The following is a 58,550-nucleotide window of genomic DNA, read 5'->3' as shown; positions in this document are numbered from 1 at the left end:
GGGATCAAGTAGGGTCTTTCTCAATCTTGATTCTAACATACGACAATAAATAAAAGAGAAGTGAGAACCCTTCCATTAGGGGTGAAAATTTAGAACCGCTATAACTGCTAACCACTTTTGAAAGCGGTTATTAAAAACCGCTAACCGCTAGTTATTGAGTTTTTGAAAACCGCTAACCGCTAATCGCTTTTTTATTATATATATATATATATATATATATATATATATATATAGTTTTATTATATATATTTATTTGTATGTTGTGTACAAGACTACAAGTGAAGTGATGATTTACAAAAATTGTTGTAATTTTATTTGTATTATATGTTGTATAGATTCGTAGAAGGTGACCAACAAAGATTTTGGTATATAGCAATTTTTAATGCTAAAATGGCCATGAAATAGAAAAGAATTTTTGTTTAAAGTGAGCAAAAAACATTAAAGTGAGCCCCAAAACCGGCCAAAAAAAAAAGCCCAATAAAAGGCCCAATAAAAGCGGTTAGTAAAAAAACGATTATTCGAATGTAGTTAACCGCTTAGCAGTTAGCGGAGATGGTTAGTAAAATTTACTAACCGCCTAGGCGGTAGCGTTTAGCGGTTTTAGCCACTAACTGCTAACTACAACCACACTTTCACCCATACTATATATAACATCAATGAGAAGTGGTCCATTTGGCAACAAAATGCCTAAGCAAAAATGCAACCCAAGAGGATATATATGTTGAACAGATTCCGGGGTATCAAAATAGACTTGCGTCTATCTTCCTCACAATAATGCCGACATACTAGCATTCAATCAGTAATTTACTATAATATCAAATCCTGTAATATATTACAAATGGAAAAACCCTAAAAAATATCTAAATGCTCCCTTCTCTCTCCTGAAGCCTCCATTTTCGGCCAAGCTTGAGGAGGGAAAACCTCCTGGTTGCCCTCCCCCTCACTCCTTTTGCAACATCCAACATCTTTTCCTTTTGAGTTTCTCTCTTCTTGAGAGAACTCCTTTACTTCTAGAGTTTCCTCTAAATTTACCTATCGTCTTTGACAATTTATCCCCAACCCTCAAAAAACAGCAGCAGCAATGGATTGCCTCCCCCCCGCTTTCGCCATGCCATGGAACGTCTCCTCCATCGCTCCACCGGCCGGATCTATGTAGGCTTGAAGAGTGGCTTTTTCAAAGTCCGATCTACTTCTCTCCATCAACCCCAGCCAAACACACGCCTATCATCCACCTTCATCGGCGTTCCAGCTTTTCGGCGAACTCCTCTGCAGCCCCTTTCGACCACAACGCGACGGGGCGTGGTCCACACGCTCCTGCAAGTGGATCTAACGCGCTGGAGTGTGGGTCCCACGCGCCGTGCAATGGCCGCCAAAGCCTCCCTCCGTCGCAGCTGTTGTGTTTTGAGTTTTTTTTTTTTTTTTTTGTTACTTTGTGTAACTTTCTGTATTTTTCTTTGGCTTTGTTGTTTAGTTTTTATCCGATCCATTTGGTTTTCAGACTCTTTGTTTGTGGAGTGGATCTTTTTTTTCTTTTCTTTCTGGTTTCCTTTTGGAAACCTTTTTTCCACAGTTACTTTTCATCTAAACCTCTATGGCTTTTTAGGAAGCCTATTTAGACATTTGATAGGGGTAGTTGTATTCCCAATGGTAGTATCCATTACCATATGCGCCGCGGCAAGGGTTTTCTCGGACTGCATTCGCATCTTTTTTTTTTTCTTTTATGATCTCATTCTTGTTTTTTGAGATTTGTCTGGTCGGAATTTTAGTAAGCTTGTTTTTTTTCTTTTCTGTTCTCCCTGTAATCCCCTTTGTTTGAATGAATGTTGGTTTGTTACCCAAAAAAAAATCAGTAATTTACTAAGGTAGTAGACATCATTGCTTGGCTTGCTCGTTTGGCAAAAACATCAAAATTTGTAGGCTACTACTGCTCTTACTATCAACTCTTTTATAAATTTATTGGTAATATTTTAATAATTAATAAATTTTGACTTGTGAAAAATGCTTAGGGTATTACAGCTTTTATTATATTTTGGAGAAACTTCACTTTGGTCCCCTGAACTTTCAGCCGATTTTACAAACTTTCCTTGAACTTTCAAATCTCTCACTTTGGATTCCTGAACTTTCAATTTCTATCACTTTGGACCCCTTTGTTAGTTTTCAACGTTAAACTCAAACAGTTTGACTTTTTATGCCTATTATACCTTCACACGGAAACTACACTGTTTTGAGCCCCAAAACTACAACACATGCCCAACTCAAAACGATGGCGTTTTGGGCATTAAAAAGAAAATAAGAAGAAAATCGGGGTGGCAGGTTTGGGGGTGGTTCATGGCCAAGGGGGTGGTCTGGCCACCCCCAAAGGCCAAAAAAAAAAAAAAAAAAACCATTCACGGTTTTGAACTTTTGGGGGTGGCCCATGGGGGTGGTCCGGCCACCCCCAAAAGCCCAAAAAAAAGAAGAAAAAAAAAAAAAAAAAAAAAAAACTCATTCATAGCTTTGGGCTTTTGGGGGTGGCCGGACCACCCCAAAGGGCTTGAGGGTGGTTTCGGCCACCCCCATACCAGCCGTAAGGGGTGGTTTCCCCCAAGCCCTTGGGGCTGGTCCGGCTACCCCCAAAAGCCCAAAGCTGTGAATGAGTTTTTTTTTTTTTTTTTTTTTTTTGGCCTTTTGATCTTGGTGGTCCAACCACCCCATTTTGGCCAAGGGGTGGCTAGAGCCACCCCGATTTTGTTCTTTTTTTTTTTTTTTTTTTTTTAATATTTTACGTTTTTTTAAAAAATAAATAATAAATAATTTTAATGCCCAAAACGACGTCGTTTTGGGCTGGGGTGGGTGTTGCAGTTTTGGGGTATTTTCGAAATTTCAAGTGGACTAGGTGAGGGTATAATGTGCATAAAAAATTAAACCGTTTGAGTTTAACGTTGAAAACTAACAGAGGGGTCCAAAGCGATAGAAATCGAAAGTTCAGAGGTCCAAAGTGAGAAATTTGAAAGTTCAGGGCGGGTTTATAAAATCGGCTGAAAATTTAGGGGGCCAAAGTGAAGTTTCCCCTTATATTTTCTTTACAAACTAACGTCATAATCCGTAATTATTAATGAAATGATTAAGTGTATAGCTGACAAATCAACTGCTAAATTATTAAATTGACTAACTTAGATTTTTGAAGAAACTTCACTTTAAACTCATGAACTACCAAGGGATTTAACATACTCCCTCGAACTTTGAAACTTCTCAATTTGGACCCCTAAATTTTCAATTGCAATCAATTTGAACCCCTCCATCAAATTTTAAACATTAAAAGTGATACAATGACATTTATACACATGACTTTTTTATAAAATTTCAAATTAAAAATTTTATAAAAAAAAATATTATTAAAAAAAAAATCACAGGGTGACCCATGGTTGGGCCACCTTGTGAACCCTTTTTTTCATTTTTTTTTTTTTTTTGGTCAAGTCCCCTTAACCCCCTCAAACTACCACCTAATGACAATCTACCCTCCAAACTATCAATTACGATAATTTACCCCATAAACTACCAAAACAATGACAATGTACCCCCCCAATGCTAGCAAAATGACAAAATTACCCCTATAAACTTTTTAATAAGACAAAAATACCCTTAAAATTTTGAAAGAAAATTAATTTTTAGTATTTTATTTTTATTTTAGTAAAGGTAATTTTGTCATTTTAAAAAAAATTTGGGGTACATTGTCATTGTTTTAGTAGTTTGAGGGGTAGATTATCATTAGGATGGTAGTTTAAGGAAGTTAAGTGGACTTTACTTTTCTTTTCTTTTTTTCCTTCAATTTTTTCCATTTTTTTTTTAATAAAAAGAAAATTGAAGGGTAATTTTGTCTTTTTAGGAGTTTGAACGGCAAAAATTGATGGAGAGGTCAAATTGATTGCAATTGAAAGTTCAGGGGTCCAAATTGAGAGGTTTCAAAGTTTGGGGGGGTATATCAAATCGCGTGGTAGTTTATGAGTCTAAAGTGAAGTTTTCTCTAGATTTTATCCTTAATCATTTCACCAATTATAGGTTGTCACGTCAATTTTTACAGGCACTTATAATAAAGGCTATATACTCTTCCCCAAAATCCTAGCAGAGCTTAAGGAAGTGCCGCACAGCTGAGGGGGAGGGGTTTCTCCCCCTCCCCCCCTCCTCTCTTTCCCCCTCTCTTTCCTTTATCTGTTCCCCCCTCCCTTCCCTATTTTCCTTCCCCCCCTCTCTTCCCCGATCTGTGTTTCTTTTCTTTTTTGTGTTTGTTTTTGGATTTCGCTTTCTTTTCCCTGTTGTTGTACTTTGTTTGCTTGTTTATTTTTTCTTGCTAGGTGTTTGTTTGGGCACACTTTGTGGGTGCCGCTCATGGGAGATTCACTCAAACTTCCCCCCAATTTCTTTTAGTGCGCCGCCGATCTTCTCCGCGCTAGCTTTGCCGTTTATTGTCTTCTGATGGGTCTTTTCACGCGTCCCCACCGCGATGTACTTCCAACGCCATCTACGCATCGGTTTCCGGCAAGCACGCGATCGGCTTTTCTTCTGGCTGTTGTCATCCGCCTAGTGTGCTCCTATTTTTAAATTTTTAGTTGTATTGCTTTGATTTTTCTTGTTTTTCTTGCTGCTTGTAATAAGGCCATGTCCTCTTTCTTGATCTCCTCGCTTGTTATTTTGGTCCAGACCCCTAGGGTTGTAGATGTGAACGATATCCTGGCTCGGGTTCAGGAGGATGTGTGTCGGCATGGGGTCCTTTTGATCCCAGGGTCGAGGAATAAGAGCTACCTATGCATTAGTTTGTGTCTGCCTAGTGCAGATCTGTTATTCCAACTGAAGATTAGTTATAGGTTAGCGGATGTTTGACGTCTTTGATGTGTAATCTTTTAGTTACGACTTTGATCTTTTAGCTTCGGCTAGGATCTTTCAGAACGTTATGTTATGTGATTGTAAGAATTTTAATGCTCTTGATTCCTCTATTAATGAGATAAGAATGATTTTCCTAAAAAATAAAAAATAAAGGCTATATAGTACCTCTAATGACACTCAAATTTAATTGTGTAGGGACTATGTAGTAAGTGTCATATTGATTGCCACGTAAATTTATAAGGAGCTTGTAGTAAAAATAGAAATATTCCTAACCTTACTCGTAATTATCGACCAAAAAAAATTGAGCCTCTTCCAAATGCATAAAGTCAAATAATTAACAATTATTATTATTATTATTATTATTATTATTATTTCTGAAAGAAATCAGTTTAGTCTCATTCATTGATAAACGATCATAAAACTCAAATAACACATAGCAAAAGCTCTAAAACAACTATAGCCGAAGGTACGAGATTACAAATGCAAACATTACGTATTACATTACAAATTCAAACAAAATCCGCTAACCTGTGACTAATCACTACAAAAATCATGTTTTTTTTTTTTACCAACCATTTCTGACGTGTCAATGGTACTAACACGTCAGAAAACCCTTTCTGACGTGTCTCAACGGTTAAAAGAGCGGGTGTCGAAAAATCCAAATTTTTGACTTGTCAATGTTAACACGTCAGTAATTTCTGATGTGTCAGAAACTGGAACGTCAAAAAAAATTTGTTTGACGTTCCAGTTTTACCACGTCAAAATTTTTTGACGTGTCACACCATTTGACACGTCAAAAATCCTTTTTTTTTTTCATTTATATATTTTTTGAATTATTCGGGTTTATACCCAGATTTACGTATTAACCTGATATCCAATACATTTAATATATATCCAATATATCTAATATATATCCAATACATTCAATATATATTCAATATACATTCAATTTAATACATTCAATCCAATACATTCAATATTAAATATTCAATATCCAATACATCCAATCCAATACATTCAATTCAATCCAATATTTTCATTTACATTCAATATCCAATTAATCCAATACATCAAATACATCCAATACATCAAACATCTCCCTCCCCCCTCTTGTACGGACATGTCAAAAAAAAAAAAAAAAAAATCAAACATCTCCAATATATCAAACATATCCAATACATCCAATTAATCCAATACATCAAACATATCCAATACATCAAACATATCCAATACATCCAATTAATCCAATACATCTAATTAATCCAATACATCAAACATATCCAATACATACAATTAATCCAATACATCAAACACATCCAATACATCCAACTCAATACACATATGAAATTCCAATTCAATTTGCATATACATTCCATACATATGAAATTTCAACACAAATTAATTAAACAAAATTTCAACACATATACTACGTTCCAACACAACACAACACAAAACAAAATAAATATATACACTGAAAATACATTCCAACACTAGAAATAGGGAAAAATCCACTTCACCCCCATGAAGTTTCAGAAATTTTTCAATTTGAACCCCAAAGTTTAAAAATTGACAATCTACCCCCCAAATGTTTCAAAAATTTTCAATTTAAACATTCTTTTACTAATTTTCGTCATATTAGACGAAAATCTCTAAAATTACATAGTTACCCTCAGGCTTTTTTTTTAAAAAAAAATCGTCCAATTTAACGGAAATTATTAATGGAAGGTTTAAATTGAAATTTTTTGAAACATTAGGGGGGTACATTGCCAATTTTTTGGGGTTCAAATTGAAAGACTCCTGAAACTTCAGGAGGGTAAAGTGGATTTTCTCCCTACAAATATCTACATCAAAAGTACGTTCCAACACAACACAAAACAAATATACAATCAAAGACAAATATACAACACATATAAGTTCCAACTAGTCTCAACAAACATATAATTTGATCTAACTATATACATCAATAAATAGTAACAAAATATATATAAAACTTAACAAACAGCGATAAGAAACCACGTGCTTAGTCCAAGTCAATATAGTCATCCCCCAATGCCTTATCTGCATTACCTACAAATGAGTTGTAAACCAATGATAATCAATAAAAAAAATCCAAAACACAAATATACAGTGATGCAAATATACAAATGAACCATGGGAACAATGCGTTGCTAACTGAGACTTTTGTGGAGACACAATTCTAACCGTTAAAGTGATCGATGCGGGCTATAGTCATGTTAACCGAATAATAACAAAAACAACACAAATATAGCATTACCTCTGTCGGGCATGGATCCAGAGGTTGACGCGAGCATGGCCTCAAGCTGGTGGAAACAGGCCTCAAGATGGCATTTTTCTCTGCTATTTAAGCTTTTTGTTCTTCAATTTGTTTGGCCATCTCATCCATCGCACGTCTTTGTTGTGTCCGTTCCTGTTCAAGTTCTCTAATCCTATTCGTCATTTGTGAGAACGAGGAGTTCCCAGGGTTCTGCGACCGTGCCTGGGACAGTGTATAGTACGAATGTATGCTATCCCGCATCAGTAGAATATTCAGACCCACCTGTCGGACCCTGCCAGCGTATTCAGGCTTATTTTCGTGCGCCTGAGCATATGCGTCTTTTGGTGTCCATCGTACCGTCCCTTTAGTCACGCTCGACGTCAATGCCGGATCAGTGGGTATCAATTCCTTCATCCTCTCCTGTACGTTAAATAACAAGTTAGTAACTATCTCATATAAAGAAGGTTAATCATAAATAATTTATCAAAATATATATTAGTGAGTACTTACACATCTCTCATTGACCACATCATTTGGATAGTCACCATCCTTCTTTGTGTGTGTCGAGATGTAAGCTTGCGCTCGAGTAAGAGTAGTGCCCAAAGATAAGGTCTGCATAAATAAAAATAATAATAAAAAAAAAACAGATACATACAGTTATATAGATATATATATTCGATAAATAAGACAAATACTTCTTCATGTGTCACCCTAGCAAAGCTCATTGACCTGGTGCAGTACAGTGTGTTGTTTTTTGCTCGCAATGCCTTCATATAGGCGGCACACTCCTACACAAGTATCATTCTTAATATGTCAGCCCTAACACAATTACAATTAATGAAACTACACAATTACAATTAATGAAACTACACTCGTAACCTACCTGGTTCTTTGGGTTGCACCATTTATCCAACAACACATCCAAGTCGTAGGCGTCGTATTTCGAAATGGCATCTTGACTCATTCTCGCCTTCACAGTGTCAGGAGTGTCGCCTGGCTGAATTTTTATCGCGTGTTTCACTAAGTGTTTCCAACTCTTCAGCTTCATGCTCATATCTCGAAACACGTCCTTTTTTATCACATCTAAATTGTACTCAAGCTGGATGTAGAAGTCCGCATGCACAAGTTAAAAAAGTAAGGCGTATAATTCATGCATTAACAATGTTTGACATAATGAAATACACATGCTAAAATATAACAGATAGTTTACCATACCATCAAGGCATCCCATATATCCTCCTTTGCACGGGGCAGTACCTCCGTCCAGTCGTCCCGTAAACTAACATAATTCCCACTTCTTATGATGTTGCCGGTCGTCCTTTGAAATTTCAACCCGCTAAATCCTACAGGCTGCACGCTCTATTGTACTCGCATACGACCTCGAGCAGAACGCCACCAACTCAGTTGCTATGTAACCCTCCGCAATGCAGCTCTCAGGAGCTGCTTTATTGCGTACACTAGATTTGAACCCCCCAAGGCTCCTACATATGAACATAATTCATTCATTACAGTTAGTGACGGTTTTATAATGGAGGAAAAATAAATTGATGAATAATCGTAAAGTTATTTTACCTCTCTGCCGGATAAATCCACCTATACTGCACCGGTCTACCAAGTCGACATTCACGGACAAGATGCATGACCAAGTAAACCATTATGGTAAAAAAACTGGGGGAAAAGACCTGTTCCATCTGGCACAAAGTGATACAAACGTCACCCTCTAATCGGTCCATATCCTCTTGTGTCAATGACGATGAACATAGGCCCCTAAAGAATGCAGACATCCCAACAAGTGGTCTAACCACGTCACCGTGATAATACCAGTTTCTGTATGCAGTCATTATTCCTTTACCCCTGTCAAGTGGTCAAATACGAAACTCGGCGGGTGGCACTTTATTACGACATGTCTTACAGGGCTAGTGAATTTTTCCATCAGAGATTGTACAATTCATAACTGCGAAGTCCACGAATAATCTACACTCGTCTCTGTATTCCCTCGTATCTCTAGACTTTGTCATCCAACTCTTGTCCATAGCTTTAGTTACTAGAACCCTAATTGAATAAAATAAATCCAGGTTAGTTATTTAGTTGTTATTTTTTTAGTGTATTTATTTAGTTACATCGTTTCAATTTTTTGTTTATTTTTAACAAATAAACACATATATTTAATTTTAATTATAACATCTACATAATCTAAATTTGCAAAACCTAAACAAAATTAAGGTCCAAATTTAAATGCATTTGTTATACATGTGGACCCTAGATAAAATAGATCTAGCTAGTTAGCTAGATTATTTGTTGTTATTTTTTTTTTCTTTTTCGTTTTTTATGATATTTACATAATCTAAATTTGTAAGACCTAAATGAGTTTTTTATATGCGGGGACCCTAGATAAAATAGATCTACCTAGCTAGGTTAGTTGTTGTTGTTGTTGTTTTTTTTTTTTTTTTTTTTTTTTCATTTATTATAACATTTATGCATTTGTTACATATGGGGACTGCAGATAAAATAAATCCAGCTAGCTATGTTATTTGTTTTCTTTTATTTTTTCCTTTGTTCTAAATTTTCAAAATCTAAACAAAAATTAAAGTCCAAAATGGATATGCATTTGTTATTTGTTGTTGTTGTTGTTGTTTTTTTTTTTTTTTTGATAACGTGCATTTGCAAAACCTACATAAAATTTAGATCTAAGTCTAAATGCAAAAACTTGGACAAAAAAACCTAAACCTACACAAAATTTAGGTCTAAATCTAAATGCAAAAACCTGCACAAAAAAACCTAATTTCAAAAAATTTACATACGTAATTTTGCATGCATGCATATATGCAAATACATTAAACAATATTCCCACCATACAAAACATATATCTCAAACAAATAAATTAATTAGTTAACATGTAAAATTAATTTGCTAATATAACTACATCAATAATATATAATAATATACATTGTAAATTATATATTTATATAATTTATTTATTTATATAATATATAAATAAATAAATCAATTAATATATATATATACCTGTTAGCTCGTGATAGCCGGAGGGAGGAGCAGCGGTGACGGCCAGTGAGAGAGAGAACCACTAAGAGAGAGAGAGAGAGCGGGTGAGAGAGAGAACGGCCGGTAGCAAGCTAGCTAGTGAGAGAGAGAACGCGGGTGAGAGAATGGGTTTGACTAGTGTGTGACTGTGACGGAGACGGAGACGGAGAAACGGCCGATGGTGAAAAAAAATGTGTCGAAGGGGAGGGCTGTGGCGCGCACAGGGGAGAAAGAAAAAGAGGGAGGGAAAAGGAAAGAAGAAAATGAGAACCCAGCTAGCTGGATTCGCGCCTTCCCGAGGACCATTCTTGACATGTCAACATAGGACACGTCAAGAACTTCTTGACGTGCCACATATGGCACGTTTTTCTCTTATGTAACACATTATAAATACAATATACTTAAAATTAATTAGATAAGAAATAAATCAATATTCTAGATGTACAAATAATAAAATCCATTTTTTTCGTGAGGGCTCAATAATCCACTCACTGAGAATCAGATCGAGCTTCCAAGCATTTTCACCGTAGGATCAATGAACAATTGAGATAAGTGAAGGACGCGCCGAACACATATTTTGTGTTGGCCGAGTTCATGTGGGGTTTGCGGGTCTTATAAAATAAATGTATTATGTGTATTCTATTTTTTTTAAAATTAATATGGCTATCATATTAATATTACTAGAATGATTTATGCCATAATATTACTAAAATGATTTATGCATGATAATATCATATCATATTAATATGGCTATCATTTCATTTCATATTAATATTAATGAAATGTTTGATTTATATATGCATGCATGATAATATTAATTGGTATACAATACGTATATACCAATTAAAATTAATTTACTACCTAATTTTTTTTAATACATATTGTATAATTAATTATACAATATGCATGATAATAATTATAATTAATTATAATTATTGACGTGTGGAATAATGGCATGTCAAAAAATTTTGATGTGCCTTTTCTGGACGTCAATAAATTATTGATGTGGCTTTTACACACGTCAATAATTATTGACGTGGCATTTAGACACATCAATAATTTTTGACGTGCCACTATGACACGTCAAAAATTGAAATCCGTCACGTTAATAAACACTTTATTGACGTGTTTATTTAGCCACGTCAAAAATTATTGACGTGGCAAACATGAGTTACTGTTTGCCACGTCAATAAAGTCCTTGATTTTTGTAGTGAATTTTTTCAAATTATATAGCAGATCTGCACCAAACAGACTCAAACCCATGCATAGGTAGCTTTTATTCCTCGACACTGAGGGTAGAGAACCCCAAACCAAAGCTCATCCTCCTCAACCTGAAAGCTAAGATAACATTCACATCTACAACCCAAAGGTTTAGACTAAAGCAACAAACCGGAAGGGCATCAGGTGAGCAGATAGGGAGAGAGGACCGAGCACTAGTACAACCAAAAACAAAAACGATTACAGGGAAACAAAATAAGACAGAAAGAACAAAAAAAATGAAAGCCAGACAAAACTACAAGAAAATAAACAACATAAAAAGCACACCTAGAGGATGACAGCAGCTGGAAAGAAGAGCCGATCTCGCGCTTGCCGAAAACTGAAAACCGAAAACGGAAGGGGTGTTGGAAGCTCATCGCGGCGGAGGCGCGAGAAAAGGTCCAGCAGAGGACAGTGGGTGGCGAAGCACGCGGAGAAGATCGGCAGTGCACTCAAATGAAGGGAGAAGTTTGAGTGAAACCCCAAGAGCATCACCCACAAAGTGTACCTAAACAAGCAGAAAAAACAACAAAAGCAAATACAGAAAGAAACAAAAACAACTAGGGACCAAAAGAGGGGGAAGAGGTGAAAAGGAAGGGAAAGGAAAAAAAATCGCCCAAAGAGCTAGGGGCATCAGGTAAATAGGCTAGCTCACTAAGCTAAAGAGGGCGATGCGAGAGGAGGGGGGAGGCAGAAGAGGGAGAGGGGAGGAGGGCTGGAGGGGGAGAACAAAGGTTCTCCCCCTCCGACGGCTACTAGAGATGAAACCCTAGCAACAAATTAACAATTGTTGATTAATGGCCGATGGACACTACTAAATTAACTCCAATAAAATAAGAGTAGAGTATTTATGGTCCGTTTGGAATTGCAGTTTCAATAAGTACGATTTTAAAAATTGTGTTTTCGAAATCGCTACTTTTTAAAGTCGCAAAAGTGTTTAATAAAACATGTTAAAAAGTTTTTTTTTTTTTTTTTTTTTTTTTTTTTTTTTTTTTCAAAATAAGCACCCCATAGCCTGCGTATAAAAATCGCAGCTTCTTTCTTCTTCTTTTTCCCTATTTTAGAACAAATGTTTTTTAAATCGCAATGTCAAACGCCTTACGTTTTGCGATATATTTTGAAAACGCAGATTATTCTTGCAAAATCGCAATCCCAAACATGTCCATAGCATTACTCCTACTTTCCATACCATTTTATTTTTGCATAAGACAGGGTTAAGAAGTATCATAAGAAGAAAGGTCAAATAAACAAATAGGTTGTGAGAAAAGTGAAATATATATATATATATATATATATATATATATATATATATATATTCACCTTCCATTGTCACCAAACGTATGTCATAGAGTCTTCAAATTAATAACAATTAGAATCTAATTAAAACTGAAAAATAACCACAAGCCTCTTCTATTATATGCATGGCAAACAAACATTTCTTTTCCAATGATCTACATTTTCAATAATCACATAAAACTAATTAACATTATGCGTGCAACAAATAACATTGAAAATTACTTAAAATGTTATAAAATATGTGCAATAAATTAATAACATTGAAAGTCAAAAATCACTGTCATCCTCATGATAATTGCCACGTGCAGGATTCACAAAGGGTTGCTTATCAGCGTTACCCTTCAACGGTGGCTGCCATGTCATGTGCCCAAATTGCACCTTAAGATGACCTGCAGCGTGCTCATGTTCAGCATTCCCCGTTTCCTGACCTCCTCCTCCACCACTACCACTGCCACCGCCACGACTAGTACTCCCACCACCACCATGTTGCTGCACTATGAGGACCGATACATTTGATGAAAAGCTGGAAGACACCAATGAGTCCCCTAAAGCTCCAAGCTCTGGTAAGTCACTCCACTCCGTCAAACCTGATGTCAATGGTGACACCATTCCTTCCCTTCTTCCTATTATGTATAGATCGTATTCATTATTTAAATTATGTATCGTTTTCAGAGTTTCTTCCCCATTATTCGCCACCCTCTCCAAATATGTAATACAAGGGTTGCTACTCCAACTTTGCCTAAACTCCGCTATGTACTCATCGTCCCACTGCTTTTCTTTGTCACTCTTCTTTGGGCTTGCTAAAATCTCTTCCTTATCGTCGTCTTCTCCTTGGTCGTTTTGATTTGTTGGGTTCAATTGCTCATCACCCACAACAAACCGCACTACGTCTAACCTCACTGTTGGGTTCCCCGACAACCTCCACGCATAAGCTAATGCCTCGCGGTCATCCGGGCCGCCAATGAAGAGCATGGCAAAGCATTGTCCAATGTTACCTGTTAAAGTATTAATTAAATTATTAAATATTATTATTTCAATTTAAGTATTTTTATCAGCTCAAATTTTTGGGAGAAATAGTAATTAATTAAATATTACCATGGGTGGAATCTTTGCTGGCCGACGACGACGACGTGCTGAGTCCACGGTCCACAAAGATAGCAACTGAGCACGGTGCATTTGCCAACACGTGTTGGTTGACTCCTCTAAGAGCAGGGTTGGAATCCTCCATTCCGCCGTCGATGGTGGGTTGTTTGTGGAAGGGAAGGATAATGAGGAGGACACGCTTGTCCTCCGCAAGGCTGCAAATGTCTTCGTGCATAGAGTCATAAGCGGACATGGCGGTGAGAGGGTGGACGAAGACGCCATTGGCTTTGCTTTCCAAGCTTTCAAAGGGACCCAAAACGTTCTCGGAATGGGTTCTTGTGCGAGTAACAGTAGTAGGCTTCTTGTCTGAAGAAGACTTGTCGTAGGTGTCGTGCACAATGAGCATGGATGAAGCGCGGCCGGTGAGTTCAACTAGGTGGACGACGAAGATAGAAAGAGGGGATATTAGTTGAGTAGCAATGGAAGCCTGGAGGAGGGTGATGATTCCGGATACATTACGAATGGAATGAAGGCATGCCAGGATTTGAAAATCGGTGTCTTGCTTTGCGCTTTGTATGTTCCTGCGCTTGTAATATTGCCTACCATGCCTTGTGCGCTTGTAAGTGAATGCAAGGATAGGGCCTATCACAACTGTCATCAGCCAAAATGCCACCACCATCATTGTAAACGTTTGGGCGTCCAAAGACTGCAGTAACATTACTTATTTTAGACGCTTAGATAAGATGAACGGGTAAAATTTATGAATTTAAAAATCTCAAATTTAAAGAAAATTCTAAGAGATATCAATCCGAAATGTAATTTTTGAAATAAATAAATAATAGTAGGCGCGTGTATATAATTAAGGTAATTAACCACGTACCTTTCTAGTCCGTCCCGAGTTAAGAACAATGAAAGACAATAAACCTTTGGTGGACATAAGTAGTCCAAGAGCCAGAGCGTCAGGAGGTGAGATTTTGAAGAAGAAAGAAACGAGGCAAGTGCTCAAAATCTTAGGTGCGCAAGCTAAGCCTATTATTAGCAAGGCGTGTCCGAAACTGATGCCATAGACGATCTCTTGAAAATTAGTTCTGAACCCAACAACTACATAGAAGAGGGGCATCATGAAGCCGGACACAAAGTCTTCCACCCTCTCAATTAGCGTATCTTTAAGCTCCCCTTTAGGCATGATAACTCCCAGCATGAAAGCCCCTGAAATGGAGTGTGCGCCGCAAGCGTCCGAAATGAATCCACATAGGATAACACCTGTCAGAACCCAGCACACGTGGAACTCATTGTGCACGTTGTCTTCTTTGGATATCCGGTGAATCACCCATTTGAGGCCTGGACGCACTGCAAACAAAAGGAAAAGGGTGAAGCCGATGGTGGAGGCGAGTGCAATATACCTTCCCTTCTCAAGCACTGCCTGTACCAGCACCAGAAGAACCCAACACGACAAGTCGGTGATGAGGGATGAAGTCAACGCCGTCCTTCCCATCTTGGACCGAAGAAGCTTCGCATCTGCAAGGATTCGAGCCAGCTCTTGGAAGTTTGTGCAAGCGAGAGCGGTTGCCCAGAAGAGATCACCCCCTGGGATGCTTGGCTTAGGTCGAAGATGGTGAAACAAGGCGTAGCCAGTAGGCAATGAAAATAGAATACCGGCGAGTGCCACGGTGTAGGCCTTCTTCCCAGCGCGTAGTATTATGCTAATGTCCGTCTCTAGGCCCACTAGGAACATGTAGTAAACCACGCTCAAGTTTGCCACAGTGTCTAATGGCACAACGCTCCTTAACGGGAACACATGGGAACGAAACAATGGTGTGGCTCCCAATGCAGATGACCCAAGGATCACACCACCCTACGTATTAAAACAAATTAATATTCAATCATGATCATCATCAGGTTATAACAATATATAACATATATGTATGCTAGCTGTACGTACGTATGCATGCACTTACGAGAATCTCAGCCACTATACGAGGTTGGCGCAAAGGCTTTAGCACAAACGCAATTATGCGAATGACAAGAATGATGAGGAATAGTTGGAGGACGAATTGAGGAAGAGTATTCACCAATGCGTTTTCAGCCCGCCACAACCCTCTGCTTCCAGTTATGTTTTTCTTGTAACATACCTCCAGCTTTTCTATTGTGTAGGATACTATCCACTGATCCTTGCTCGCGTAGGATACTATCCACTGATGCTTGCTGTCGTTGAGACCGCCGCCCATTTTGATTGATTAATAGATATATATATATAACAATAATTAATTATGTATATAGACACACAAATGCACTCTTCTTAATTTCCTTAGGCAATGAACACCACCACTCAGGTCCTCTCCGGCCGGAGACCTTTTGAGAAAAACAAAAAGATAGAAAAGATCAGGTTTTGATGATGAGAGAGAATCGATTGTGTTGAAAACTTTTAATGTTTGGTTGTCCGCTGAATTTGGGTGGCATTCCTCTCTTTTAATTTGGTTCTTCTTCTCTATACTAACTAACTTCTCTAGATAAAGACAATTAATGTGATGTTGGTTAGATACTGGCCTACGTGTCTTTAATTAGGTCTCGATTAATATTCTAGATAGATATTCTTAAAAAAAGAAACAAAACAAAACAAAAATAGTTTACAAGTTATCGGGATGACTGATTTGAGGGTACGTGTCCAAACTGTAACTATTCAATGGCCCGAAAATAAATGTCGTCTTTTTTTCTTTTTCTTTTTCTTTTTTCTCTGTTTGTTATAATGACTTTGTTGAATTTCTCAAATTTCGACTATTTTTAGTGGTAATTGTCATTCCATTTTCCGAAACGAGAGTATTTAAACGAACAAAAAGTATTTCTGTTTCTCTTTGTATGCTATCCTAAGTCCTAACCAACGTACCAGCAATCAACTTTCATATGCAGAAAGATATATACTTACGAATCAATTGCAAGTATCACCACGCTTCCGTAGCCGACGTTCACGTCCGTCCACTCTATCAACACTCTATTACAAGTTTGTTAGATTTTTTTTTTTGGTTATATTTTGTTGATTGGCTATTTTCACCGTTTGGAACAGTTGTGAAGTTAATTCTATCTGCAACTTATTCTCACATTCTTACATTTTCCAATATTATAATATCTATATATATATATATATACTTTTTCAACAATATATGATTTGGTATTTTTAGAAACATCATAACAAATTAAAATATATTAATAGCAAGGCGTGCGCGCGGACAGAGATTTACGTGGTTCACCACTTATGACTACGTCCATGGAATTTCAATGAAGTTTCACATTGTCAAGAGAAACAATACAAGAGGCGTCAATAATATATCTATATAAATCAGCAATATATGATTTCATACTTTTTCAGCAATAATACGACTTCTCTTCATGATCCACCAAACCAAATGAATTAAGATGAATAATTTTATTTTCTCACTTGGAGTAGAGTGAAAATTGCTGTATTTTGGATTTACATTTGATATTAATCAATGGCACATAAGCAAGATAAACAAATACATTTTAAATATCAAGTATATTAATTATTTGCCTTACTATATTAGTAGATTAAGAACAAAAACATATGCAATCTTTTGTATTTACAATATATGCGTGTCATTTAGATCATCTTTTACTTAGCATTTTTTATTTTTTTTTACATTATTTATGCTCACTTTTATAATCTTATAATATGATCAGTTTATTTTTATAATAAATTAAATATACAAATGGGTATAAATTAGATATTAATTTTGAGAAATATTAGGGGTACAGTACTAACTCTTTTACTAACATGTATAGGCTTACTAAACTAATGTGTAGCTTATTCATTAGTACTCGTTACAATATTTTTCTTAATTAATTGTTTTGTTTTTGTACAATGAGTGAATTACACATCAATTTAGTAAGCCTCTTTTAGTAAAAGAATTAGTACCCATACCATTAATTTCTCAATAAGATATTTGCAATACATAACATTGAAAGTCAAAAATCATCGTCGTCCTCATGATGATCATAATCGCCCTCTGGACGGTGCACAAAGGGTTCCTTATCCGTGTTATCCTTTGGAGGTGGCTCCCATGTCATGTGCCCAAATTGCTCCTTAAGTTTTCCAGTGTGCTCACGTTCATTGTTTTCCGTTTCCTCTCCTCCTCCTCCTCCTCTTTCTCCACCACCTCCAATGCCACCGCCGCCACGAATAGTACCACCGCCACCATCACCACCAACTTCTTGTTGTATTATGAGGACCGATACATCTGATGAAAAGCTGGAAGACACCAATGTGTCCCCTAAAGCTCCAAGCTCCGGGAAGTCACTCCACTCAGTCAAACCCGATGTCAATGGTGACACCATTCCTTCCCTTCTTCCTACTATGTATAGATCATATTCGTGCTCCAAATTAGATATCACTTTTAGAGTTTCTTCCCCATTATTCGCCACCTTCTCTATATATCTAATCGAGGGGTTGCTACTCGAACTTTGAATGAAGTCCGCGATGTACTCATCATCCAGCTGCTTTTCTTTGTCATTGTCCTTTGGGGTTGCTAAAATCTCTTCCTTGTCGTCGTTGTGGTCTCCTTGATGGTTGTGATCTATTGGGTTCAAATGGTCATCACCTAGAACAAATCGTATAATGTCTAACCTCATAGATGTGTTCCCTAGCAGCCTCCATGCATAAGCCAATGCCTCACGGTCGTCCCGGCCCCCAATGAAGAGCATGGCGAAGTGCAGTCCAATATTGTTACCTGTTAAATATAGGAGCAGTATTATTAAATGATTAAATTTATCATTTTAATTAAATATTTCAGTTGTTGAACTAGTTACCATGGTTGGACTCCCGGCTCGTCGCTGATGTGCTGAGTCCACGGTCCACAAAGATACCAACTGAGCATGATGCATTTGCCAACACGTTTTGGTTGACTCCTCTCAAGACAGGGTTGGAATCTTCCATTCCACCATCGATGGTGGGTTGTTTGTGGAAGGGAAGGAGTATGAGGAGCACACGCTTGTCCTCGGCAAGGCTACAAATGTCTTCGTGCATTGAGTCATAAGCGGACATGGCGGTGAGAGGGTGGACGGTGACACCATTATTGCCTTTGGTTTCCAAGCTCTTAAAGGCACCCAAAACGCTGTCGGGATGAGCCCTTGTGCGCGCAGCAGTACTATTAGTACTAGTACTAGTAGTACTATTACCATTAATCTTGTCTTGAAACATGCCATAGGTGTCGTGCACAATGAGCATGGATGAAGCTCGGCCAGCGAGTTCGACTAGATGGACAACGAAGATCGAGACGGGGGATAGTTGATTGGCAATGGAAGCCTGGATGAGGGTGATGATTCCGGATACATTGCGCATGGAATGAACGCATGCAAGGATTAGAAACTCGCTGTCTTGCCTTGAACTTTGTATGTTCCTGCGCTTGCTTTGCCTGCCATGCCTTGTGCGCTTGTAAATGCATGTCAAGATGGGCCCTATCACAAGCGTCATCAACCAGAATGTCACCACCAAGATTGAAAACGTTTGGTTGTCCAAAGCCTATATATATATATGCATGCAACAATAATTACATCAATTCATTAATTTGACAATATATAAATAAATTAAAGGAGACAAATTCATAAATCTCAGTCAACTATCAATCTCATTTAAGCGTCTAAAATAAGTCATGAGTAAGCTACCGTCATCCATCTCATTACATTAAATGATGAGGAAGCTAATTAATTACCTTTTTAGTCCGTCCTGAGTTAAGAATAATAAAAGCTAATAAGCCTTTGGTGGACATAAGTAGGCCAAGAGCCAGAGCGTCGAGAGTTGACATTCTGAAAAATAGAGAAATGAGCCAAGTGCTCAAAAGCTTGGGTAAGCAAGCTAAGAGTATTATTAGCAAGGTGCGTCCGAAACTGATACCATAGGCAATTTCTGAAATATTGGTTCTGATCCCAATAATTATGAAGAAGAGAGGCATCATGAACCCGGACACAAAGTCCTCCACCTTCTCAATTAGTATATCTTTAAGCTCCCCTTTAGGCATGATTACTCCCAACATGAAAGCCCCAGCAATGGAGTGTGCGCCGCATGCATCCGAGATGAATCCACAAAGGATTACCCCTGTCAGAACACAGCAAACGTGGAACTCATTGAAGTTGTCTTCTTTTGATATCCGGTTAATCACCCATTTTAGAGCTGGATGCACCGCAAACACAAGGAAAAGCATGAACCCCAAGGTGGAGCCCAGTGCAATCTCCCTTCCCTTCTCCAGCACCGCCTGTGTAAGCACCAGGAAAACCCAACACGACAAGTCGCTGATCATGGATGCAGTCAAGGCCGTCCGTCCCACCTTGGACCGGAGAAGCTTCACTTCTGCAAGGATTCGAGCCAGCTCTTGGAAGTTGGTGCAGGCCAGACCGGCGGCCCAGAAAAGACCGCTCCCTGGGATGTTTGGATGTGGTCGGAGAAATTGAAACAGGCCGTACCCAACAGGAAATGAAATTATAATACCGGCGAAGGCCACACTGTAGGCCTTCTTCCCAGCACGTAGTATTAGGCTAACGTCCGTCTCTAGGCCCACAAGGAACATGTAGTAAACCACGCTCAAGTTTGCAATCGTCTCTAATGCAACAAGGCTCTTTAAAGGAAACACATAAGATAGAAACAACATTGAGGCTCCCAATCCAGAACGCCCCAGTATCACACCACCCTGCATGCATATATATATATAATTATATGGCAACAAAAAAAGAATGTTATTAATTAACATTAAAAGTGATGAGGTAATATTAGACAAGAAGATGTACACTTACAAGAATCTCAGCCATTATACGAGGTTGACGCAAAGGCTTTAGGAGGAGCGCGACAATGCGAATGATAAGAATGATGAGGAATAGTTGGAGGATGAATTGAGGGAGAGAAGCAATCAAGGCGTTTTCAGCTCGCCATAGGCCTCTGCTTCCGGTTATGTTTTTCCTGTAACATGCCTCGAACTTATCTATTGTTTCGATTACTATCCACTCATCTTTCGCCATTTTGACACCAATTTTTGTTTGTAATTAAGAGCTACCTTCTTAATTAATTCTTATGTGTGTATATATATATGCACCCTTCTTCCTGGCCTTCCCTTTGGCAATTATGAGCACGGTTGCGGTGGAAGTCAGGGGGCCCTCTCCGACGAGAGACCTCTCAATGAGTGTTTTTGTGTTTTGAATTGATTATATTAGTGAAGATGATGAGAGAGAGAGAGAGAGGGGACCCTCTTGATTAGCTGTGTTGAAAGTTTGTATTGTATGGTTGTCCGCTTAATTTGGGTGGCATCTCTCTGTTTTGGTTGTCTTTCCTTTTGGCCATGCATTGGGGGATTTGCTGGGTTCTTGCCTTTATATAACCAAATTCTTTAAACTAACTAACTTCTCTAGAAAAATTAAATAAAATGCCAACTTGATTTAATCCTGCCCTTTGTATCTTTAGCTAGCTGTCGATTCATATTCTATATTTTAATTTCTTTTTTTTTTCGGATTAATCTTAAAATTAATTATAATAATTGTTAGTCAAATTGTTTAAATTTTTGCTATCCCAAACCTACAACTTAAGGGAATACAGTAAATTAAAGAAAAATTAAAAATACTCTAAAGATGGTAAATATTGAAATGTTATCATTTTTAAATAATTTAATTAGAAATAATTGTAAATGTCCTAAAATTATTCTAAAAATATTAGAAGATGTTGCCACTAGGGGTGAAAATGGGCCCGATAATTACCGCCCGTGTCCACTATCCGCACTTATCTACTATCCGCTATCCGCATATGCAAATGTTGATAGCAAAAACTAATATCCGCAAATGCGGATGTGAATAGTGGTTTTAGGGTATGCATATGCAGATATTATCCGCATATGCATTCCTTTATATATATATATATATATATATATATATTAATTTATGTTAGTCGGATTTGTAATTTATGTTTCTTATATTTGCTAGACTTGTAATGTTGGATTTCTCTTTTAGAAAACTCTTTTAACATTCCTTTAAATGTTTTTTCTTGTTACCAACTATAGATTTACTAGAAGCTAAATATTAGATTTACTAGAAGACCTTTCCAAAAACTATAGATTTACTAGAAGCTAAATATTAGATAATGTATGTGATGAAAATTTATAGGCAAAATGATCAGAAAGTGTGATATGAATAATAGTGTTTAACTATAAATAATGTTTTTTTTTTTTTACTAGAAGCAATAATTACTAAATTACAATTTTAATGTCTAAACCACTCATTACCTCAAATGCAAATAGCAGTTAATATCCACATTTATTATCCGCATTAACCGCGCGGATGTGGATAGTAATCGCATGATGCAGATGCAGATATCAAAAAACATTATCCACATTTTGCGGATACGGATGTGGATATTGTTATTTTCCACATCCGTATCCGCATTTTCACCCCTAGCTGCCACCACAAGTTGTTTTGTTCTTATCAAAGGGTTTCAAATATATATGTCATTAACATTCTACGAGTAATTTTACAAATTCATTTTGTGTTCTTTTAAAAACGATGTAGCTTTTAAAATTACAATTTGATCAAAATTCAATAATGATCAATCACAAGCTTAATTATGATTTTAAGAGGCACATCATTTCTGAATTGACACAAAAGTAACTTCTAACATTACTCACATTCGACATATAAATGACATGACATTGGCCTGTACAAATATGGAAAACTGATGTGTAGGTGTAGGTCCAACTTGAAAGGTCTACAAAGAAATGGCCTCAAGGATCTCAAAAGGCTTTACTATAGAACATTCAGTCTCCAATTGCTAGAAAGATGGATGCTACCATGAGAAATTTGTTTGGGTACGTTAACTTTCATATATTTGTTGTCTGAATTAACTGGACTCGCAATCTGAACAACAAAATTTATGAAAATAGGTAACAAATGCATACAGTTCCCAAATCCCAATCTCTACACATAAATCATGATATATGTATATATATCCACAACTTGAGTTACAAAAGCAGACAAAGAAAACATAAAAGAAGTAAAGCTTTTAAACTTCATGATTCATCTCCACTCCAATTGTTCTTCATCTTGGGACCTGTAGGCCCTTCCTCCCCCAGTACTTCATCTGGTAGGCTCTTGACAAATCTCTCAAAAGCAGATTTAAGGGGTCCAGGCAATGCTTTCTCCACCTTTTTAAACTCCGCCGCTGTGTCATAAGTAATTTTTGGACCCCATTCCCTGTTATAGTTCAGCCAAGGTGGCTCAGTAATAGCTGACCCCAAATACTCTGCTGAGACCAATGAAAAACTCACTCCAGTATCCATCAAAATCTTACTCTTTTCAGTATCGTTCCTTATTCCTATTCCCCCACTCCCTTGCAGAACAAGTCCTGGCTTTGCATAGAAAGCATGTCCATGCAAGGATGCATAGGCCACAGCTTTGTTAGCATTCTGAAACTCAAGCTCCGAGGCGTCCACCCATGTTCCCCCACTGTGTTCTGAAAAGTAAACCCTTCTCAGCTCCCCATTGAAATTGCTTATTCTTAAGGTCACATGCTCCCAATCACCCACATGTTCACCTATCTTCCCTAATGGGACATTGACAAACTCAACCTTAGCCCTGGCAGGCCCATTGAATGGATAGAAGATCCATATGGCTATATCTGTGAATGTTGCACCCATCATGGGTTTCACATGTACATAAACCTGGGTGTTCCCTAAATCTCCTTTCTTGACTCTCTCTTTGGCCCCTTCATCCACAGGCAGGTCCAACCAATAGGCACCGTCGTTTGGGCCACCCTGGGGAAGGTTCAAGCCATTGGGTTCTATTGAAACAGGTTTTGACTCTTCACCCTTCTTGTATAATACTGCACCATTCCCAAAGAACCAGTTCACTGAAGAAGGAAGGTACTCGTCATCCCCATGGAAGTACACCCATGGAGAGTAGGCTTGAATTAGTGCCTCAATCTGCTTTAGATTAGGCATACAAGATAAACTGGACTTGGTGTTCTTCAAACAAGCTATAGAGAGAGGAGAGGCCACCCCACCAATTTGGGCCACAAAAGTTCCCACTGATACACCCAAAGCTTTGGTCCCCCTTGTGCTGGGTCTCACACTATACACGTTGAACCCATTTGCATCACTCGCTTTACCTATTAAATTATCAATTATTGTCAATAAAAACTAACAAATTTAATTAGAAATTGAATTAACATGCATTACCTGGACTCCAGATCCACGAGTCAGCATCAGACTGGTCGGTGAGGTCAGATCGAACGCACATGATTTTATCTGGAGACGGCTTTTGAGGGGAGTTTGTGACAATGTGACCTATGGCTTTGTAGCCATCAGGGGGTATTGGCAACCACACGTAGCCATTGCCATCTTGCTTGATTTTCAAAGACTCACTGCTCCAAATAAGAGTGTAATCAAGTGGCTTCTTTAGAGCTCCACCTGAGCCTGAACCTGAGCCAGTGCCACCATCTTTCCCTACAAGAACCCATCCGAAGAAGGGCGTGTTGTTGGGTTGGCTGTAGCAGCCCAGCATAAAGAAGCCTTCAGGCATCCGTGAGGGTTCGAAAAAAGTAGCACCAAGGTCATCGGGGCCACCTTCATGGGTTGCCCAAACTCTGTTTAAAGATGATATCTGACACACTTGTAATCCTCCCAGATCGATGATTCCACTTGCAAATCCATCACCTATAGCAACACCAAAAATTTAGCCAGTACTAAAACAAAGTTATCATCACCAAAATACAGTGATCTTGTTGAGAGTAGAGAGAGGTACTTAATTATTAGTTATAATACCCTTTGGCCAAACTGGTATTGGAGAGGGGAGCTTGAACATGGTTTCAATGGGCAGAGCCTTGCTCTTCTTGGACAGATTAATCTTGGCTGCTGCAGATGGAAGGGTAAGACAATTCCCCATTAATGCTGAGACCTTGAGAGAAAGATTGAACATAAACAAACAATCCACCAAGGCTACTGCAATGAATATGTATAAACTGGCGCCACAGGCAGAATAAAGTGGTTGGGGGCAAGAAGCATATTCTGTTTCTGAATGGTTGAAAATTAGACAACATGCGATAAGAGAGTGGGAATAAAAGGGGTTGCTTTAGGATGCATGTGTCGTGCAAGAAAGCCTGTTGGTTGTATTAATATAAATGCTCCCAAACTTCACTTTTACACTAAGTTGCTTTTCTTCATTAGTAATAGCTGCTTGCTTTCTTTTCCCGTCAACCCAATTATGAACAGAGAAAGATTATTGGTGATCATGAATCTGTTTCAAAGCATCCTATGGATTTGGTTGGAAAGTTCCTTAATATTCATCTACATTCAAAACATATCTTTATGTGTAGAATACGATGAAAAGTACAATGTGAGAAGGTAGGCAGGGGACAATTGCAGTAGCTTTGTTTTGTAGAGGGCGGAAGATTATTGCCGACAAGGAAAGATTATTTGCCTACAAGGAAGATAAGGGCATTGCAAAAGCCTCCAAAATCATGGCAGTTCATATTTCCCTCGTGGATGCGTTTAAAATGTGCAATAACTGGGAAATTGAAGCCGTATACTACAAGGAAATTCTTACCTTGCTTCCCCTGCTTTGCTTCCTTCCTAAATATGACTAGTACTAATCTGACTTCTTCTATGCAAGCAAAACAAGGTGGTACCACCGGCTGCTCATGGGTCATAACTGTTTTGGCAAATATGTCTCTGTCCTTGGGACCATGCATTTCCTGTAGATGGCATTAGTGCCATGTGACAAAGGCTTAATCCATACAATTATAGGGGCGGGACTAGACCTTCAAGTGTAGGGACTCTTTTTTAAAAAAAAAGAAAGACTTTTGAAGAGGTAAAAAGTTCAATTTGGAGGGAATATTTCATTAAAATTAAATTAAATTTAGGGGCTAAATCAAACGAGCACTGTGAATAGAGTCAGAATGAACATGGGGATGGTTGATAGGTAAAGGATGTAATCTTGTTACTAATAATGCAAATACTAAGGATGTAACTTTGTTTCGAAAATACTGCATGATGGTATAATAAGTAATGCTACAAATACTTTAATTTTATTTTGACTCCCTTATTACTTGAGATGACAATGCCCCATTAGTCGAAAATATTTTCCTCCCATCTTTTGGTTGGTGCTACCTCCAACCACTACCCAATATGGTGGTCGCAACCAATAGATCATTTGTGCTCAAAGAATGGTGCGCTTCTCCAAAGGTTTGGTTGGAGTAATCGACCGCTCCACGACAGAAGTTGGGCAATTTTTTTTTTTTTTTTTTGGATTGAGGTGACAATGCTACGTCCCATTGCCACATCAAAGAATAATCGTGATGGTTGGAGTGAATGGGAGGATCTCTTTCATTTTCCTAGTCTAATGTGGTTTAGATATTTATTAATCATGACAGTGTTTTACATTTAAAGTTGCTTGGATTCTTATTTGATGCAACACCCTTGTGTGTGCAATAAATATGTGAGAGCATAAGCGAGTTTTACCTATTCGAATAGGTGTCGGGCAACTTAAGCCCCATGACCTATCAAATATGATCAATGTGTTATCAATTTATTGATTTGGCAACCGTGTGTGATACTGACATGGACCGATCCACTCATGTCAGTATATTATTAGTTTTGATGTGTTGAAGTGGTCACTTGGTATTAACTTTCCTTAGAAATGTTAATGGAATGATTATTTATATACAAAAGCAACCACATGAATCTATTTTATAAAATTCATAGTATAAAGATTGATTCTTTAAAGATGTTCATAGACTAATTTTTTTATTTTTCTCAAAAAAAAAAAACAATTATTAAATACCTATTGGTTTGGTTGTGACTTGAGCCATGAAACCAAGTGGAAATTATTAGGACAAGATTTCATCTTATAATCGTTGTTATTTGTCGTCCATATCCCTTCCTAATTTTCCCAATCAATCATATGTATTGTATAGCTTTATTATATGTACATATAGTCTAGTTCTGAGTTTCAATTCTGATTCATTAAGATATACATTGCTCGGAAGAATGGAATAATTGTATTCATCACTCTTCAATTTCTCAAAGCATATGGTGTTGTTTTCACAACTAAAAAACTAGACTCCATTCTCCATGCACCAAATGCTATGACGACTACACACTAAATAAGATTTGGGGAATGAAAGATGGGGATGATGAATATAGACATATAGTTACTCCACTACGGCAAGGGGCATGCTCTTGAGAGTAATGGCTGTAATGCTATACATCACTCCATCCTCATCCTTATTAAATTCGTATTAATACCATTCTCCAACCAAAAAAAAAAACTAATCTCTATTATCAAATTTTATAAGAGATGACATCACATAAACTCTAAAAAGAATAATAAAGAGATATGTATAGCATTAGTCTGCCGTAAGGGCTAATCTATGCACGATGAATAAAAATGAGAAAAAAACATATAATCATATATAACAATATAGCTAAAGTGTTTTTAAGAGGTAGTTCAATTAGTTAAGATCACACCTAATAAAGCAAAGGTTATTAGTTCGAATCCCTCTTCCCCTCTTATGCGGACATGCCATAAAGCTTGGTTTCTTCTTATGAAGCCTGGCCTGTACGAAGTGGTAAGGTGAGTGTGACCAGAATTGGCTTTAAGAATTATCATTGTAACTTCCGGCCGGCAGGCCAAGAAAAGGGTCTTTCACTAGTGCCCCAAAAGCAAACTTCCAAATAATAAGCAAACAAAAAGCTTTCTGATTGAAATTTCTTATTGGGCTTTTCAAATTTCTGACAAAATAAGAGATTACTACCTGTCAGGCCAATTTAAAATGCACGAGATTGAGATCCCAACCAACAATTCGATTAATGAATTGTGAGAGTTCATGCGGATCCACGCCCAATCACTGAAAGGTTTCTTTCTGCAGTCAACGTAGCAATTTAACATCCCAAACACGGTGGTTGGAGAAATTGCATAAACTAAGCAAACGACAAGAAGACCAGACAAACCGCTTCTTCTTCTTCTTTCGTTTAATCACTCAAAAGCTCTGGGTCTGGGTCTGGGTAGTCTGATCAAAATGCAATCAATGCTACTCATTGTATGTGCAGCATTCTGGTTCTTGGTCATCCCAATCTCATCCGAAACAAACGTGTGGGTGTGGCCAAAACCGCGTACCTTTTCATGGCCCACACCCCAGGCCACGCTTCTCTCCCCCGCCTTCACCATCGCTGCTCCCAACCACACACACCTCTCCGCAGCCGTCAAACGCTACCTCCACCTCGTCCACACCGAGCACCACTCTCCCCTTGTCACCCCCTCCGTCAATCTCACGCCCTCCTACGATCCCTTGCAGACCCTTTTCGTCGCAGTCTCCGACCTCGCAGCCCCACTCCACCATGGAGTCAACGAGTCCTACACTCTCGCAATTCCCCTATCAGGGCCAGCCAACCTGACGGCTGAGACCGTGTGGGGCGCCATGAGAGGCCTCGAGACGTTCTCGCAGCTCGTTTGGGGCGACCCTTCACGCGTGGCAGTTGGGGTCTACGTTTGGGACGCTCCACTCTTTGCGCACCGGGGGATTCTGTTGGATACTTCTAGGAATTACTACCCTGTGGAGGACATAGTGAGGACGATCGGGGCTATGAGTGCCAACAAGCTAAACCTGTTCCATTGGCACATCACCGATTCGCACTCGTTTCCGCTGGTGGTGCCGTCGGAGCCTGATCTGGCGGCTAAGGGCTCTTACGGCCCTCATATGCAGTACTCTCCCGATGATGTCACCAGGATTGTACAGTTTGGTTTGGAGCACGGGGTTAGGGTTCTTCCAGAGATCGACTCGCCTGGTGGGTTTTCATTCTCTGCTGCTCTTTCACCTAATCTTATTACTGATTTTATATATATGTAGGTGGGCAAATAATTGTAGGACCCAATTACAAGGAAACGAACAATTAAACAAACTCTTAGGCTTTTGTGGTTTGCTGAAGTTTGTCTAGAAAAAACACAGAGAGAGAGAGAGAGAGAGAGAGAACTGAAAAAGGACAAGATGAATCACCATTTAATCCTGAATCTTTCCATCTTGATAAATTGCAGCAATTTCCCAAATCATAGGGGGAAAGGGCTCTACCAAAGTCAAAGCTCTGATCTTGTGGTGTTCATGGTGTTAGGATACCATGGGTTCCTGTGCTTTTGTATATATTATCATCATATTCGTCTCACTCTGTTTTTTACATAAACCTTCTATTTGCATCTTATAATCATATCAACCGATACAATTACAACATCAAACATCTACTTAGGCTCCTGTATGACCAACTATTTCAGTGACCCCAAACTTAATCCTGTTGTAGAATTTGATTTGGTACGTTACAATATTTGTCTCAATCTCCTGTTGTAGTTAATGGAAGGAGTACAAGAATTAAAAAAAGATAAGATTTTTCACTCGATTGCAGGCCATACAGGATCATGGGCGGAAGCCTACCCCGAGATTGTGACATGTGCAAACATGTTCTGGTGGCCAGCAGGAAGCGAGTGGAAAGACCGGCTTGCCTCTGAACCTGGAACTGGCCATCTGAACCCCTTGAACCCCATGACCTACCAAGTGCTGAAAAGAGTCATTAACGACGTGACCACCTTATTCCCAGAGCCATTCTTCCACTCTGGATCAGACGAGATCATCCCCGGTTGTTGGAAAGCCGATCCAACCATCCAATCCTTCCTATCAAATGGCGGAACTCTGAGTCAGCTCCTTGAGATGTTTGTCAACTCAACTCTCCCTTATATTCTATCCCTTAACCGAACCGTGGTGTATTGGGAAGATGTTCTGTTGGATGACATTGTCAAGGTGCCAACTACAGCTCTTCCCAGAGAGCATGTCATCTTACAAACATGGAACAATGGCCATAATAATACCAAACGGATTGTTTCTTCTGGATACCGGGCCATAGTGTCATCCTCTGATTTCTATTATCTCGATTGTGGGCACGGTGGCTTTCTAGGGAATGACAGTCAATTTGATGAACAAGAAGGAGATAACTCAGGAAATGGTGGCTCATGGTGTGGACCTTTCAAAACATGGCAAACCATATATAACTACGATATAACATATGGGTTGAGCGAGGAGGAAGCCAAGCTGGTGTTAGGTGGGGAGGTGGCACTGTGGTCCGAGCAAGCTGACCCTACGGTTTTAGATGCAAGAATTTGGCCGAGAGCTTCAGCAATGGCAGAGACACTGTGGTCTGGTAACCGGTATGATCAGACAGGATTGAAGAGGTATGCGGAGGCAATGGACAGGTTGAACGAGTGGAGGTATAGAATGGTGCGAAGAGGTATTAGAGCTGAACCCCTTCAGCCACTTTGGTGCGTTAGGAACCCTGGCATGTGCAACACAGTTCAACCCTTTGTTAGCTAGTTATTTCCTTCTTCTTCTTCTTTTTTCTTCACACCTTGTCATCTTTCTTGTACGTTAACAAGGAACTCCCAATTCCATATGGTAATCATTGTATTTCTTCAATTGATAACAATCTCATCAAATGATATTTTTGGTACAACAGACCGTGGTTACAAGATGTTTGAAGGAGAGCAATGTCCCTGGTTGACTCACTTATCTAATGTTTTTTTGTATAATTCGAAGAACAGAATGCATTGTGGAATGTGGACTATTATCAAGCTTTTATTGTTCAAGTGTTATCCCCAAGTAAAATAAGCAATGAATGCATGATGTGTTAATTGTGAGACTTGATGTGGTGTGAAGAGGGGGACTATCTTAATTACTTGAGGCATGTTTGAGATTGCGTTTGAAGGGTCTAAAATTACTTTTAACACTCAAAAAGTCCATTTGAAGAAAAAAGTACTCGTTTGGTAAAAAAATTAAAAGCTCTTTTAAGGGTCCTAAAAGCCTAAAAATGGTCAAAACGCACTTTTGATAAAAACTAAAAAATGAAGCTTTTGCCCAAAAACTCTTTTTAACCTAAAAGCTCTATTTTTCAAACACAATCCCAAACAGGCTCTTACTCTACCTTTCCTTACCGCACATTTTAAAATCGTCGCACTTTTTCCGATTTCGCTTCCTAACAAGAATCTGTTTTTTATAAGTTTGTTGTTTCCTTAAAGGCTTCTTAAGACAATTTCTAAGCTTAAAGTTGCATATTCAGTTATTCAGATGTGCTCTCCATGATCAAATTTCCTCTCCCAGGCAAAAGCAAAGGAACCAAACCACAAATCTAATAAATTAATCTACTAAATAGCAAAGATGAAGCAAACAAACAATCCCATTGAGCAATGAGTTAACTATTTGACGAAGTGGGAGGGTGTTGGTACAGGGATTGCACTTTGGATTCCAACAAAGACACATGGTTATAAAGCATTTGGGATGTCAGCTTCAAAGTCGGTGGCTTGTTTCTCTATGTCATCGATCTTCTGGACATACTAGTTGAAGGCTTGAAGCTACCGCTCTTTGACTTCAACTGCTCCGCAAACACTCTCAGCTCGGAAGCCACGTCGCCGAAGCCTTTGTGCTCTTCGGCCACTCTCAAGTTCATCTTCTCCGACAGCTCCAGGTGATTGCTCGTCCCTGACAAACCAAAACAACAAATTTGTTTTATATTTTGTTCTTGTTTTTAACGATAACAATATTTTGATAGGCTTCGTTGGGGCATGTATCAGTGAGTCACGTGTTTGGTGTAGTCAATAGTCCCTTTGTCCATTAGACAAAATATTGTTAACAATTTTCAGAAGCTTAATTGTAACTGAGAACTCACAGGTCTACATTAGCTACTAAATTTGAATATCAAAAAGAATTGTCTTGGTAGTCTACATGGGGGGGCCATTGAGAGGAAGCGTTCATGTACTTTGGGAGCCACCTGCATATCAAACATCCAATCCAGTATGCCTTTCTGATGGGATAAATTAGCAAGGTTATCAAGCTGATAAGAAAAGGATTAAGGTAATAAAGGACGAGGAAAGTCATTGAAATCATAAGCAACACATCCATTCCATTGAATGATGAACTGTAAAAAGAAAGCTGGGACTTTACCTTTTAACAAACTATCCCAACTGTAAATTTTAGATGACTTCATAAGATGATCAAGCGGACAATTTGGCCCAAAAACCGAAATGACTTTGTGGTTTCTTTTAGGCATTTGTTTTTCTCATCACGTATCCAGTGCTGCATCAAAGCATTTCAAACATCCAATTGATAAGTATGAAGAAATCTTCCAGCAAAAGCCAACGCAAACCAATTAGACATGAAACCACATGTATTAACCTCTCCAAGCATGTTGAGCTTCTCACGAACATCTTTCATCAACTCTGGCACATCCCCTTCCCATCTGTAAAACTCCAATTCCCTTCCTTCTAAGAGCTTCTCAGAAGCCTAAATACAACAAATCAACAAGAGGAACAAAAAAAATTAATTAATTCACATGCTAGGGAAACATAGCCATTTCAAAATATTTAACTTTGCTTCACGAAGCCAAATAGGAAATTTTCAAGCAGACTATCCACCCATCAAGGATCATCAAACCAAAAAAATGCACTTTGCCCAAATGTTAAGCAAGTGCATAGGAGTCAATAAAGGACTTGTCATTTGAGATAGAAGTAATGCAAAAATAACAAACATATGCACAAGAGAATGAATATGTGTGTGCTCGTGTCCATAAAGAAATTAAACCCATTGACAACTTTAAACTTGAATCTACACTAGATAGATGAGGAGCACAACCCCATCCAAAGCATATAATATAATCATTTTCCATACCATATTTTAATTATTGGGGTACAGTTTCTGGTTCACAGCCAATGAATTCCACTTTCTACCTTTTCAACCACCATGTCATCTAAAGTTGTGTCTCCCATCTTAACTTACTACTTCCACATAATTATTTGTTTTTTGGTCTTCTTGAAATTAATCATAATCCCTCCACCGACTCAAACGCAACGCCCACACATTCAAAAAGATATACGCACATGGTAAAGATTCAACAGATTCATTCTTTAATATGGTGAAGCTTGTGGTTCTGTGCCACCATTTGTTCGATATGATTTAGTTTTCCAACTTTCTTTTGCCTTATGCCGAAAAGAAGGCAACTTCCTTATAACCAATTCCTATTTTCAATAACACAAATTATGAGCACAATTCTCAAAAAGAATTTCCTGAACTTGACATTCAGATGTAGTTGTGAGCATCGCACAGAGAAAGAAATAGATACTACTTTCATCACATTTCATTGAATTAATTGTAAGATATGATTTTATAAAATACACAGTATAACGAATACTCAGCAAAGCGATTATAAAGTTCCAATAAGGTGAGATAAAGAAATTGCACAAGTATCTATCGAACATGACATCCAAATTGTCAAACCATGGGGGTAAGAACACAAATTCAAACACACCTGTCTTGCTATGACTTGACCTCCTGCTACATGTGCAAAATATATATTGTAGAAATGGCACAGGAACAACGGGGCACTCTTCTCTGCAAGCTCCTCCAAATACTTGGCATAAGAAACTCCCGGACTGCCAGGTTTTGGAATTACAAAACCCTGTTGGCTAAGCCACTCTAGATCTTTCCCAAGACCTTCTGATCGTTCCAATCCGGTTTTTCTGAAATAGGCATCTGGACCAAAATCATAAATCAACATTATCTCATTATAGATAGATTTGTTAAATCATTACTTATCCAAATAATAATAATAATAATAATAATTTAATTTAATTTAATTTGAGAATAATAGTTAGGATGAAACTAACTCTACTCACAGGCAACGTGGTTGGATTCGTCGACAATGCGCTCCACAGTGTTGAATACGAGCTTGCTATCAACTAAGTACTTGAGGAACCCGTCCATGATGGGCTGCCACGTCACTCCACCAACATCATCGTTACCCTCCTCTTCCTTATCGTCTTCACTGGATGGGTCTTGGTTGTTAGCGTTTCGGAGTCTCATGGCAACGAACCTCATCTCCTCGGTGATGCCTTTGCTCTCTCCCGGGTACTGCCTTCTGTACCTCTTCCTCCTCCTTATCACCGGTGGAGCATTCTCCGGAGCCGGTGAAGAAGGAGACGATGTGGACGCCGTGGCAGAGTCGGAGCAACACTGGATTAGGGCTCTTCCATTCCGAATCTCCTTCCTCTTATACTGATTCATCATGTTCGCAGGAATTCTCGACGACAGTGGAATTGGAACTGAAAGCCGTGCAAGAAGATGATGATGAGGATGTCGCAGGGTTGTTGTCCCCATCAACGACATCGTTTTAGGGGAGAGAGTGAGGGTTGTTGTCCGGTGGATTCCGACAGTGACGACGGCAGTGGATCTAGATGAGGAGAGAGTTCCGTTCTGGCGAGAGAGATTTTTCCGTTCCGAAGAGAGAGAGAGTGTGTAGCGGTGAGTGAGAGGAAGTAAACTGAGAAATTAAAAAGCAGCGTACAAAGGGGAAAAAAATTAAACCGGTTCAGAACCATTTAGCGGTGATCATTAATCATTAAATTCTCATTCCCCCTATGTATGGACATGTTAAAAAATAAATAAATAACATAACATAACTCAATCTGTCTGAATGAATGCCTTAATTAAAACCAATTTGTCACAATCTTTATTGCCACCTTCTACCTCCAACATAACTCAACTGTAATTTATAGAAACAAATTAAGGTACTTGTTAATTGAACTTCCCATACTACTCTTAAATTTGAAGACAACATTTTTCAACTTTGAACACACCTTATTTCAAATTCAAACCCACATTTCTTCACTCATCTAAAGTTATTTTAGGAATATTTTATTGCATTAAAATGGGGTGTCATTTGTAAACTTTCATCTATTATAAGACCAAAGTCAGAGAAGGGCAATCACTTATTCTTGAAACCAAAACTCTTAATACCAAAGAATCAGTTAAATGTACGTAATGAGGAAGGTGATAGTAGTGAAAGTTTCAATGTTTCATTTTTCAAACCTACCAAAGAATCATATGCCATTGAAACTTCTGAGCTCTTTGAAGGCTAGATATTTGCTTTCTCCATACGAGGCTCTGTCAACTAGCAAGTGTATTCTTTGGCACAGTAACAGAATGATCAACAAGCAAAAACAGAAAATAGAGGTCACAAATTCTTCTTAATCTTAACAAAAAATGACTCCATTTATGGCAAATTTGATATTTCAGCACATCTTCAAAAAAGAAATGTAATTTAATCAGTATCTTCGTAGTACATGTTGGAACATGGAAGAGATCCCACAAGCTATAAGCATCTGTTGACACACTGTTTATATCCCTCAACTCAAAATTAGGTCCTCAACTTCATCGTCGTCGTCATCACCATTATCATTCCTGCTTTGCTCAGCATATTCCTCAAGTGATGCAGCGGGAAATAACTCCCCAACCTTATCTTCTTTGTCGGTTGGTGTTTTCTCCGAACTTTTAGATTTACCTTTGTTCATCTGGAGCAACATAAAAGGAAAATAATACTACATGTTACAGAAGAAAACGGGCAAAAAAGAACAATGAAGTACAAAAAGCACTATTATTGGATTAGTTTCACCCTGTCAAGACATGATAAAGGATCTAAATCCATAATATGTTCACCAACTGTGCACATCAAAACATGCTCAACTTGGTAAAAACTAGAAATACCCACTAATAGAACAATAACCGGGAAAGATTACAGAACCTGAGATACCGGTAGAAACTGAATAAAATGCACAGTAAAGAGATGTATGTTATTTAAGGGCAAACGCCTTATCAACTAGGGATTCACAATGCAATTTGCACAATAAAATTCAAAACTTGCTGGTAGTTGAGCTTATAACAGGTAATGTTATTGTCTTATTGATTCCAAATTCATATGATGTGATGTCCATCTCCTCCTGGAAGTGAATCTTGGCATACCAGGGAAGAGGATGGTTTAACACCAAAACGGTTGAAACTTCCAAAATTAATTTCTCGACGGGTTACAAGCAAGACAAGCATATAATTATCATAACAACTGCAAAGAAAATTTTGAATCTTGAAGTTTCATACACAAAGAGACATTATTCAATTTAAGCTTTGAGCATGGCGGCAATTACAATCTCTTGGAAAACACTAAAGCATATGATCTAAATTATGAGTTACAACATTGTTAATTATTTCTCAATAAGAGGTTGGTGATATAAGGACTTCTTGAATAAGTAAAAGGTAGATTCTTCATAAATATGGGATAAAGTATCTGTTCTTACCCTATATATCAGACAAGAAATTAATAACAAACAACTGATGGGAAAATAAAATCTTTATACTAATAAAAATACGAAAATGGATGAAAAGTTGCTTTAAAGAACTTACTGCACGTAGCAGAGACCTTCGGTCCCTTTCTCGAGCATTCTTGACTGCCTAGAACAAAATCACACAAACCCATCAATTAGCTTCCAAAATGCAAAAATCTAAGCTTTCTTTTCCAGAACCGCATACAAATTGTAACATAGCGAAAAGAAACTAACCTCCTCAAGCAACTTTTGCTCAGCCTCTACTTCCGAAGAATCTCTACAACAAAAAACCAAAAGCACTCAAAAAAAAGAAGAAAAAAATTCATACATAACTCAAAGAAATAACTTGTCAAACAAAAACCTTCCGACTATACGATCCACACGGGAACAACACTTTGCGCATACACCTTGCTCCTTAGCACAACCTACGTCCAAATCATCCCAATGCCAAAATCAACCAAAACCCAACAGCCAAAAAAGGAAAAAGGAACACAATTTGTTTGTTTCACAGAAAATACTTTCTCAAATATGCCTTTCGACCTAAAATTCTTTGCTGTTTGGCGGGAAAACGTTTTCAATGACACCAAACAGAGCCACAAAGAATACAAATAGCGGTAACCAAGTACCGGTACAGAGATTATGGTACGCCTGACGAACGGTGCGTTTCGAACATTGCTGACTGTAATTCAATCCAACAACAAAATCAACAAGTGCCCATTGAAATTGAATCGGTCCTTAAAAAAATTGAGAAACAGAAAACAACAAAAATTAAAAAGGAAAAAATATATATATATATACCATTTGGCAGGCTCGGTAAGGCGCTTGTACTTTCCGTAACGGCGTTTCCAGTCGATCTGTTCTTTACAACGGGGGCACACTCCCGTAATCTCGGAGTACGGCCTGAGCTTTCCCCCAACTTCCTGTTACAACTATTTACCTTCAGCTACTGATTTTGAAAAGCACTTTTTGAATAAGTAAAATCCGTTTCTTCTTTCGAGAGAAAGGGCAATACCGTTTCGTTGATCTTGACGCCGGCGTTGGGTTTCCAAGCGAAACTGTTTTGGTGCTTGGGCGGCCCTTGCCTCTTGCTCATATTTGCTTTGCTGCGGCCACTGTTTTGTTATTGTAGAACTCACCTCTACAAATGTGGGTTTTGCTGAGGTTTTGTTCTGGGTTTTAAGTTGGAAGAGAACCTAAACAACATGTGACAGAGTGTAGATAAAACGACAAATCGTTTTGGATGCTTTAAACTCGATCTATATGCGTTTGAACTCGTAGTCACCTATAGTCTAGAGAGGGGTTGTGAGAAATTTCAATTGTTTATATTGCTATTTTTTATTGCAATCTTAGCAAACTAGATTGATAATGAAAATAAAGACATTCATCTTTTATTTCAACTTAATTTTTCATTTTGTGATTTTTTTTAGAAATAATTTCATCATAAGAAATTATAATTATTCTGCAATGCTGATGTGTTAGTTCTAACTAATATTTGAAGCTGTCGTTACTAAAAAAAAAAATGAGGGTTCAAAACTTGTCGTTGTTATTATTGTTTATGAACTTGAAATCTGGTAAATATATTTACCAGGGTTCAGAACTTGTCCTTGTTATTATTGTTTCTTTGTTAGGACTTTGACGAATGTTTAACATATACCAAATTTAAAGAAAAATCTTATTTTTTTGGCACTTCGGATGATCACTTCCTTGAATACAAGTATTATGGTGAAGGTGAAGTTCCTAAAGACTCATCACTTCCTTGAATACAAGTAATGCAAAAAGGAAGACCTACGTCTCTCTTTTGTTATCTCAAAATTATTGTGACTTTTAAATTATCATTAAATTTGTGATAGTAATTTAATAATAATTTTAAAAGTCATATTAATTTTAGGGTTAAATTTATTTTACCCTTCCGAAGTTTCAAGGGTTTTTCAATTCGAATCTCAATAATTAAAATTGGCAATATACACTCTAATGTTTCAAAAAAATTTAATTCAGACCCTTCGTTACTAATTTCCGTCTAATTAGACGGAAATTATCTCACGTGCGTCTCACATGAAATTTTGATGCCCTCTATTTTAATTTTGCCTTCATTAAAACTTATAAAATTATGTAATTACCCTCAATTTCATAGGTTTTAAAAGTCACATTAATTTTAAGAAGATTTGAAAAGGATAAGAAGATAATGTCATCAAATGTTTTGAGTTTGAATTATGTGTTTGGTCTGATAATTCGAACTTTTGAACTCGAATATTTGAAGCAAGAACATTGTCTTTAACAATATCACCACTTATAACAGTTATAAAACATACAACTTATTAATTTATTTATTTTTGCTAGCAATTAACCATTCTTTCATCGCCCTTTTGCAACCATGCGTTAAGAGAACACACAGTCCTAGGCAACAAACATTCAGAATCCTTATTAGCAAAATTTTCTATCATGCTCAGACGGATGCTTTTTGCACTCGATATATATGACTTCACTACTAACCCTAAACATGTTGTCACAGTCACCTTTCACCAACTCTTGAAAGAGGGGTCCCTTCATTTCCCCACAATGACTGATATTGTCAGCGCTCTCCTTCATTTGTAATGCCAACTCAAGGTGCCACACTACCTCGTTCATGGATGGCCATTTGGTTTGATCATTGAGCAAACAATCCACCACAATCTCACCAAATTTCTCCAGACACTCCGTGCGATCTCATCTTTAAGAGAGAAAAAAAAAAAAAAAAAAAATCAAAACAACACCGTTTTACTATGCAGGAATGGTTCGGTTAACTGAAACAATTAGAGTATACGGAAAATATATAATATTTTTCGTATATTCCATAATTATGCTGATATCAAATATTCTCTATTTATGAGTTGATTGTAATCAAATCAAGGGAATTTGATTACAATAATTGTATTTAGACATTACCCTATAAAATAGGAACATTTGTATTGTAGACAAAAAAAATGTTAATAAGCACAATGTAACCCTTGAGGGTATTTTGAGTGGTGGATGTCAGGTGAATGCAGAATGGTCGACAACAGGCCAAAACTCCGAAAGGAGCCGACAACGGGCCAGGACTAACAATGAGATATTTCAACCGAAACAAATAATTTTATACCGATTAACTGAACCGAATTGATGTTGGTATAAAAAATTCATATCAGTTTTCGAACCGTTCGGTCGTAGTCAGTAATTTGCCCACCCTTACCTATGGAAATAAATTGAAACTTTTAACTTGTGCTCCCAAAAGAAAGACAAGACGCCCCAGTATTTTATCTTTTATCGTAAAAGAAAAGGGGTAATGAGAATCATCACTTTCAACCTTTTTTTATTTTTTTTTGTTGAAAGGCATTTTCTACCCTTGAGCACGTTAAAGATCATCTCTAATATAACATGAAAAGGTAAAATAAAACTAAGTAGAGTCCAATGGCGGAGCTAGGATATTTTGAATGTAGGGACGAGATTAATATAAAATAATATAATACTTTAATACAGTTTACTTAAAAATAAACAATTTCTTCTCTGACCCATCAATTTCTTCTCAAATAAATAGTAGTCTAAGTAAAACCTTAGCTCTTTGAACTCTTTTGAAACTTGCCCTAATTCACAAAGAATTTCAAAGAGAGGCTATAAGCCAACCCAAGCAATATGGCCAACCCTGTGTAGATCCGCCACTAAGTAGACTATAATGTACTGAAATTTTAATGGTCCTTTTAATTAGTAGCTGACTAAAGAAGTATCTTTTGTAACATGCGTTGATAAGCAAATAAAAATTTATGAATTTTATTATTTACTCACGTTAAATATTTTTTTTTTGAAAATACAGGACAACCTGGAGAGTTAAAGGTTCAAATTTAATACCTCACTTTTTATATTATGTTAAAAAATAGGGTTAAATACTCCAAACCCCCCTGGGGTTTGGTAACTTTATTTTTTTCCCCCTAGGGTTTCATTTTTATCATAAGAGGTCCCTGTGGTTTTGATAAGTTACCAAATTAGTCCATCCGTTAGTTGACCGTTAGGACTGACACGTGGACCAATCAGACGTCGACACGTGGCACATATATTAATTTTTTTAATTCTTTTTTTAAATTAAAAAAAAAAGTATTAAAAAAAAAAAAGGCCACCCCCATGGCCAAAGGGCCACCCCCAAATGGCCAAGGGGGTGGCTCGGCCACCCCCAATGTTTTCCCTTTTTTTTTTTTTTTTTTTTTTTTAATTAAAAAAAAAATTAAAAAAATTAAATTTGTGCCACGTGTCAACATCTAATTGGTCCACGTGTCAGTCCTAACGGTCAACTAACGGATGGACTAACTTGGTCTTTTATCAAAACTCAGGGGGGTCCTGTGATAAAAATGAAACCCCAGGGGGTAAAAATAAAGTTACTAAACCCCAGGGGGGTATTTAGTATTTAACCCTAAAAAATATCACTTGACACACTTATTCTATAAAATAAAATAAAGGGGAAACTTCAATTTACTCTTTTGAACTTTCAGCTGATTTTACAAACCTTTCTCAACTTTTAAATCTCTCACTTTGGATTCCTAAACTTTGAATTACTCTTATGTAGGATCTCTATGTTAGTTTTTAACGTTAAATTCAAACGATTTGACTTTTTATGTCCATTATACCTTCACCCAGTCCACTTGAAATTTTGAAAATACCAAAAATTACAGCACCCACCCTAGTCCAAAATGACACTATTTTGGGCATCTATTTTTTAAAAAAAAAAAAAAAAAAAGAAGAAAAAGAAAAAGCAAAAAAAAAAAAAAAAAATTGATCAGGGTGGCGGACCACCCCATTTTTGGCCAAGGGGGTGGTCCGGCCACCCCTAAAAGCCCAAAAAAAAAAAAAACCGAAATGGGTTTTGGGCCTTTGGGGGTGGCCGGACCACGCCCAAGGTTCGACCACCCCCTACCGCTATAGGGGTGGTTCATCCACCCCCAGACCAGCCATGTCTAGCCACCCCGTCCGATTTTTTTTTTTTTTTAATATTTTGCTTATTTATTTATTTTTTAAATATTTATTTTGGGCTAAGAAGAGTGGTGTAGTTTTCCGGTGAGGGTATAATAAACATAAAAAGTCAAATTGTTTGAGTTTAACGTTGAAAATTAATATAGGGGTCCTAAGTAAGAGGAATTCAAACTTTAGGGATTTAAAATAAGAGATTTAAAAGTTGAGAGAGAGCTTGTAAAATTGACTAAAAATTCAAGAGGCCAAACCTAAAATAAATCAGTGAAGTAATACTTTTTTGCATCCGGGATAGTCATTTTACAAATTAGGAAAAAATATAATGAGATCGTTTTCTTTTAAAAGTCTTTGTTGGAATTCAAAGTCCTTTTTAAAAGTTATAAACTCGAAGTTTCAAAGATGTAATACGCAAGTCAGAGTACGGCAACCGGCTTTGTAATTCAGTCTGAATAATTCGTACTTGGGAGATTATACCCTTGCATTGCCCTCTAATAACGATGGTGACCTTATGCCCATTTGCATCAGAGTTCTTCTTTTCGAAATATTCGGTTTCATGGCTTCAAGAACAAGGTCAATTTGACAACCACACATAGTGCCATGGAATAACAGCATCTGGGGATTGGCTGTTGTTATTTGGTTGATTGAATTGTAGCTAATATAGCCCGCAAACAAACGAGAGTAGCCCTAACAAGTGTTTAGACAATTCTACTCTGTATGGTAAAAGAGTTGGGATTCTCTTGTTATCATTCATTATCATTTCTTAAAAAAATTAACATCAAAATATTATAATTTTTTCACTTTTTATACCACATTAACATCAAAATATTGTAACTTTTTTTACTTTTTATATCAAATTATTCATTTTTTATTATTATTTAAATAAAAAAATTACTACAAAACAAAACTTTTTCACTTTTTTCATACCACTTTTTTATTTTTTTTATACCAAACATTCTTACTTTTTTTTTCTACATCAATTTATATCAACTATAGTGTCTAGGCCAACCCATTTACCAAACACTAGTGTTTGGGCCGCCCAAATTAAGGAACTCACCTATTTAAATAAGTAGATCTTGTTGAAATCATCTCTAATTAGCCGCCTAAATTTATATATATATAAAAGGGGGAACCACAATTTGGCTTGGGGGCTGCCCCCAGATATAGGGTGGTCTCCAATATATATATATATATATATATATATATATATATATATCACAAATTTAATAGAAGCAGGTTTAATAATTTTGAATAAACCATTGTTAAGATAAGTACTCGAGAATTACTTAGAGCCTGTTTGCTAGTTTGAAATTACGTTTGAGAAATATAGCTTTTAAGTAAAAAAGAGCTTTTGAATAAAAGTTTCATTTTTAAACTTTTACAAAAAGTGCGTTTTTGATTCTTAAAGTACTTTTAATTTTTCTTTTACCAAACGAGTACTTTTTTCTTCAAACAAATTTTTTAAAGTTGAAAAATACTTTTATGTCCTTCAAACACAATCTCAAACGTACCATTTGGTCGTAAACTGTAGCATGTAAGAAAAGTTGGCGAAAGGAATGAATCCTTTGGTCGTGAACTTGAAGGGCAAAGTGGATATAAATAGCAAACCAAGAGGTGATTTATTTACTCTCCTTGTATAGGCTTTAAGCACTAATTTTCTAATCGTATTTTTCTTGTTCTTCCAATATATATATATATAAGATCTCCCTCCCCAGGGACAGCAAGCATTCTGTGACTTTTCGGCCATCGGTACGTCTCCTTTGTGGAATTCTCCACTTTTTTGTTCTTCTTTGCAAATATCCAACCGTTTCTACATGCTAGTGGATTTTTATTTTTATGATTTTTTAGCAAATCGTGCGTCTTCGATTTCTTAATACTGCTATTAATTTTATCATATGATCGCTTATCGCAAATGCTCTCTCAAAACCTCAGAACTCTCCTCGATCTTTATTTTTTAGGGAATGGATATTTATTCTGATTTTATTATGCGAATTCTCTGAATCTATTTTCGCGCAGATTATTTTAGAGAGTGATGTTCAAAGGCGTGTCTTTGCTTTCCAAGCTGCGCTCTCGCATTGTAAGTTTCTCTTTTTTCTTTGCCATGAAGCTTGAGAGATATTTTGGATTGAATTTCTTCGACTGTGCTAGCACTTCTTCGAATTTGATTGAAATGGAAGTTAACGGTTACTTGATTTTGCAGGGCGAGCAGTCTAGTCTCAAGAGTTCCGTTAGATGGTTCCAAATACAGAGCTCCTCTGATCTTGTAATCTCTCTCTCTTTTTGTCTGTTTCTTATTTTTGTGTGTGCTCATTTACAATTAACATCTCGACTTTTCCTACTAAGAAACATTGCCGGTTGTATTATGCGTGTTTCGTGCAATTTTTGCTATTTTATACTGTAATGATTTGAGGCTGAATCAATTATTAGTGCCTTAAGTTGATGTATATTTGCAACCTGCTCCTTAGATTCAGTCGTTACTACATTATATATGATTTTTATAGGTTATCGAAATTTTATTAAAAATATAAAAGGGCGCAATCCAAATATACAGCAAGTACACAAGCGAGGCACCAAATAACAAATATCAAGAAAATCATGAGAAATAGTAATATGCTACATTGAGGGTACAGTAATACACAGCAATTGATTCTACAGTAATACACAGCAATTGATTATAAACCTAGGATTACTTCGGATTCTACTTGTTTAGGTTGTCCTTCTACCACTGTATATTTTATTTGTTTTTCCACTGCTTTACGAAAATTGCTCTAACTACTATATGTATCTACATGCTAGTGTATGAAAGTGGTAAAGCTTTTGAGCATGTCATCTGGTTTGTTATTGATTAACAATTGCTCGCATTTGGAAGGAATTGCTTCTTTTTGAAACTTTTTATATCATAACCGTGCTCATACCAGTCATTTTTGCCAAGCAGGATCTTCATTCTGAGCTGAAGGAGTTGATTCCTGAGAAACAGGTTTGTGTTACAAATTTTTACTTCTGACTGTAACTTATATTCCTGTTCCCTCCCCTCTTGTCTTATAAACTTGTTAGGTTTTTATTTAGTATTATTCTTCTGTTTCCAGTTTTGTGCTTTTGAGTATAAAGCAGTGTAATTGACCCGGTTGTGATGCAACGTGTGTATCTGTTTGATCTCCTATTTTTGCATTTTGTGTAGTGCTGTAAATGGCATGTGCATTTGATGAGAGAGCTAGTTAAGAATCCTTGCCCTTTTCATAGCAAAGGATTCAACCTGTATCAGAATAGAGTGTGTTTTGGTTTTACAATTCTAGACTAGTTGAATATGCTACAAATGTTCATGGCTAGTAAAGTTTTTTGAAACAATCTTGAGTAGGAGTTCATTTCTCTATTTTTTGAACTTTATTTGGTTACAGGAGCGCCTGAAGAAACTTAAGGCAGAACATGGAAAGGTTCAACTTGGAAATATCACTGTTGATATGGTACATATGCTTTTGTAACATTTGTGTTCATTCTGTTGCTTCTGTCTAATATCAACAGCAGAAACGAGACATAGTAGTATATTTGTAACTTCTAATTGATTTATTTGTTTATCACAATTGGCAAGGTGCTTGGTGGAATGAGAGGAATGACAGGGTTACTGTGGGAAACTTCATTACTTGACCCAGATGAGGTATACCTTTCATTTACCAAGTCTTGGTTGTTTCATGATGAATTTCCTTGCAGTAGGTGTCTTCTTTTGCTTGATTTTTAATGATTAATTGATGAAATATTGGGGCATGACTCAAGTTCTATCTTTTATAGATCTGAAAGGTTGGCTTTTGATCTTACAGGGAATTCGCTTTAGAGGTTTGTCAATCCCAGAATGTCAGAAGTTATTACCAGCTGCAAAGCCCGAAGGAGAACCATTGCCTGAGGGTCTTCTCTGGCTTCTTTTGACGGGAAAGGTGTGTGATCCTTGTGTTTGAGACAAAACTCATTATAGGATATAGGATATATGGAGAATACAATCCAAATAAAAAAATAGGGAAAGTTTCATGTAACTTGAAATGTCACTTAAGACATCTGAAACCTTGTTTGATTCTGGTTCTAATCGTTAGATGTGTGGTCTCAACCCAAATGATTTCTTACTTCTAAATTTCAAGTTTGAACACATTACTAATTGCCTATGACTTGACGCCATCTTTTGGCTTTATCCTTTGTTTGGATGAGTGATTTTGGGGCGGGATTTTACTTAAACATGCAATTTTTGGAAATTTCTTATGTTGATTTCCTTCATTTGGATTAACAAGGTAATTGTTTCAAAAACTATTGGAATTTTGAATTCAGGAATTCATATCTATCAAACTCCTATGTTCAAATTCCATAGGGGAAGCATTGTTCCATGAACTCTACCATTATTACTATTCTCATACTACAATCATTATTTTTTCACGCTGCTGTCATCATTATCACCAGCTGCAGCTGCTAGCACTATCTTTATTACTGCCAGCAAAACTGTCACCATCACTATCACCTCCTCCACGACACCATATCAACACCTTCGTCGAGTTATTTCCACAATCATTACCATCATCGTTCTAACTAGCATAATACTCTATTTTTTATTTTATTTTTTTATTTTATATATACTCAACCAAATAAGGAAAATTTACATAGATGGAATTGAAATTTCCATAAATTTAAATTCCAAATTTGAAAATTTTAAGAGTTTTTTTTTTTATTCATAAAAAAAAAATGTTGGACTTTTCAAATTCTGGATCCAAATATAAGCTTAATGTTTTCAAAGGTTTTGGTGTACTTAAACATCTTTATATTCCAGGTACCAAGCAAAGAGCAAGTAGATGCGTTATCCAAGGAATTGCGAAGTCGTGCAAGCGTCCCAGGTTCAGTATGATATTATCTTACATTGAACTAATTATAACATAGTTATATAGAATAGCAAATGCTCATAACTCGATTTTCTACTGGTAGCTTTCGGCAATAAGTCAACCCCATGTGGTTGGGATGAGATCTTTTTAGTTGGGTTCACTTGCATTATTCTTTATATTAGTCGTCATCAAAACACCACAACCTTGTTGCTGAATTCTTAGTTGTACGTGTTCTATTTTTAAATATTTCTTTCTAATGTATGATAAGAAAAAAGTCCTAAGTGCTAGTTTCATCAGACCAGGAATGACTAAGTCTGAGCGTTTTATTATAGCATGTATGTTATTTTCATTTTATGTACAATCCTTCTGGTTTGAAATCTATTGTGCTAGGTTCACTCGAGTTTCTCTGCTAGCTTTCAACCTAAAATGCTCCCTTGTCATCAGGTGCATTGCAAATAAGTTCATTGTGCATCATTTCTGGTTGCAGATTATGCGTTCAAGGCCATTGATGCTCTACCCATTACAGCTCATCCAATGACTCAGTTTGCAACGGGTGTTATGGCCCTCCAGGTTGATAAATGGACTTAAGAACTTACTTTCTTGTTTATGTTCTACTTTTTTGGTTCTTTTGTAAGCCAGTCTCTTCTCTGTCAATTTAAATTTGCATCACTATAATCAAGCATTTGGTTTCACCCTGGTTGTTGCAACATCATAAGAGTTTGTCTGAGTTGTGTACAATAGAATCTTTGATCTCCTCCTTATCTATAGAATCTCTGGGCTGCTTTTTTCAACTCATTTTCACAAATAGTAATTTTGGAAACCCTTCTTTACCGATCTTCATCAAAGAAAGTTTATAAAGGACCAACTTGATTGCTCTCAGATTCAGGGGTAATGAACTGAAATTTATTAGAGGAGTTTCTATTTTGCTTGCAGCTTCTTCTGATGTGCTTTTGTTTTGCTTGATCTTAGTGGTCTATGTGATGAAGGCCAATTTTCTCACCTCAGAAATTCATGTGTTAGAGCTATTACTCAATCTTTAAGCTTCTTTTGGGTTCTTCTACATGAGCTGCTTATCTTCTATAGTTTCATTTTATAGTAGATATTATTTTTCTTTTCCTTGCTCTTTGTTCTTCTTTTTATAAGGGGAAACTCATAAATGAATAATGGGAAACTCAATAATTAAACTGGAAGATGATAAATAGGCTTCTCACTAAACTGTTGGATGGTTTTGTTGAGTTTCTGAAAGTAGACGAGAAACTTACAAGTATTCAATGACTTGATATTGTCTTCAGGTTCAGAGTGAATTCCAGAAGGCATATGAGAAGGGAATTCATAAATCAAAGTAATGTTCTTTCGACTGTGTATTTTTTTCTAATTTGACCTATTAAGTTACACAAGCATGTCTATTCTTTTGTCTCTAGGTACTGGGAGCCAACATACGAAGACTCTCTTAATTTGATTGCTCGAGTGCCACTTGTGGCTGCTTATGTGTACCGCAGGTCAGTAAGGATGTGATTCCTCATTGACATTGCATTTTGGACTGGGTCTTTTTTCTTCATTATAAGTATATTTTGGACTGGATCTAGAATGATGTAAACTAAGGGTTAGGGTTATAAAAGCTTTTGTAAATGGTTAAATGCAAGCATAGGTGAATTTTATTTCTTACAAATGAAGTATCTGTATCTTTGTGAATGAAGCGAACTTGGCCTGTATATTGTCAAACATAATCACTGACTTCTTGGCATTGATCTCTGTCTCCTATGGGCGTGACTCCCCTACTCTCTTTGTATTTTTTTTGGTTAAGTAGTTTTTTGACTTGCTAGATGTCTATATCTGACCAGTCTGCACGGACTTGTTACATTATAGTGTTTTTGAATTGTCTTAATCATATTGGGATTAATTTTGTTTGTATTTGTATGCAGGATATTCAAAGACGGAAAATTTATACCTCTGGATGACTCACTGGATTATGGTGGAAATTTCTCGCACATGTTGGGATTTGATAGTCCCAAAATGCAAGAACTTATGAGGCTTTATGTCACTATCCACAGGTTTGTATATATTAATTTCTTCTAAAACATGACATAGATTACATTTGATATCACTTTATATCATTCATCTTCACTAGAACATATTGGTATACAGAGAACACGCAGGTGACTTTAACATGTCATACAATATTGTTTTGCAGTGATCATGAAGGTGGCAATGTCAGTGCTCACACTGGCCACCTGGTAAGTTCTCCTCCTTCCCCCCCCCCCCAAATTTTTTTTTCCCAAATTTTTTTTTCCCTGAGCATTTTATCTGAAGTGTTTATTTTTTGGTACTTATAACATGCAGAATTTTCTGACTTATACTGGAGTTATGTAACAAGCATCCCAAAATATATTTATCAGTCCTAAAACTTGTGATATTTGATTTATTCTATTTCATTTCATTTTTTTTCATCATCAACATTTTATCCAGCTAAATCCTGATGTTTAGTTGATGTCATACTGAATTCAGGTTGCTAGTGCACTTTCAGATCCTTACCTTTCATTTGCTGCTGCATTAAATGGTTTGGCTGGACCACTCCATGGTTTGGCTAATCAGGTATGATATCTTTTGTTATGACATTATATATTATCTGTTCTTCAAGAAGAAACTGCTAAATCTTTCCTTTTTTCTTCTCTTTTAATAATACTTATTGGTAACTGTCAATATGTAGAGATGATACATGTTTGTACTTGAAGGTTAATGCAAATAATCTTTTATGTTACTTGTATATACTGTTGTAATAACTTCATTGGTTCTTCGTACCTCAAAAGATATTGATTGTATACTTCAGTGTAAATACTGTTGTCATAACTTCATTGCATATACTTGTATAATATTTTTGTGCCTTATAGTAAAAACTTGTGCTGAAATTCTAAGGATGAAACAAGAAAGTTAAGCCTTTGTATGGGTCATAGATTAGCCATCCTAATTGATTGAACTTATGGTAAAGCACTGAAGGTGGACCAAATTTCACATAGACCTGTTTGTTCTCTAATTTTGTGTCTGGTCAAATCTGTACTTGTCTTAGTTCACCTGTTTAAATAATAATGCCAGACAGACACATGCATATGCATGTATTTATGTATATGGAGTAATGTATATTCTTACTTGGTAAATATTTTGAAATGAAAGTATCTCTACTTTTATTATTATTAAATCACCACTTATCCCAAAAGCTTAAGTTGATAGAATGAGATGGGTTTAATCATTTAATTAATACTTTAACACACTTCCTCACATGTGGGCTCAAACTCTATTTTAATAGGTAATGCCCAATACCTGGATATTTAATTGAAATGGAGGTGAATGACTGAGATAAGGTTTAAATTCAAGACTTTTGACTCTGATACCATGTTAAATCACCACTTATCCTAAAAGCTTAAATTAATAGAAATAGATGAATTTAATCATTTAATTTATATTCTCTTGAAGACCAGAAAAAAGTCATGGATCTGCTAACTTCACAATGAAATAAGAAAAGCTTCATGACTTGTATATATCAATATCAACTTTAGCTGGATAGCTTTTAAATGTGAATTGAGGGTCCATTAATATTCATATCCATGGTCAGAAGAAACGTCCACTTCTTCCCCCTTATTTGTTAATGATGCTTTATTCTGTTGATGGATATCCATATGTGATCAGCTGCTTGATTGCTCTTTTGCTGTAATCATAACCGACAATGATTGTTTAATCCAATTATTAAGAAGTTATCCATTCTCTTGCTAGGATATATGTTACTGTGATATTTGAGATCGTTCCGTGATTGGATGACTATATTAGGCGTTTTACATTCTTTTTCAGATTTTTTTGACATTTTAAATTTTAGATCGTAATGTTTCGTAAAAATTTTGTATACTCCATCATACTTGGGTGTTCTCTCTTTTTTTTTTTTTTCTTCATAGTATAAGCAATTAAAAAATCATGTATCTACTTTTTCTTAATATGTTTATAATGTATTAAGAGAATGGTTGTTTTGCATTTTGTATAACTCAGTTAGCAGTTGCAGGTTTAAATATCATCATTGCTTCTGTCTTTTGGCTGTATCATGTCTAGCTTGATTAGTCTAGCAACACTTCCTAAATTTCTGATCGGGGGGATACATCTCCTTTCTGTTCGCAGATGATTGTTATTGCCTTTTCCCCCCCTGATTCCCATGATATTGTGATTGCAGGAAGTTCTGCTATGGATCAAATCTGTAGTAGATGAGCGTGGAGAGGACATAACCACAGAACAGTTGAAAGAGTATGTCTGGGAAACTTTAAAAAGTGGCAAGGTAAATAATTTCTTAATGTTATCGCTTCTTAGTCATGAGTTTTAATTTAGCAGAGCAATTTAAACTCTGGTATCCAAGTGGGAGACCATGAGAGCACATGCTTATCTGGGTTGACATTGACAATTGAACAACATGTAGATGTTTCTGCTCACTTATCTGTTGTAATTCTAGTTAAAAATTCTATTCTGTTTCTTCCATAACCAGTCCAGCGTACAGTTTTATGTTGAAAGGAGAAAGAAAGTCTCTAGTTCCCACTCATTTAAATTTCAGGCCATTTGCAGCTTATCTTGGTGGAGGTTATTTCAACCATTATAAATTTTTATTTCCATCTTCCTATGTCTTTATGTACCGCACAAAAGCCAAATGACCGCATCGAAGCAAGAGAACAGCTCTTCATTTGGTCTTGCTATTGATGCTTTATCAGTTTCTTTTTCATATCTCATCATCTTCAACCGTATGGCTGGATGGCTGCTTTTGGCAGCATTCATATTTTTTCTTTAAATTTTATGGATCTTTTGAATTTTCATGTGTTAATTTAGTAGAATCTATTGCATACACCTTGTATAGATGTTCTTCTGTCATAACAATTTTTTTTTTTTTTTTTTTCTTTTAATTTTCAATCTTGTTGCTGATGCTGTATCAATTTCTTTTTTATATCTCATCTTCAATTGTATGGTTGGATGAATGCTTTTGGCAGCATTCATATTTCTTCTTTAAATTTTATGGATCTTTTGAATTTTCACGTGTAACTTTTAGGAGAATATCTTTTTGTATAGTGGTTTTCTTTTCATAACATTTTTTTTTTTGTTCTTTTAATTTTCAATCTTTTTGGTGATGCCGTATCAGTTTCCTTTTCATATCTCATCATCTTCAATTGTATGGTTGGATGGTTGCTTTTGGTAGTATTCTTATTTCTTTAAATGTATGGATCTTTTGAATTTTCACATGTAACTTTTAGGAAAATCTCTTGTATGCACACATTGTATAGATGACTTCTTTTTTTTTTGTTTTTTCATTCTCAATAAAATCTTCTACTTCGAATTTCTTTTCTTCAAAAAATTATTTCATGGTTCTCACTTAGTCTTCTTTGATATTTGTGATCTATTCAACTTTATAGTAGTGCTGCTGTACTGATATTGACTTACCACTTGAGGTCTTTTTATTTTTTTATTTAATCTTTCTTCCAACTCCGTCTACTCAAAATCATCATTTTCCCAATTTAAAGTTTTGTTTGAAGTCTTGGTTTGACAAACTGTTGGTTTTTTGTCTTGAGTTCATGTCATTTCTTTTCTGAATTTGCAGGTTGTTCCTGGATTTGGGCATGGAGTTTTGCGTAAGACAGATCCAAGATACACATGTCAGAGAGAGTTTGCATTAAAGCACTTACCTGATGATCCGCTGTTCCAGCTGGTTATTCCTCATACCCTGATAATAGAACCTTAACGAGGGTGTGCCATATTATGGGACACATGCATTTTACTTGGTACTTGATTTCTTTATGAGCTTATCTAACATTGACTATTACAGGTTTCCAAGCTTTATGAAGTCGTGCCTCCCATTCTTACTGAGCTAGGCAAGGTAATTTGCTAATGTTTGCTCTGAGTACAAGATACATCAAGTGTTACTTATGTTGCTGAAAATCTTGAGAGCAGGAGAAATATGGGTAAAAATTTTTGACATGATAGAAGGTTCTATAAGATTGTCTTTTATTTCTGTAATGTGGTAGAAATTCAAAGTCAACTAATTAAATCAAGATTAACAGCTGGTTGTTTATATATATGTTTGTGTGTGTAAATATCCTAAGAGAGATTGCAACCCTTTCAAAAATGAAATGGCATACTTATATGTTCTTATTTTTCCCTCCACATGGATCCCATCTATGTATTTCTCTGTCGTGTCTCTCCTATTAAAAGCTGGAGCGACTTTTTCCTTTCTTTTATTGAAAATTAGGGCTTTGACTTCCAAGCTACATGCTGAATTGAAATATTTTTCTTCAAGATCATCAGTATTCTATGGTTTTTTTCTAGTCAAGCTAAATGGGGATTTAATGCTGTATGCATTTGGGATTTTGCAATGGTTGTAGGTGAAAAACCCATGGCCCAATGTTGATGCTCATAGTGGGGTGCTGCTAAACCATTTTGGTTTAACTGAAGCTAGGTATGATATATTGTTTACCTCTGGATTTTTTTTGAGCTGTGATTAATTTTCATTGGGCTATTTTTAATTTTAAGGATAGATGATAATGTTTTTGAATATTAACCGTGGGCAGATATTTTACTGTCCTTTTTGGTGTATCAAGAAGTATCGGGATTGGATCGCAGGTTAGATTTGCCCCTAGTTATATTTTGAGTTATCCACAAATGTTCCTTTGAATTCATTACCAATTGTATTTTTCTCTTTGGTTGTTCAGCTGATATGGGACCGAGCTCTTGGATTGGCCCTTGAAAGGCCAAAAAGTGTTACAATGGATTGGCTTGAAGATTATTGCAAGAAAGCAGTGTCAGCTTGAAAATTGGTGGTATGTTGCATCAATTAGTCTGTAATAATAATGCCTGAACAAGCCTGGATTTTGCAACAAATGAAGGGATGTTCCACAGTTGTCAGCTCCTCCGTTGGTTTAGTCAGATTACGATGAAAATGATTTAACCTTTGGAAATTTGAGTTCCCCTTTACAAATTTTGAGTTTAGTTAGAAAGAGCGTTATTGTGCTATATTGACCTCTAATTTGGTTGTTTATAGACCACTCTGTTGGATGTCTCTTAATAAAATGGGTATTTTATTATACTACTTTTAACATTTCAAGCGCTTACCTCTAATTTCACTTGTGCCTGGAGGCTGGAGCATTTCGTTGTAGTTGTGCGCCTTCTTTAATTAGCATTGCGATGCTGGTGGTTGGGGGAATATAATTGGATAGTATTCGGTTAGTGTTTTTTAGATGGGTCAAAATTGTTATTTTAAGGGGTAGTTATCTTTTTGTATCAACTACAATGCATTGTCACTTTGCCCTATGAACTAATAACCCTATTGTCTGATTCTATCAAACTACCATTTTGTGTCCAAAACTCTGATTCCGCTTAACAACCACATTAAAAAACTTGAAATGAGTCAAATGCCTGAACTTTATATACAAAATTATATATATTACCCCTAAAATTAAACAAATATATATATTTCAAGCAAATCAACATTGAAATGTATGTCCCAGCAAAGAGAACCATTTCTGATTTCTGCCACCAGAATTATAACCATCTCCTTGTAATTTGTACAGAACTATGGAGGATTATTCTCATAGTCTTAGCCAAAGAGAAAAGACAAAGCTTAGATAAATATAAAGTGTGCTCATAATAATTAACCAATGAAGAAAAAGAAAAAGAAAAGAGACATTTTATTTCACTAGGAAGAGATGGCACACATGCAATACTGCAATGTAAAGTCGAGAATCAGATTTCAGGAACTAATTGGTAGTTTTCCCTTCTGCTTCCGAGTAATCATCATCAATTGGTGCTGTAAAATTACGTCGCTCCTCAGCAGTAGCAGTGATTACAGGCATCCACACATCAGCGGTATTACTCAAGAGTGACTGCACCTGTGGGTCTGCAGCCATTGCTGATGAAATCATCTCATCTACATTGTCCAACTTCTCTGATAATTTATCCAACTCCCGGGCTATTTCCAGCTACATAATCGACGATTAAAACTTACAATAAGGAACAAATACGAGAGAGAACATGATCATTGGGAAATGGGTCCAAGAGGAAGTCAAAATTACCTCGTCCAGATGCTTTGCTGATTTTGAAGGAACTTTTGTAACTTCCAATCCCAGGGCTTCGATTTTGGAACGCAATTCAACTTCTTCATTATTGGTCAATGATTCCACCTACACAATACAAGTAACTGAGAAAGATCTACTGGAAAACAAATTGAAGAGAAACATCAAACAATAATTCCTGGCAAAGACAAGTTATTCGTCAGTAATCAGTACTAATTGTGCGGTATACCCTCTTTTTCAAAAACTGTCACAAGCACTACATATCAACAGGCAAGAAAAGAGTACTAGCAAGTTGCTGTAGAAAATGTCAGAGGACTGATGCAGCATATAATGTTCCTTCCAAAAAGAACTCTCAGTTTTAAATTCATGTTAACAAATGCAAATGAGAACAATCTCCTGAGACTTCCTGCACACTAACCCAAAAGCTTTTGGCCATTGCATGTCTTAACTCAAATGTAAAAAATTCATTTTGAAATTCTTCATATAGCAATATATTAGAAATGGCCTCCATGAAAAAACAATTATCTTTCTTTTAACATCAAACCATTTTTCAACCATAGCATTAAATCTTCTTCAGCGTGTACCCTTGGCATAAGCAAGATGATAATTCTTCTTCCCTTATCACCAATTCCATTTCACTTTCATGAACCTGGGAATGACACTGATTGTTAACTGCATCACATCAGGAGAATAATACATCATGTGGGGCAAACACAAGGGGATCAAGAGAGTAACTGCCCGACTCTTTAATTCGATTACAATGCCAACTGCTGGGGGATTGGGGAAACCTGAGTTTTGATTTCTTAAAAAAAACAAGATTATTTGGAGGAGTTATGGACTGCACCTTATGCATACAAGACCAAATTATTGCTGCCAAATTCACCATTATTATCTAAGCATAGGTAGAAGATGTTTTCCAGGAGATATTATGAGTATATAACCTAAGGATTCAAGAGATAAATACATACAGTGATAAAACAATTAGAAGCAAAAAAGATTACAATGACAATGCATGGCAAAATATAATCCAACAAGAAAAATTTTATTTTCAAAGATAGACGAAAAAGGAGAGAATAATAATAATTAAAAACAACAAAAAAAATCAGTGCAGAAAATTTACAACTCTTAACATCACAAAAACGAAATACCCACATCTTAAATTTCACAAAAATCAATATATAAAATCTTTTCATGGCACACCCAGATGAATTGACACTGTAATTCCTATAAACGAGCATCAAAATCAAGCGCCATATAAGACCGAATCAAAGGAAACGAATATCATATTGTCGCATTGCAGAAGGAAAGATCGAAGGAAGGAGAAGAGGAAGCATCTTACCTGCTGGAGAAGATTGGAGAGGAGCTGAAACAATTGCTCATCTGCTTTCCCTTCCTCTGCCATATTTTCTCTGTTTTGTGTCTTTGGATAACTTCTGCGTCCTCTGCTTCTGCTAATTTCTCTGTTAAACGGTATTTTTAGCTCCTCAAAACGGCAACGCACACCCAAGCAGACTTCAACTATACAAGAAGGGCACGTGCCGTACGCCCACTAAGCTCCTAAATTTATACGACGTGGAGATTGGGACCATTGGGTACACAAAAACAACGTCGTTTGAAGCGTTCGTACCTTAAGGAATATTCTTTCGTCTCTTTCATCATCCCTCCCTCCCAGCCTCCCCGACACTCTTTTCTCTCTCATCCCCTGCCATTCCTGGGTTGGTTGGTGGTGGCTCTGAGAGGATAAGAGTGAAAAATGGCATTGGGATTAGCTGCTAATAGCATCATAATATCCCAGAACAAAGCCTTCACTTCCTTTTCTCTCTCTGCTTCAAAGCTTCTCTCAAATCGTCCTTCCCATCCACAGTCGCAACGTATTTGTCCAATCACTATCACCGCCACTGCCTCTTCCTCAATTGCCAAGGCCACCCTCTCAGATTTTCAAGTTCAAGACTCCAATCCCACATCCACTAGTACTAGTAAGTTCATTACTTTGCTTTAACACTGTTGCTGAAAGTCTGAAAATACCAACACTTGTTGAAGAATATTACTTCTTTCTTTGTTAGTTTAATATGTTGGAGTTTCAATTCAAGTCTGATGAAATCCCACATCGAGTAATAACTGGGAACAGTTTGATATAACATTTCTAGACACAGACCCATATAAATGCTTAAGATTTTCTCTTTGTATGTGTTGAAGCGTGGTCAGAATTTGCGAGAAATGTATCGGGTGAATGGGATGGGTATGGAGCAGAGTTCTCAAAGGAAGGGATGCCAATCGAACTTCCTGAGTCTGTTGTACCAGAAGCTTACAGGGAGTGGGAGGTCAAGGTGTTCGATTGGCAAACTCAGTGCCCCACTCTTGCCGAACCAGAGGGTCAGGACCGCCTTCTTACATACAAGTCAATCAAGCTACTTCCCACTGTTGGATGCGAAGCCGATGCCGCCACGCGTTATAGCATAGATGAGAGAAGTATCGGAGGTGGTGAAGATAACAACAAAGTCTCGGCCTTTGCATATCAAGCTAGTGGGAGCTACGTGGCCGTGTGGCCAATTGAGGATCTGGGTACGCAGAAATTGTTGGAGTTGGAGTTGGAGTACTGTTTGGTCAATCCTCAAGACCGGGAGTCCCGTGTGAGGATAATCCAGGTTGTCCGAGTCGATAGCGAGAAGAAGATGATGTTGCAGAAAGTTAGAGTTTTCCGTGAGCAGTGGTATGAGCCTTTCAGGAATGGGGAACAGTTAGGTGGGTGTGCTATCAGGGACTCTGGATTTGCTGCTACAGATCCCATGGAAGCCTTACAAGTTGTTGGTGTTTGGCAGGGTCCTCATGCTGTTGTCAGCTTCGATCCTTCTCAGAATGTGAGTTACGTACGGCATATACTATCTATCCCCTTTTGCTGTCGCTTTAATTTGGTCTATATATATTTCCTTTGATGACATTGTGAACTTCTCAAAGCCAAATACTTTGAGAGTTGTTTTTGATCAGGAAGCCTCTCTGGTAGAGAATGTGCATGGGTGGCTAATGAGTTCACTTCTAGAAAGAAACTTGAACTGTTGTTACAATATTGGTAATTTGGCAAAAATGAAGAGGATCCAAGAAATTCCAATTCCATGTGTTAGTCCATTGGAAGACTCATCCAATTAAACATTGTTGTTTTAATCATTTGACAGATTGTTTGTTGCTCTATCACCCCCAAGTGGTTGATAAGCATGATGAATTTGATGAAGAATAGATAATTCCATATATGGCTAGAGTAGTATGCGTTAATCTGACCTTGTCTTGTTAACTACTCCAGGATTTACTTCAAGAACTTGTAGATGGCGATGGCGATGTGCGGAAGTCAGTAAGAGATGAATGTGGCCTCATATTGCTTCCCAAGCAACTATGGTGTTCAATAAAAGAAAGTAGAGATGATGAGACTTGGAGTGAGGTGGGATGGCTCTTTGATCATGGACGTGCAATCACATCAAGGTGCATCTTCGCCGCTGGGAAGTTGAAGGCAAGTTTATATATATATATATATATAGTGCTCTCAAGTTTTGTTACAGGCTAGCTGAGTCCTATTTTGAACTAGCATATTCTCTACTCTCTAGAAGAATGCCCATCAGACTATCAAGCTAATTAAAACAGTTCTCCTTCATGTCAACTGTACGTTGTTTCTTTTGCAGGAAGTGTGGATATCACGTGAGACTAGAGCTGCTTAGGATACTGTACGTATAGTAATTGATATGGATTCAGATCGGCTTTTAACTAAAGAGTAACACAGTCATTTGACTGGTATATTAAATGTAAGTCGCATTCGAATTCAGTCAGAAAAAGTTGTGATCAAAGTGTATCTTAAGTGATTGAAAAGTGAAAGAATAAATACCACAACCCATCTGCACGTATTATTATGCTAGTTTTCTACTGTGATGATTCATCTAAATTATAGTTACAAATGCATGCTGATGCTGGTAATCGATCTTTATATGTTCAAGAATGAACTTCAACTTCAAATTAAGCTGGAACTCGATCGACATGCCAAAAACTGTACAAATTAATAGTAAAAACATTAATCCCTTCTGGATGGATACTCTCAAACTTTTAATATATAATGTAATTCTGGGCACTGCTGCTCCTACATTCTGTGGGGCTGCTGCAATTCGGGAAACTAACTTGCAGAAAATGTTGATGCTTCACTATGGTTCTAATGAACGTTTTTGACGTTGAATGGGTTCTATTATATATTGGGTGTCAATGTATTTATACACGTACCAGTATAATATATAATGTATTCTATCTATACATTTGAATTACAAGAGGAACATAAAAAGTAAACAAACAGATGATGCTATCTAGTATCTACATCATCACATCAACTTCAAGAGTTGGAAGTGGAAGAGGACTCTTTCTACTGCAGAATGCCTGTGACAGCTTGTGTGTGTGTGTGTGTGTGTGTGTGTGTGTGTATATATATATATATATATATTAATCATCGTATTCTTGAGTTTTTTAAGGTAGTCTTCTTTTAATTCAGGATTTTCAATTTTTGAAATTAAAGTAATTAGCAAATTTTCTTGTTCTTCAGTTTTTGTGAGAACATTGCAAGTTTTAACATTTTTGCAGCAAGAATCATTACAAGCAATTTTG

The 58,550-nt window shown here is 36.9% G+C and overlaps 8 protein-coding genes and 1 pseudogene across 12 annotated transcripts; 3 read left to right on the top strand and 6 right to left on the bottom strand.

Annotated features, from left to right (window-relative positions):
- Positions 1–12,997: 12,997 nt before the first annotated feature.
- Positions 12,998–15,548, bottom strand: LOC132173810 (cation/H(+) antiporter 15 pseudogene; annotated as a pseudogene).
- Positions 15,549–17,791: 2,243 nt separating this feature from the next.
- On the bottom strand, positions 17,792–20,385 carry LOC132173818 (cation/H(+) antiporter 15-like). The gene is made up of 4 exons (XM_088513864.1): positions 19,534–20,385; positions 18,632–19,343; positions 18,016–18,552; positions 17,792–17,982 (listed from the first exon to the last, which is right to left on the bottom strand). The coding sequence occupies exons 1-4, from the start codon at positions 20,383–20,385 to the stop codon at positions 17,792–17,794; spliced, it is 2,292 nt and encodes a 763-aa protein (XP_088369990.1).
- A 2,366-nt stretch (positions 20,386–22,751) lies between these two features.
- LOC132190015 (DUF946 family protein (DUF946)) lies at positions 22,752–24,996 on the bottom strand. The gene is made up of 3 exons (XM_059604892.2): positions 24,613–24,996; positions 24,028–24,504; positions 22,752–23,957 (listed from the first exon to the last, which is right to left on the bottom strand). The coding sequence occupies exons 1-3, from the start codon at positions 24,764–24,766 to the stop codon at positions 22,861–22,863; spliced, it is 1,728 nt and encodes a 575-aa protein (XP_059460875.2). The 5' UTR covers positions 24,767–24,996; the 3' UTR covers positions 22,752–22,860.
- Positions 24,997–27,344: 2,348 nt separating this feature from the next.
- HEXO2 (beta-hexosaminidase 2) lies at positions 27,345–30,439 on the top strand. The gene is made up of 2 exons (XM_059578492.2): positions 27,345–28,632; positions 29,239–30,439. Exons 1-2 carry the CDS (start codon positions 27,867–27,869, stop codon positions 30,195–30,197), a joined length of 1,725 nt encoding a protein of 574 aa, XP_059434475.2. The 5' UTR covers positions 27,345–27,866; the 3' UTR covers positions 30,198–30,439.
- A 549-nt stretch (positions 30,440–30,988) lies between these two features.
- On the bottom strand, positions 30,989–34,209 carry HO2 (heme oxygenase 2). 4 transcript variants are annotated; one of them, XR_009438683.2, is made up of 6 exons: positions 33,548–34,184; positions 33,181–33,404; positions 32,052–32,159; positions 31,821–31,952; positions 31,546–31,680; positions 30,989–31,358 (listed from the first exon to the last, which is right to left on the bottom strand). XR_009438683.2 is itself a non-coding variant. In XM_059578479.2 (5 exons), the coding sequence occupies exons 1-4, from the start codon at positions 34,035–34,037 to the stop codon at positions 31,860–31,862; spliced, it is 915 nt and encodes a 304-aa protein (XP_059434462.2). In that variant the 5' UTR covers positions 34,038–34,209; the 3' UTR covers positions 30,989–31,680; positions 31,821–31,859. The 4 variants fall into 4 exon arrangements, 3 of the variants coding, with proteins under 3 accessions (XP_059434462.2, XP_059434463.2, XP_088369174.1); XM_059578479.2 differs by having other exon boundaries at positions 30,989–31,680; positions 33,548–34,209; XM_059578480.2 differs by lacking the exon at positions 31,546–31,680.
- A 671-nt stretch (positions 34,210–34,880) lies between these two features.
- On the bottom strand, positions 34,881–37,171 carry LOC132167488 (uncharacterized). Its single transcript, XM_059578481.2, has 7 exons — positions 37,038–37,171; positions 36,824–36,945; positions 36,652–36,704; positions 36,387–36,450; positions 36,260–36,302; positions 36,105–36,152; positions 34,881–35,221 (listed from the first exon to the last, which is right to left on the bottom strand). Exons 1-7 carry the CDS (start codon positions 37,116–37,118, stop codon positions 35,057–35,059), a joined length of 576 nt encoding a protein of 191 aa, XP_059434464.2. The 5' UTR covers positions 37,119–37,171; the 3' UTR covers positions 34,881–35,056.
- A 5,487-nt stretch (positions 37,172–42,658) lies between these two features.
- ATCS (Citrate synthase family protein) lies at positions 42,659–52,934 on the top strand. Its single transcript, XM_059576663.2, has 20 exons — positions 42,659–42,739; positions 43,007–43,067; positions 43,191–43,253; positions 43,926–43,967; positions 44,386–44,451; positions 44,577–44,642; positions 44,803–44,916; positions 45,792–45,855; positions 46,328–46,410; positions 47,133–47,182; positions 47,262–47,339; positions 47,763–47,891; positions 48,032–48,074; positions 48,346–48,432; positions 50,051–50,152; positions 51,455–51,562; positions 51,680–51,730; positions 52,236–52,309; positions 52,422–52,473; positions 52,563–52,934. Exons 2-20 carry the CDS (start codon positions 43,023–43,025, stop codon positions 52,659–52,661), a joined length of 1,416 nt encoding a protein of 471 aa, XP_059432646.2. The 5' UTR covers positions 42,659–42,739; positions 43,007–43,022; the 3' UTR covers positions 52,662–52,934.
- Positions 52,935–53,520: 586 nt separating this feature from the next.
- Positions 53,521–55,427, bottom strand: LOC132163007 (ecotropic viral integration site protein). The gene is made up of 3 exons (XM_059573208.2): positions 55,261–55,427; positions 53,922–54,029; positions 53,521–53,828 (listed from the first exon to the last, which is right to left on the bottom strand). Exons 1-3 carry the CDS (start codon positions 55,321–55,323, stop codon positions 53,607–53,609), a joined length of 393 nt encoding a protein of 130 aa, XP_059429191.2. The 5' UTR covers positions 55,324–55,427; the 3' UTR covers positions 53,521–53,606.
- Positions 55,428–55,567: 140 nt separating this feature from the next.
- On the top strand, positions 55,568–57,811 carry LOC132167804 (glycerol kinase). 2 transcript variants are annotated; one of them, XM_088512888.1, is made up of 4 exons: positions 55,568–55,897; positions 56,118–56,788; positions 57,217–57,420; positions 57,590–57,811. In XM_088512888.1, the coding sequence occupies exons 1-4, from the start codon at positions 55,675–55,677 to the stop codon at positions 57,623–57,625; spliced, it is 1,134 nt and encodes a 377-aa protein (XP_088369014.1). In that variant the 5' UTR covers positions 55,568–55,674; the 3' UTR covers positions 57,626–57,811. The 2 variants fall into 2 exon arrangements, with proteins under 2 accessions (XP_088369014.1, XP_088369015.1); XM_088512889.1 differs by having other exon boundaries at positions 55,569–55,897; positions 56,118–56,779.
- Positions 57,812–58,550: the final 739 nt, after the last annotated feature.

This window comes from Corylus avellana, chromosome 2 (genome assembly GCF_965113065.1).
Source record: "Corylus avellana chromosome 2, dhCorAvel1.hap1.2, whole genome shotgun sequence".
Taxonomy (NCBI): domain Eukaryota; kingdom Viridiplantae; phylum Streptophyta; class Magnoliopsida; order Fagales; family Betulaceae; genus Corylus; species Corylus avellana.
This window is presented reverse-complemented; position numbering and strand designations above follow the sequence as displayed.

Excerpts from the sequence above, each read along its gene's own strand:
- LOC132190015 (XM_059604892.2), bottom strand. The coding sequence starts at position 24,766 with ATGTTCAATCTTTCTCTCAAGGTCTCAGCATTAATGGGGAATTGTCTT. Across the intron at positions 24,505-24,612 it reads AATACCAGTTTGGCCAAAGG|GTGATGGATTTGCAAGTGGA; the intron begins GTATTATAACTA and ends GTGTTGCTATAG. Across the intron at positions 23,958-24,027 it reads CTCGTGGATCTGGAGTCCAG|GTAAAGCGAGTGATGCAAAT; the intron begins GTAATGCATGTT and ends ATAATTTAATAG.
- LOC132167488 (XM_059578481.2), bottom strand. The coding sequence starts at position 37,118 with ATGAGCAAGAGGCAAGGGCCGCCCAAGCACCAAAACAGTTTCGCTTGG. Across the intron at positions 36,946-37,037 it reads GCGTCAAGATCAACGAAACG|GAAGTTGGGGGAAAGCTCAG; the intron begins GTATTGCCCTTT and ends TAGTTGTAACAG. Across the intron at positions 35,222-36,104 it reads GAAGGTCTCTGCTACGTGCA|ATGAACAAAGGTAAATCTAA; the intron begins GTAAGTTCTTTA and ends ATGTTGCTCCAG.
- HEXO2 (XM_059578492.2), top strand. The coding sequence starts at position 27,867 with ATGCAATCAATGCTACTCATTGTATGTGCAGCATTCTGGTTCTTGGTC. Across the intron at positions 28,633-29,238 it reads TCCAGAGATCGACTCGCCTG|GCCATACAGGATCATGGGCG; the intron begins GTGGGTTTTCAT and ends ACTCGATTGCAG.
- LOC132167804 (XM_088512888.1), top strand. The coding sequence starts at position 55,675 with ATGGCATTGGGATTAGCTGCTAATAGCATCATAATATCCCAGAACAAA. Across the intron at positions 55,898-56,117 it reads TCCCACATCCACTAGTACTA|CGTGGTCAGAATTTGCGAGA; the intron begins GTAAGTTCATTA and ends TATGTGTTGAAG. Across the intron at positions 56,789-57,216 it reads CTTCTCAGAATGTGAGTTAC|GATTTACTTCAAGAACTTGT; the intron begins GTACGGCATATA and ends TAACTACTCCAG.
- HO2 (XM_059578479.2), bottom strand. The coding sequence starts at position 34,037 with ATGTCGTTGATGGGGACAACAACCCTGCGACATCCTCATCATCATCTT. Across the intron at positions 33,405-33,547 it reads CGAATCCAACCACGTTGCCT|ATGCCTATTTCAGAAAAACC; the intron begins GTGAGTAGAGTT and ends ATTTTGGTCCAG. Across the intron at positions 32,160-33,180 it reads GTCAAGTCATAGCAAGACAG|GCTTCTGAGAAGCTCTTAGA; the intron begins GTGTGTTTGAAT and ends TGTTGTATTTAG.
- LOC132163007 (XM_059573208.2), bottom strand. The coding sequence starts at position 55,323 with ATGGCAGAGGAAGGGAAAGCAGATGAGCAATTGTTTCAGCTCCTCTCC. Across the intron at positions 54,030-55,260 it reads TCTCCAATCTTCTCCAGCAG|GTGGAATCATTGACCAATAA; the intron begins GTAAGATGCTTC and ends TGTATTGTGTAG. Across the intron at positions 53,829-53,921 it reads CAGCAAAGCATCTGGACGAG|CTGGAAATAGCCCGGGAGTT; the intron begins GTAATTTTGACT and ends TCGATTATGTAG.
- ATCS (XM_059576663.2), top strand. The coding sequence starts at position 43,023 with ATGTTCAAAGGCGTGTCTTTGCTTTCCAAGCTGCGCTCTCGCATT. Across the intron at positions 48,075-48,345 it reads GTGCTCACACTGGCCACCTG|GTTGCTAGTGCACTTTCAGA; the intron begins GTAAGTTCTCCT and ends TACTGAATTCAG. Across the intron at positions 48,433-50,050 it reads TCCATGGTTTGGCTAATCAG|GAAGTTCTGCTATGGATCAA; the intron begins GTATGATATCTT and ends TTGTGATTGCAG.
- LOC132173818 (XM_088513864.1), bottom strand. The coding sequence starts at position 20,385 with ATGTTCCTTGTGGGCCTAGAGACGGACGTTAGCCTAATACTACGTGCT. Across the intron at positions 19,344-19,533 it reads ACTCAGGACGGACTAAAAAG|GCTTTGGACAACCAAACGTT; the intron begins GTAATTAATTAG and ends ATATATATATAG. Across the intron at positions 18,553-18,631 it reads GAGCCGGGAGTCCAACCATG|GTAACAATATTGGACTGCAC; the intron begins GTAACTAGTTCA and ends TATATTTAACAG.